At 42.2% G+C, this 72089-nt stretch overlaps 4 protein-coding genes and 1 long non-coding RNA gene across 5 annotated transcripts; 2 read left to right on the top strand and 3 right to left on the bottom strand.

The window, feature by feature from the left end:
* Positions 1 to 7927: 7927 nt before the first annotated feature.
* Gm42075 lies at positions 7928 to 12798 on the top strand. The gene is made up of 3 exons (XR_879824.1): positions 7928 to 7962; positions 10007 to 10385; positions 12121 to 12798. It is a non-coding gene; the product is annotated as a predicted gene, 42075 (long non-coding RNA).
* Positions 12799 to 16374: 3576 nt separating this feature from the next.
* 1700024J04Rik (RIKEN cDNA 1700024J04 gene) lies at positions 16375 to 20067 on the top strand. Its single transcript, NM_001378508.1, has 2 exons — positions 16375 to 18780; positions 19898 to 20067. The coding sequence occupies exons 1-2, from the start codon at positions 16461 to 16463 to the stop codon at positions 19918 to 19920; spliced, it is 2343 nt and encodes a 780-aa protein (NP_001365437.1). The 5' UTR covers positions 16375 to 16460; the 3' UTR covers positions 19921 to 20067.
* A 21781-nt stretch (positions 20068 to 41848) lies between these two features.
* On the bottom strand, positions 41849 to 42784 carry Olfr1380 (olfactory receptor 1380). The gene has a single exon (NM_207573.1). It carries the CDS (start codon positions 42782 to 42784, stop codon positions 41849 to 41851), a length of 936 nt encoding a protein of 311 aa, NP_997456.1.
* An 11238-nt stretch (positions 42785 to 54022) lies between these two features.
* Olfr1381 (olfactory receptor 1381) lies at positions 54023 to 54958 on the bottom strand. Its single transcript, NM_146469.2, has one exon. The coding sequence runs from the start codon at positions 54956 to 54958 to the stop codon at positions 54023 to 54025; it is 936 nt and encodes a 311-aa protein (NP_666680.2).
* Positions 54959 to 70584: 15626 nt separating this feature from the next.
* Olfr1382 (olfactory receptor 1382) lies at positions 70585 to 71520 on the bottom strand. Its single transcript, NM_001011790.1, has one exon. It carries the CDS (start codon positions 71518 to 71520, stop codon positions 70585 to 70587), a length of 936 nt encoding a protein of 311 aa, NP_001011790.1.
* Between the last annotated feature and the right edge of the window lie 569 nt (positions 71521 to 72089).

Raw genomic sequence — 72089 nt, 5'->3', positions numbered from 1 at the left:
TGAAGGTACCACTGGTGGGAAGGCTACAGGGATAGCTGATGATCACCTGGGAGCTCAGCTGAGGCTGTTAGTTGGTACATCCACTCAGAACCTTTCCCCGTGACAATCTAATACAATGGTTGCTCCTAAGTGAATTGCATGGTCTCAAAGAAACAGAGCCCATGCACAGGAAGATCCCCCTACTTCTTGGTAGGGCAAAGCAAAAATGTGTAGGGTGAGGGGTATTGTGGACGCCATCTTTGGGAAATACATATGGCCACTGAGCTACCAAATTCCCCCTCCCAATCATTCTCTCTTTTTTTTTCTACAGAATCTTGCTCTGTTGCCAAGCTCCCCTCGAACTTTTGGGCTCAAACAGTCCTCCTATCTCAGCCTCCTGAATAGAGTAGCTGGGAACCACAGGTGCACCCTATGCCTCCAGCCCCACTCTAATAGTATCTTTGCACTGGGGAGGGAAAGATGTATTGGTTTAGAAGAGTAAGCGACTTTCCTTCTGGCTAGTGTCATTTATATTCATCAAAGAAATATTTTTCTGCTTGATATCACAAAGACATCTGCTACCTTTGTCATTGACAAATTCTCAGTTTCTCTTTTACATTTAGACCCCAGGCACCTGTAATGGTGAAGGAGAGGAGTCCAGCTTACCTTCTCTTTCTCCATAATAACCTGTGAAGAGATCATTCTTTCTGCGCGGTTTTTCTGTCTGTGGCCGTAAATAAAGCATGTGGTTGGAACAGACTGCTTTTTGGGCTTTGTCTCATTACCCAGTTTTGTGCTGATCCCATGTTGAACCTTTGATTCCTATCTGAAAGTATATAATCCTTCTAACTTACTCTTCAAAAGTGACTGCTGTTCTCTACTAGTTACGTCTCCGTTCAAACTCATTTCTATCACTTTCTAGATACTCTTGATATCACTCTGACTTGAGTAATTAGTTTACTACTAATTTGGGGAAGCTATTTCCTTTCAACCCACAAACATTGAGTACTGCTCCATTTTAAGATTTAAAGTTCTCCCAGTAACTTTTCATAGTTTTCTGTGTCAAGCTCTTAAACAGTTGGACTTGGCCCCAGATAGTTAATATTCTAGTGCAGTTACAAAGATAACCATATATGGACATTTCATTTCCCAATTATATATATATATATATATATATATATATATATATATATATATATATATATATGTGTGTGTGTGTGTGTGTGTGTGTGTGTGTGTGTGTGTGTGTATACACATTTGCTGTTTTCCAAAGTGGTTTTTCTTGCTAAGGATATTTTAGAGCTCTTTGAATAGTTAGACCAGAAATATAGTTTATCAGAAATATGATTTGTAAATGTTATCTGCACTTTGTCCTGCCAGTCTCTTAAGAGTATCTTTCTGGTGAGCCAGAGCCATAGCTCAGTGGTTAAGAGCACTTGCTGCTCTTGCAGAGGACCAGGGTTCAATGCTCAGTATACACATTAGCTCACAACCACCTCTAACTCCAGTCCCAGGAGGCCTGACACCATCTTCTGGCCTTCTCGGCACTGTATGCTGTTATGCACATATATGCATACACACCTAACCAAAACCTCATACATATAAGATGAAAATAAGTAAATGTTAAACTTTTTAAAACTTTGTTTTTATTTTATGTAAATGAACGTTTCCTTTCATGTATGTCTGTGTACCATCTTCATGAAGTGCAGGGGAGGCCAGGTGTTAGACACCCTGGGACTAGAGTTAGACAGTTGTGAGCTGCCACATGAGTGCTGGGAATTGAATTGGGTCTTCAAGAAGAACATCCAGTGCTCTTAACCACTGAGCAATCTCTCTCAAATACAAAAAGAATTAAAAAAAGAATGCATTTTGCATAGCAGAAAGCTTTCTGTTTTTGTTTAGTTTTGTTGTTTGTTTGTTTGTTTTTGGCTTTGATGAAGTTCAGTTCATTGATTTGTTATGTTCTGGACCTTAACTTCACACAGGGTTCATCTTCTTGATCCAGAGAGTCTCCTTATTCAGAAAGCTGAAACATCTATAGGCCTTACCTGACTTGCTACGCAGCATGTAGAAGGGCTTGCCTTTTAGTTGTTCATGGCAGAAAGGAAAATGTATTCTGGTTAAGGTGAGCATCAGCTTTAATTTGTATTGGCGATGTGGTAGTTATTGGTGTGCTCTGCTTTGAGGTGACTTCTTCTTCTTCTTCTTCTTCTTCTTCTTCTTCTTCTTCTTCTTCTTCTTCTTCTTCTTCTTCTTCCTCCTTCTCCTTCTCTTTTCTCCTTCTTCTCCTTCCTTCTCCTCCTCCTCCTCCTCCTCCTCCTCCTCCTCCTCCTCCTCCTCCTCCTTCTTTTGTTTTGTTTTCTGAGACAGGGTTTCTCTGTATAGCCCTGGCTGTCCTGGAACTCACTCTGTAGACCAGGCTAGCCTCAAACTCAGAAATCTGCCTGTTGAGGTGCCTTCTCAATTCTTGTGACCATTCTCTACTTTTGTGGCTCTGCTGTGAATCCTCACACAGTGATACACTACTTAATGACAAAGGGTGCTCTGAGCAGCATGTTGTCAGGTGACTTGTTGTTCAGATATCAGAGGGTAGACGTGCACAGACCTACACATCTAGGATTTATGATGTATACAGAGCACAGTATTTCTCCCTTGGTCACAATACCAAAACAATAAAAGATGAAATCAAGCACAAGAAACTCATGCAAGAAATATGAAATTATGTGGCTGCTGGTTTAACATGGCCCATTCACTGTTTCACAGTAATGATTTTTACAGATTTTAGGGTTTCTATTGCTATGATGAAACACTATAACTAAAGCAACCTGGGGGTGGGGGAGGGATTTATTTGGCTTTATGCTTCCATATCACAGTTCTTCATCAAAAGAAGTCAGGACAATTCAAGCAGGGTAGAAACTCAGAGGCAGGAGCTTATGCAGAGGCCATGGAGGGGTGTCCATATAAACAATTGCTTTTGGATGTTCTAGTCTTTAACAATTGGCTTTAAAAAGATGGAAATAGGAAAGTGTAACTTTATTTTTTTTAAGCTTATTTTAAATGATGGTTCTTAAACAATTTAACCTCCCTTCTAGCCCACCACCTACCAGAGGTAGTGGAAAAGAAAGGATGCAGGGGAAGTGGACCTGTTCAGAAGTTGTTCTTTGTAATAACTACCATCTGTGTCTTCAGGAAATCAGCAGTTAAGTTTACTGGTCAGCAGTGGCAGCCTGATCCACTCACAAATACTTCATGGATCTACCGGCAGTCCAGTTCAGTAGTGTAGGGATAGTCGCAGTGGTGGCATGACCCAGCGGGAACAGTCAGCAGGAGGGACCAGGAGGGACTCCGGCTGTGGCTCTCTCAGCGAAGCAAAGATCAGCACAGACTTTAGACCAACAAACCTTGCACAGCTAGCGCTACCACCAAGCTCAGCCTTTGGCACTGTCTGTTGAGTTCTGTTTATACTCCCTCCCTCCAAACATCACTGTTCTCCACGGGTCGCGCCTCACCATGTGCCTTGCCTCAGCACATACTTCTGTCTCAGCTGATATCACTCGCCCATTGGCCTGAGTCCACGGAAGTAGCAAGAAACCACAGCATACCATCACAAGTTTTTTTGGTGTGTTTCTCTTTATGGAGTCCTGACAAAAGGAGCTCAACTATGTCATTTAAGGCAGACCAATACATACACGCTGATAGGGAGGAACCCTTCATCATGTGTCCTTTCACTTGCTTGCTTTAGCAGAGCAGCCTTTCACCTGTGTCTGCTTCAGCAAAATGTTTTATTTATTTATCTATTTATTTATTAGTCTGCCTTAGCTTTTCACAGCTTCAGCAAACTGTTCCTTCATGTTTTTGCCCCAGCAAAACACCATCCAACACAACTGACTTTCCAAAGAACTCTTAAGTTTCCACTTCAGGAAAATGAAAGAGGGAACATGCCATCTGTCTTTAAACACCCTAGAAGTCGATTCAGTAAGGGTTGGGGTTTGCAGCCATGGATGGAAGAGATGATCACCAATGCTCTGTCTGTTTCCTTGACTGGATGGGATTTTCAGCAGTCTGCTCGGACACTCTTCATATATATTTGTGCCTGTCTTGGATCCGAGAACTGCTACTTAAGGAATGTGTGCATAGCTGCTTACCTCATGGTTGAGCTAGGAGCTGAATTGCCTGCCGTTTGCCTTTCAGGTCTTCTGTTAGATGTTGCCATCAATAGACTCTCAAGTTCCAATATAGTGACACTAGCTGAGCTCCGGCAGTGAAATCACCTAGGCAGGGGGACAGATTTCTGATGCTTCCCTATAATTCATTTTCCTAAAACTTTGTCCTGAATCAGTTAACTTTTTGACAAGACTTCCAAGGTCCTTAACTGGGGTGGGGGTGGGGGGGAGAAATAACCTCTTCAATGAATGGGATTGGTGCCAATGGATAATCATGTACAGTTAAGTTGGACTTTTATCTCACATAATCTACAAATATTAATTGAAAATGGGTTAATTCTTTCTCTAAAAGAACAGACCTGACAAAATGAATACATTAATTAAATATATTAATTAAGTAAATGTATTTTTAAAAATGCATATTTGAATTAAATGAAAATATGACACACACACACACACACACACACACACACACACACACACACATATGTATACTAATAGGGGATTTACTATATTTTTTCTCTTCTGTTCATTAGGTAGATTTCAAAGATGACCTCTACCACCACTCCTTACTTCTCCCATGGTTACTCACTGATATGATAGGATTTTTACAGTATCTCCTGTCAAGTGTGGAAGGTGATTTCCCTTTCCTTTTAGGATGAAGTGGACTGCTGCCTTGTTTTAGCTGAGCCAATTCATTACAAGTGGCATCAAGAACACTTTCCCCTGTCACTCTTGCAACTTAGCAGCCAACATGAGAGACATACACCTACGGCAGCATGGTGGAAGTTTGGAAGGGAGATGTTGATCTTTAAGAAGAAATCATCCAGCCAAGAACTTCAGATCAAATGTTTTAGAACACAGACCATTTTGATTAGAGCTTGCTAGGGGGTGCTATATGGTTTTGGTTTGAACTTTGGGAAAAGCCAAGCTTGAAAGGACTAGACCACAGAGTTTATAAAATGAAGCCACGAAAGTAGGTAGGGAAGGAAGCAGCAACTACCTAAGAGCTGCCTTCCCTGTCTCCCCCGCTGAAAGCTGTGCATGTCACAGGCAAGTAGGAAGGGAATGAGGCAAGAGTAGGAGTCAGATGAGGTTTACATCTCAAAGAGACTGGGAATCCCCAGTGCTTAGACCCTGGCTCATGAAGAGACAGACCAGGAGTGGTCATGGGAGGATACCCCAAGGTATGGAGGCAACACCTTATTTATGAGGGAGCAGCCAGAAATAGTGTGGGCCGTGTAGAAACGATCACAGGACCAGCTAGCCTGTGGAATGGGTTCAGAGAGATAATCCGAGTGACAGGCTCAGAACAGCTCTGCAGAGAGGGCTCTGCTCAGTACAAGTTAGGAAGGCTGAGGAGAAGTCCCTGGACCAGTTCCCACACTATTCCCAGCAGATATGGCTTGGAGGAGCTACAGTCATCATGGGAGGCTTCAGCAGAGGGTAGCTCCAATCAGCCAGGCACATACCAGTGGTCAAAAGTAGAGGAGAGCCCAGGCTGTGGGGGTACTGTTGAGGTTGGAGGAGGAACTTTGTGTAGCCTTACAACACCCACATGCGATGGATGGATGTGGGGGTGGCATTTGGAAGACCCAGCACTTACCAAAGGGAGCCAGGGTCAGCCAGGGAGGTCCAGATTTAACCTATAAATGCCTAAAATACCAGTCTTCATAAACGGGAGAATGGTTCTTGGCTGTAATTTCATTCAGTTATGAATAAAAAAATATAATTCTGTGTCTTTGAATTGTAGTGTGTGGATACCAAAACTTCCACATTTGCATGTGAGGGAATCCCTAAAACAGGATTTATTTGGATAACCTAATAAATCCCCTGTAATGGTTAGTCCTAATTGTCAGTTTGACAACTGAGGATTGTCTGGATTAGGTTGGCCAGTGAGTATGTCTGTGAGGGATTGTCTTGATCGTCTTAACTGGTGTGGGAAGACCCAGCCTGAAAGTGGGCAGTTCCATTTCCTGGTTTGGGGCCCCTGACCTGTGTAAGAGCTGAGAAATCTAGCTGAGTAACAAGCATACACACATTCATCTCTCTCAGCATTTGTCTGTGGATGTGATTAGCTGTTTTAGGTTCCAGTTGCCTTGACTTCCTGTTATGGTGAACTTTAAAGACTTTCTTTTCTACGTTGCTTTCTATTGGGGAATTTTATTACAGCAATAGAAAGGGAGTTAAAACAGACATCCAGAGTGGAGAACCAGAGAGCCAGGTAATAGGATTAGACTTTTATGTACTAATGACATGAGATGTTTATGAAAAAAGGTAAGTGGAAATGTTCAGTGTAATTTATTTTAGGTGAAGAAAAAAGAGGCAACATTTAGTGTATTTTCTATTACTAATCCCCACCACAAGGCTGGGTAATTTATAAAGAAGAGAAGCTTATTTTCCTATCAAGTCCAGGGGCTTGGTAAGTTGTTTTTTAATTTTTTTTTCTGTTTCGTATCGTGATACAGGGCACCATCCTGTGATACAAAAGAGTAAGTGTGCTGGTTTGTGCATCTTGTCTTTTTCTAGAGAAACCAGACCTGGGCAGAGGCTCTACCTTGAAGATGTTGTCTAATCCTCCCACACTTAACACTATCACATTGATTTAAGGATTAAATTGTGTATATAATATATACATACATTTATACATGCACATATACAATACACATACATACATGCACGCACGCGTGTGCACACACACATATACATACATACACATATACATATACATATACACACATATGAGACAGGGTCTCATGTAGTCCAGGATGGACTTAAACTCACTAGTTAGCCAAGGATGACCTTGAATTTATGATTCTCTTGACTTTACCTCTTGAGTGCTGAGATTTCAGGTATGAGACACCATACCTGATTTACATAGTGCTAAGGATGGTATCTAGAGTTTCATGCCTGCTCTACCAACTGATATGCATCCCCAGCCCCTCAATATGTGAATATTTGAAGGATAAATTCAAATTACAAATAGAAGGAAAGAAGGAAGGGGGATAGTTAGGCAGGCAGGAGCTTTTCTCCACAAAGAAGGGAGAAGCCCTTCTCCCGTGGAACTCTGCCACCCAGCCTCCTGATCCCCTGACCATGTCACTTGCCTGCTCCTGTTAATTCATTATGCACAGAGTGGAGGCATATTTTGTGGGGAGCCGCCCTCACATTCGCCGTTGCAAGATGGCGCTGACATCCTGTGTTCTAAGTGGTAAACAAATAATCTGCGCATGTGCCAAGGGTAGTTTTCCACCCCATGTGCTCTGCCTTCCCCGTGACGACAACTCGGCCGATGGGCTGCAGCCAATCAGGGAGTAATACGTCCTAGGTGGAGAATAATTCTCCTTAAAAAGGGACGGGGTTTCGTCATTTGCTCTCTTGCTCTCTTGCTCTGGCTCTTGCTTCTTGCTCCTGAAGATGTAAGCAATAAAGCTCTTGCGCTCTTGCTTTTGCTCTTGCTCTGGCTCTTGCACTCTAGCGCTCTTGCACTCTGGCTCCTAAAGATGTAAGCAATAGAGCTCTTGCTCTCTTGCTCTGGCTCTTGCTTCTTGCTCCTGAAGATGTAAGCAATAAAGCTCTTGCGCTCTTGCTTTTGCTCTCTTCCTCTGGCTCTCTCTTGCTCTGGCTCTTGCTTCTTGCTCCTGAAGATGTAAGCAATAGAGCTCTTGCTCTGGCTCTTGCTTCTGGCTCCTAAAGATGTAAGCAATAGAGCTCTTGCTCTGGCTCTTGCTCTCTTGCTCCTGAAGATGTAAGCAATAAAGCTTTTGCCGCAGAAGATTCCGGTTTGCTGCGTTCTTCCTGGCCGGTCGCGAGAACGCCTGTAAGAATATTTGTTGTAGGGAACCTCAGAATTGACTCAGGACTCCCAAGACCAAGTTCTCAGCACAATGAGATGTTTTTGCTCCAGAGGGACAGAAAGCAGGGAATAAGAGACAGAAGATATGGGATGAGGGACAAGGGGCCAAGGAGAGGGGATGGGCATTTATTTGTCCTGGTGGGGACAAAGGACTGCTTCTGGATAGAGAGGAGACCAATGTGGCACATAGGAAAATGGTGGTTTGTGTAGGTAAGGGGGAAATCGTGGGTTAGAATGTGGTGCTTGATTTTAATTGGGCATGTTAATTAGGTGAGCCAAAGGGGACTTTTCATTGTTGGACTTCAATACTCTGAGAGCCAAATCTTGGTAGTCAGCCTCAGGAGGAACTGGCCAAATAAGGGACTAGAACTTGATGGTTAGCTTTAGGAATGTCAACTAACAGTTTTTAGCAAGGCAGAGGGGGAGAAGGGAAAGGCCTGCCAGGGCCATGTTTACTGTGCTTGGCCTGGCTAGAGTCCCTTCACCTGTAATAGGGCTGGCATTGAAATTGTCCCACATGAAGACAGTACTCCATCTCTAAATATCTAAAAGGATGTTGGGAAATGGAACTTGATTCCTTCTCCAGGCTCTGAGAGGCAGGTCTAAGAATGATGTCTCAAACATTTAAAGAGGCTCTATTTTAGTTGAAGTAATATATTTCTAAAGAGTACATATATATCAGAACAGACTTCAAGACTAGCCTCTCCTCTCCCTCCCTCTCCTGTCTGTCTGTTTGTCTTCTTCTCCTTTTCCTCCTCTTTCTCCTCTCCCTCTCCTGTCTGTCACTTTTTCTCTTTCTCTCTCCCTCCCTCCCCGCCTCTCTGTCTCTCCCTCCCACCCACCTCTGGTTTGTATGTGTACCTGTATTGTATGCAGATAAAGTAGGAAAAAAGTCATATATATATATATATATATATATATATATATATATGCATGTATTCTTTTTTTTTCTTTTTAAGACAGTGTCTTGCTCTGTAATCTAGGCTGCCATGAAATCCCCTATATAGTCTAATCTTGTCCCAAACTCACAGAAATCCTCAGCCTTCCAAGTTCTGGGATCACAAACACTTGCTATTGTGCCTGTCTATGTGTCTGTTCTTGGTGCCCATGTATTTATGGCTGTTGGCCTTGCATATCCACAACCTGTGTCTTCTATCTCATAGACTCTCACATATCAACTTTCCTGTATCTCTCAGCTCTGGACCCTAGTGAAGAACTATCTCAGTGATGAGAACTTTAAAACAGGGCATTCACTGGCTGAGAATATTCACATTCAAGGCTGAGACACTGGTATGTAACAGTCTGGCTTGTAAGACACTTATCAATGATGGCAGCAATCTGTTGTCAGCTTACATGGTGCCACCATGTGGCCATATTTTGTTATGGGGCACCATGCACCTTAGATGGTTCATCTTTAAAATTACTCCTCCAATTTATTTTTCCAAGAAATTGGAGTGATTCATGTTATATTTCCACACTGCATTTCGTGAGGCTTTAGCAATAGTATTTAGCATTCATCATTTGTCCTGTCAAGACTACGGTGCCCTGGGACAATTGAGCTGACTAATCAGCAGTCAAGCTATTCAGACACCTGTGAGATTCAAAGACCAGTTCTTCCCTCCTTTCTTCCAGCCCTCCCTCCCTTCCTTTCTTCCTTTCTTTAATCTGTGCTTGGATGCCAGTAGGTAGTCACACTAGTCAGATGCTCCCAGCCTCTGGGCTAAGTATCTACAGCATATGTGCTTGCTTTTCAGCTGTCAATCACATTCATCCTGTTATGTGGCAGGCACTCAGGATATAGATATGAGCAAGCAGGCGGTTCTCGGTTTTGTCGAATCAACTGTCCATGTGTGATATGTCCCTCACAGGCTCATGAATTTAACACTTGGGTCCAGTTGGGGACACTGCTTGGAGGACATTTTAGGAGGTAGAGCCTTCCTAGAGGAAATATGTCCCTGGAGGTGTGTTCTGAGAGCTCATAGCATCTCCCTATTTCTTATTCACCCAGTTTCTTGTTTGTGGTGAAGATGAGATCTCTCAACTTCCTGTCCCTGTTGCTTTCTGCCATGCTTACCACATGACTATGGAGCTGTGAGTCAAAATAAAGTCTCTCTTCCCTAAGTTGCATTTGGTCGTGGTGTTTTATCACAGCGACAAAATAATACACAAAACCACTACCATGTGCTCAGAATGTCTATCTCAGATTAAGATCTGAGTATCGAGAAAGTGAAGTGTGCAGAGGCCAGCACAGTCGCCCTTACAGCAGGACTCCAGGAGGACTCCAGGGATCATGGTTTGGAGGTGTTTATGCCTCCAGTGGTTCCCAGCTGAAAACATCTCTTGAAGGATGGATCATATAACCAGAAGAATCACATATGAATAACATTGTAAGTTGTGTTTTAAAGTTGTCTATGAGCTAAATCTGTCTCTGAGTTCTTTGGCCTAGTCTAAGGCCACCTGTCTCTGTGCCAATACAGAGCCACCTTAAAAGCATATGGGTCTGGAACAAATCTTCCATTTGCTCCAGCAAGCTGTAGCTCTTTATTCTCTCTTGAAGTGTCTTAGTGACTCCAAATAAATTATGTGCTGGTTTAAATATATGTTTTATTATTCATGGTGGCTGTCATTGGAAGTCAAAGACGGTCACTCACAGATTCAAGGAGGGGAACATGCAACTTGGTGGTGGTGGTGGACAGCAGAAATGCAAGGAAAATCTCCAGGGCTAGTCAGAAGAAGGATACTGTGTGTAAGAACTGTTAGCTCTCTGCCAGATTGCCACTGTCATAGATACGAGTCACATGCAGCCCATCAAGCTGGCTAAGCTGGGCAGTACTGGTTCACAGGGTCAGTGCACACAGGTGCATGTTGAATTTATGGATGACATCAGATGCTCTATCATCTCAACATCTAAGGCCCCGTTCGAGAGGGTGATGTGCTCACCCTATTGGAGTCAGAAAGAGAAGCTCAGAGGTAGTGCTCACCTTGCTGCTGGGTCCTGGATATCCACCACTTAGCCCATGGGATGTCTGCACCAGTTAAATAAAGCATTTGTATTAAAAAAGCGGTTAGCTATTATGATCCTTGTCTCCATGGGGAGGGAAAGATGAGACACAGTAAACAGTCTTGGGATTGGCCAGTTTGAATGATTGTAGGTAGACTCTTGGGGACTAGGCTATCCCCATTTGTCTGATAGCTGGTGTCAGAGTGCTGAAATCAGAGGAATAGTGGTCTAGGGAAGAGGGCCTGATAGGTGAGGGAGGTGGCTGTAGGATCAGTTGGTTTATATTTATGCTTTTATTTCCTCCCCTGGTGCTAAAGGTAGAGTCCATGCATTTTCTCTTGAGTGAATTGTTTACTCTCTCTAGGCTTGGGCTAGCCCCTGGAGAGCCAGTCTATCTAGGGTTAGCTAGACCTTAAATAGCAAATTAGTTACTGTTCTCTTGCTGTGAGGAGCAAAGAAACTTATAGAAAAACAACTTTGGTTTCAGTGGGTCAGTTTTATTATCATCATGCCAAGGAGTGTGGCAGGAGGGGGAGGGGTGCTGGAGAAGTAACTGAGAGTTTATAAGTTTCAGGCAGAGAGAGAGAGGGAGAGAGAGAGAGAGAGAGAGAGAGAGAGAGAGAGAGAGAGAGAGAGAGAGAGAGAGAGAGAGAGAGAGAGAGAGAACCTGGCATGGGCTTTTACAAACCTCAAAGCGCACCCCTAGTGACACACCCCCAACAAGGCCACACATACACCAGCAAGGTACACCTCCTAATTCCATCCACACAGTTCCATTAACTGATGACTAAGCATTCAAACATCCAAGCCTGTTGGGGGCAATTCTCACTCAAACCACCACATTAAAAGGGACTGGTTCTCCTTTGTCTATCATGGTGTACCACCTGAAAGATATGCTAGAACAATGGTGGCACAGAGCTTGTACCTGTTGGCTCGTACCAACCAATACCCGACCGGACTTAAGGCACATTTCTAAAGATGGAACCCATTTCAGACACTACTTGGATAACTAAGTGTGAGACCTGGTAACCTGTGGACCTAGGGCAAATAATACTGGTCTTAAAAAGAAAAGAAAATGTAGTGATCAAATAATTCCTAATGATATTCTGCTCTGCTCATAGATCAGTGCCTTGCTCAGCCATCATCAGAGAAGCTTCCCCCTGCTGCAAAGGAGAGGAAATATAGAGACCCACAGGCTGGCCTTACACATAGAGTGAAACACTCAGCCCTAAATGGATGTCTATCAAAGCCCTTCCTCAGGGCTCAGGGAACTCCACAGAAGAGGAGACAGAAAGAACGTGAGAGCCAGAAGGTATAGAGAGCACAAGAAAACAAGGACCTCTAAATCAACATGAACACAGCATTTATGAATTCACAGAGTCTGAAGCGGCCTGCACAGGGCCTCCGTGGCTTTGCACCAGGTCCTCTGAGCTTACATGATGGCTTCTAGTTTAGTGTTTTTATGTGATCCTTGAGCATGTTAGCAAGTGGGTCTCTGACCCTTGGGCCCTTTCTTGGGCTCTTTTTCTTCCATTGGCCTGTCTTTGATGTGATAGTTTTTGTTTTAATTTGCTATGTTCTTAAAACTGAATGGATGAATGAATGTAAGCCTAGCCACTAGGGTAAAGATTAACAATGGAACTGTCATTTATATCTTCCGGGAGAGGGGAAAATCAGTTTTCTCCGGTGGAGTGACACTGGGTATATCAACCACTCCAGGACAAGACTCATGTTCAGGAATAGCTGACTAACATGCAATGGACTATGCAACTTATTGTGTGTGTGTGCATGTGCTCTATTTTGGTTAGTTTTTTCTTTCTTTTTGGGTGATATATTTTTCTAAGTTTTGGGTATTTTGTTATTGTATTAGATTTTTGGTTTTTTTTTTGAGAAAGCACTTAAAATTGGTAGGGTAAGGAGGAGGAGAGTATCTGGATAAATTTGGGGGAGGGGAAGATTATGATAAAATATATTTAAATTTAAATATTATATATATGTATATATATAGTTCCAATAGGAAAATTTTTGCTTCCTGTTCCTGTGATCTTATATTCTTCTTAAAATTGTAGTTCTGCTTAGGGGACCACTCTTTCCTAGGGATTCAGTAAATATTACTGCTCGCTGGCTACCAGCTAAGAAAGGAATAACAGTGTTAGGAGGAGCAATTGAGCTGAATTACCCAAGGAAAAGTGGGTTGCCTTTCCATAATGGTGGTAAAGATGATGATGTCTGGAATACAGGAGGAGTCCTTTAGGGAGTGTCTTGGTGTTATAAAGTCCTGTGATTAAAGACAATGGGACACAACACCAATCTAATCTAGGTATCAACTGGATCATTTGAGGTAAGAAGATAGACCTTACATCTGGGTCACACCTTATCAGGCGGCCTATATAAAGCTAGTGGAAGAAAAAGGCTTTCACTTTTGTCCTCCTGGCCTCATTCCCACACACAAGTTCACAGATCTTGCTGCTGAGCCTTCCCTCATGGGCATTAGAGACAACTTCTCTGAGATTCCGACATATACTGAAGACATCCAGCTTCGTGGACTAAACAACTCCGTGGGGAGACAGCCATTGTTGGACTAACTGGACTAGACCGAAGCCTGAATTATATCAGTTTTGCTCATTATGATGGAGAAATGATAAAACTGTTAGTGAGGTTTTAGAGCTAATATCCTGACTCAGGGAGTCTCAAGGGATTAGGCTGGGCAGTTTGTTTATTTATTTATTTATTTTGTGTGCATGTGAGTACACTGTTGCTCTCTTCAGACATACCTGAAGAGGGCATCTGATCCCATCTCTGAGCCATCTCTCCAGCCCTGGGCAATCCATTTAAATGTGTTAGAGAGGCAAGAGACAATGAAAAGCAGAGAAAGATTTAATCCATGTGGCACACTAGGAAAAATAGACTTTGGGCACTGACGGGAGCTTCAGGTTTAAACAGAGGAAGAGTTGAAGCAGTGAGTGAGGTACGCCCTGGTCAGAGCGCTCGCTGTCTGGCTCTTCATGATCTCAGGTCTCTTTCTGCAAGGCGTTCTGAAGAATCCAAAAGAACTAGCTTGTTATGAGATGACTGCTTCTGCCTGATGTTGTTCTCATGATAGGGTGATTGTCTGCCATCTGTTATATCATAGTGTGTCTTACTTTTCAGTATTATCTGTATGGGCCATATAGATTAAATAGCATCTTTAAGCATCAAGTGTACAAAATAGGGTGATTCAGTGTGTGTGTGTGTGTGTGTGTGCACCATTCTTGGAATCCAAGGGGACTGAAGGTTTAGGACAGTGACTTTTGGGTGTCTGGAGTAGGACGTTGTAAAAGCAGGTAGGAAGATAACTTAGTCCCTATCTTTTTTGGGTAGGAAGATAATTTGGTTCTTACCTTTTTTTGCCTCTCGCCATGAAGAGAGATGAGGTTGGCCAGTTATTTTCGACCTTGGCCCTTCAGACAGACATTCCTGGAGATATGAACAAGCTTATGTGTAGAGTTAGTGGGTGACTGAGCCAAAGTAAATGGGGTATGCAAACTACAGGTAGATGTCAGGCCTTCTTTCATTCATCTTGCCTTCATTCATCCTGCCTTGGTTACCTTCTAGGTCCAAATGAAGAATAATGCCTTTAAAAAGGACTTTTAGCTAGGCAGTGGTGGCGCGTGCCTGTGATCTTAGCACTTGGAAGGTAGAGGCAGGCAGATCTCTGAGTTCGAGGCCAGCCTGGTCTACAGAGTAAGTTCCAGGACATCCAGGGCAAACAGACAGAGAAACCCCATCTTGAGAAACAAACAAAAAGTATTTTTATTTAGTCATATTGGTGGTGCACACCTTTAATCTCAGCACTGAGGAGGGAGAGGCAGAGGCAGAGGGGCAGAGGGGCAGAGGGGCAGAGGGGCAGAGGGGCAGAGGGGCAGAGGGGCAGAGGGGCAGAGAGGCAGAGAGGCAGAGAGGCAGAGAGGCAGAGGCAGAGGCAGAGGCAGAGGCAGAGGCAGAGGCAGAGGCAGAGGCAGAGGCAGAGGCAGAGGCAGAGGCAGAAGCAGGTGAATCCCTGGGAGTGTGGGAGGCCAGACTGGTATATAGTACATATATACATATATATATACATACACACATATATATAGTACATTTCAGGACAGACAGAGCTACATAAGAGAAAGAAACTGTCTCCTTTTTAAAAAGGAAAAATACTGGTTCTAAGTGATTGTTATCAAGTCATGGTTAATAAAAGTTAAGATACTAACTTTTAAAGTTATCTACAGTAAAGGCCTATGTGATGTATCGTAAATATTGTCAAATATTGTAGGTGGCTGTACCAGCTGCTGTGATCAGCATATACGATGATATCTGTCCCCCACCCCCCCATTCCTCTATGTCATATTTCAATCCTCCCTCAAGCTCTAACTCCTGGGAACCACTGATTTATTCTCCATCCCTGAGAACTCATCTTTCCAAAAATGTCATATATATGGAGTCATGAGGTAAGCACATACCTTTGTGGATGTGGTTCATTGACCTAGCACAATGCTTTTTTTTTTTTAAAAGATTCATCTAAGCTAGGGTATTTGCCAATAACCAAATAATTTTTAAATATTAAAAATTATTTTATTTTTTATTTACTTATTCATTTTACATCCTGATCACTGCCCCCTCCCAGTCATCCCCTCCCACAATTCTCCCCCACCCCCTGGCACATCAATTTTCTGTGACTCCCTCTAAGGCCAGACAAGGCAGCCCAGCTAGAAGAACATATCCCACAAACAGGCAACAGCTTTTGGGATAGTCCCGCTCCAGTTCTTTGGGACCCACATGAAGACCAAGCTGCATATCTGCTACACATGGGCGGGGGGTGGGGAGAGGCCTAGGTCTAGATCATGTATGTTCTTTGAAACAACCAGATTTTGATGTAGAAGTTGTTTAACCTTGAACTTTGAAAATGATAGAATTCTTTTTGAACATTTCATGAAGTGATTAACGGGAGAGTGTGGCAGTGTCCACTTAGACTCCTGTATCCGCCCACTTCTACTAGATACCTAGAGCTCGCTCCAGCCTTGCTATCTCACTCCAGGTCTGGATGGCATAGGTGAGCTCTGCTTCTGAGCAGGCGTTCCACTATTTCGGAGAAAGTATGCTGCGGCCTCCAGGGCATGTTGCTGAGCTCGGAGTCCCTTAGCCCAATAGTTCTTTAGCTAGGGGACCTCAGTGTTGAACGGCTCCAACAGTGGGGGCAGGGGTGTCTCCTGGCTTTTAGACAAGAGAACGGTTCATCCTAGAAGGTCCTGGTGCGTGCCCTTCTCCCGCGTGGTTGTTGCTCTCGTGCCCATTCTTCGCTCATACGTTCCACTGCCCCGTCATAGGCGATACACCTCACAGTGCGTGTGGGTTTCACTTTGCTGTGTGGGTTCTTCAAGGCTAGGGAAGCGTTTCTGAGCCATTGACTATTTGAAGTCTCCAGTTGTTCAGAGCTGTCCGGATGGGTGGATACCTGAGCCGGGCTCGCCCTCCGCCTCGCCCTCCGCCTCGCCCTCCGCCTCACCCTCTGCCTCGCCCTCCTCCTTGCCCTCTGCCTCGCCCTCCTCCTTGCCCTCTGCTTTGCCCTCCGCCTCGCCCTCAGCCTCGCCCTCCGCCTCGCCCTCCTCCGCCTCGCCCTCCACCCCTGACCGTGTCCACTAGGAACCTGCAGAAGAGGCCCTCACCACCGGCCCACCGTGTTTCCCGGTCTCTCCGGGCTAATTCAACAAATGGGAGTCTGAACTCGGCTGATAGTCGGCCTTTTGAAGATGATGCAGCTTTAGCCCATCCTCAGCACCCTGAGCGCGTTGTGGTCGTTCACACGCAGCAATATCCTGTGGAGGAGTTTTCCTCTACATTTTTAGGTAGCCAGCACAAGTCAGTGCTGTCTAGATCCAGGATGTCCCGAAGCTCGGTGATCCTGAATGTGTTTTCTAATATGGCCAGAGTCACACTCCGTTTTGTTCTGGGACAGCTGGTCCCGATTATATGGTCTTTTCTTACTGGCCAATTTGTGAGTCAATCTAGGAAGGAGACACAGATTAGTGCTCTCCAGGAGAGCAGTCAAGTTCAAATCAAGGAAAAGAACGATGTCACCACCGTGGGAGAAGGTGGAGAAGGATTTGCCAATCAGGAGGAAGGCTCCCCGGTCACAGAGACACCTAATGATCAGGGAAAGGACTCTGATCTCAGTGTGAGTGCCTCGTCGGCTTTTACACATTTGTTTATAAATGGTGTACTCTCTTCGTTTATACCCAAGCCAGGTCCTCTGGGTAAACTTATCCTTTTCAAGAACTCAGCAAAGAGCTGGATTAAGGAAAACCAGATTGCCTTCAAGAGCTCATACAAACGAAATGCCATCGCCAGCTCTTACAGTTCCTCTCTAGCACAGTGGCCACCAGAGAGAATTTGTGTGGATGCAACCGGAAGGGCTGCACCTGGTGCTCCTTCAGGAGCCCAAGGTGTTTTCAAAGACTCTGCTGCAGGTGCTACACCAGGTGCTGTCTCAGGTGCTGCTCCAGGTGCTGCCACAGGTGATGCTGCACGTGCTGCCCCAGGTGATGCTTCAGGGGCTGCCATGGGGGGTATGGGGTGTGCTACCACAGGTGCTGCCCCAGGAGCTGCTTCTAGTATTGCTGCAGGTGTTGCCCCAGGTGCTGCTGCACCTGATACCAGAGGTGCTGTCCCAGGAGCTGCTCCAGGCACTGCTGCAGGTGTTGCTCCAGCCGCTGCTTCTGGTGCTGCTGCACGTGCTGCCACATGTGACGCTTCAGGGGCTGCCACAGGGGGTGATGCCCCAGGAGCTACTTCTAGTAATCCTGCAGGTGTCCCAGGTGCTGCTGCGCATGATACCCGAGGTGCTGTCCCACGTGCTGCTCCAGGCACTGCTGCAGATGCTGCCACAGGTGATACTTCAGGGGCTGCCACAGAGGGTGCTGCCCCAGGAGCTGCTTCTAGTAATGCTGCAGGTGTTGCTCCAGGTGCTGCTGCACGTGATACCCGAGGTGCTGTTCCCGATGCTGCTGCTTCAGGCATTGCTGCAGGCATTACTCAAGGTGCCGCTTTTGGTGTTGCTGCACTTGCCCCCCCAGGTGCTGCCCCAGGCGCTGCTGCAGCTGTTACATTAGTTGCTGCTGCAAGTGCAGCTCCAGGTGCTGTTACCTCAGGGGCTGCTGCGTGGGCTGACCCAGGTGATGCTTCAGGACCTGCTGCAGGTACCGATGCACATGCTCCTCGAGCTGTTTTAAGAGGCACTGCAGCACATATTACCCGAGGTTCTTTGAGAACTGCTGCTGCATGTGCTATCGGAGGTGCTTTGAAAGAAACGACTGCACATGCCACCCAAGATCCTCTGAGAGCCACTATTGCACATGCTACCCGAGGTGCTTCAAGAGGTGCTGCTGCATGTGCCATCGGAAGGGTTTTAAGTGGTGCTGCAGCACCTGCTACCCAAGGTGCTTCCAGGGGTGCTGCTGCACCTGCTACGGAAGATGCTCTGAAAGGTGTTGGTGCATGTGCTATTCGAGATGCTGCCAAAGGTGCTCCTGCATATGCCGTGCCACAATCAGGTTGGGCTTTATCCCAGTTGCAGGTGCTTCCCAAGAAACGCAAGAAAAAAAGCTATAAACTTAGATCTTCAGGTAGTCCGGAAAGAAAGAAAAAGAGACCCAGTGAAGCAGAGCACAAATGGGTGTCATACAGTGTCACAAATGCTCCTCAAGTTCAGCAAGGATACCCATGGAATGGCTTCCCCAAACCTGATATTCCAAGGCCTCTGAGACGTAAGATCCCTGTGTTGCTACCACCCCATAGTCGAGGTGTTCTGCCCCAACCCCCAAAACAATGGTTTCATATCACTGTACACAACTGTGGCCTAGAGAAGGAAACTGCACCTTGAAGGGTAAGTGGAAGGCTGTGTAGACAGCAATTCCACACAGCTTTCCTGTTTTCTGCTGTGTCTGCTGCAGGAACCTTCTTCAGCACCTTTCCCTTCGGTCCCATCACTCATTCAGAGGGAAGAGAGAAGTAGGAAGATTAAGATCTCTAAGCCTGGTTTTCATAATATGCTCCAATGGCTGCCTCTGGGGGCCATTTTTCTTGGTTCCCCCTAAATCCCACTTTGCTTTGTCCGAATATAAAGAAACAGATTTATGTCCCCCAAGTACCGGCCTGCTTGGTCTTTGCAAGTAATTTACCCTAGCTTTGCTCTTCGGTCAGCCCAAGAAACTCATCTGGCCTATGGAAAATGTGGTAGATCCACTAAGCTTGATAACTCTACCCAGAGAGACAGTATTCTAATCTCACCCACTTCATGCTACAGCAAGGCAAAGTTGAGTGATTGGTGTATGTTGGTCTAACCCCGTGGATCCTGGAACATAAAGGGGAGCTTCAGGTTGATTTTCCTCTAGGTGTCAATCAGGGTGGCTACTGCTGATGGAGATGCTACTTCTGCCTCATCCGGTGCTTATTTGGGCAAAATAAATTCACACTCACACACACACACACACACACACACACACACAACTGCTTGATGTAAAAAATGAGTTATCTGTCCTCACGAAACACACATACACAAACCAAGATGGTCTAGATCAGCAGTTCTCAACCTTCCTAATGCCACCACTCTTTAGCACAGTTCTTCACCTTGTGTTCTTTCAATGCTACTTTGTAACTATAGTTTTGCTACTGTTATGAATTGTAATATAAATATCTGATACTTTCAATGGTCTTAGGTGACACCTGTGAAAGGGTCATTTGGTCCCCAAAGGGTTCGTGACCCACAGATTGAGGACTGCTAGTCTAGATTAATCTTCATATGGCCTCTATGATATCAAATACTCTGTAGTTATTAACCTCCCTTTATTTCTCTTCACATACTCTTATTTGTGTCTTTTACAGGTGCCAAGGCCTGGGGTCACTAAATGACCTGTGCATAGCCACATGTCACTGAGCACTTAACACTGATCTTCAATTCTGAGCATCCAGTTTTTTATACTCTATAAATTTAGTATAATATCACATTCTATGTTAGCGTCATTTTGACACTTAAATAAAATTGTTATCCAGTATGCTTGTTGCAGTTTCTGATTTATAATAGTGTGAGATACATCTAATATCTTAATATTATGTCCTTTTTGTTGGTCATAGCTGTGACCCCTCCCCCCCAGAAGCCTAAGAAGTCTTCCCAACATCCCATGTCTATCCTGAGGACGGTCATTTGTTGCTGAGGGTTCTGACTCAGGATATTCTTTGACCCTTTAGTCCTCGGGACACTGCACTGGTACCCATTTCTATTTAGAGCCTTGGTGAAGGTTACCTTCTCTTCTTGGAACCAACCTGTCTCATTTCTACTTCTCCTGCTATGATAAAATACTCTGACAAAAAGCAAGTTAAGGAAGTCAGGGTTTATTTGGGATACAAGTCCAGGTTATAGTCCACCACTGCAGGAAAATCAAAGTAGGAACTTGAAGCAGATGGTCACTTTTCCAGTTTGGAGCAGAGAGAATAAGTACCTATGTGCTTGCTTGTGTTCAGCTCCGTGCCTACCCTTAGAAAGCACAAGACTCAAACCCAGGGAGTGAGTGGCGTCACCTGTAGTGGACAAGTCCTCCCATCTTAAAGCAATCAAGATAATTCCCCACAGACATGCCTAAAGTCAACCAGGTCCAGACAAACTGAAAGCCTCTTCCCAGATGATACTGGGCTCTGTTAAGTTGACAATTAAAACTAAGCACTGTACACTCTGTCTCTAGCCACCAAAGCAACAATCTCTGTGTCCAGAGCAAGATGACTCTCCTTTGAGTGGCATCATGGTCTCTCATCTCTGATTCCTAGGTATTCAGGTCGGCAATTCCAGATGAATTACAAATTCATTATCCCCTAGTGCATTTTTCCATATTGTTTTTTTAAACATCTTTTGCTTTTTACACTTCTTTGATTTGTTTGTTATTTGTTGAAACAGGATTTCTCTGTGTAGCCCTGACAATCCTGGAACTCACTCTGTAGACTATTCTGGCTTCGAACTCAGAGATCCACCTACTTCTGTCTCAGAGTGCTAGGATAAAAAGCATGTACCGCCAGGCATTCTGTGATTTTTAAATGTGAAATATTTATATGGTTGATAAATAGAGATTTTATGTCTCAGTTTAGAATTCTTCTCAATCCCCAGATATCAACTTAACAGACTTCCCAAAGATTAGTAAATTTACCCAGGAATGGACATTGCAGAAGGAACGTGTGTATCATGGTAATCTTTGCATATATTCAAGGAGGTGAAGACAAAGAGGATTGTATAAGTTTTATTTATATATTTATTTATTTGAGACACGGTTTCTCTGTGTGGTCCTGACTGTTCTGGAACTCAATCTGTAGACCAGGCTGGCCTTGAACCTAGAGATCAGCCTGTCTCTGCCTCCTGAGTGCTGAGATTAAAGGTGTGCACCACCATGCCTGGCCTGTAATTTATTTTAAAACAATACCTTTTGGCTACAAGTATCAATAACAACAGTGGCCCCAACTGGCCCAAGGTTAAACTAGACAGACAAGGTTTGGCGTGGACCATATATCGTTGTAGAATTATTTTCTCTGTAAGGTTACTTGGCTCCACACAAGGTTATGGTCTGGCAGGCTTTTATATTGGCCTTTTTTATTAGACACATATACATGAGATCCCTTTCTTGATAACTTAAATGTATTTCTTTGAGTATAGGACAACTCCATTTGATCCAGACAATGTTCACATAGGTCACCCACATAAGCAAAATCATGGCTAATATTGGTAATATGCTACAAAACTGGGGAGATGGGGAAAAAACTGATATTGTTAGTACATAGTTTCAGGTTGTCTAGATGGGGCCAATGAAGTGACAAGGATCCTACTTAATGAAAGAGAGAAGCAGCAATGTCAAGGTCAGAGTTGGAGAGTTGTAGTGATGGAAGCAATACATAATGGCTGTGAAGTTGCAGAGAGCCAGGAGTCAACTAAGGAGGTCTCTAGAAGCTGGAGAAGACACCCTCAGCGAAAGCATAGCTCTTCTGAACCTTGATTTGTAGACGTTCAGGCAATGAAGCACTACTCATTGGTAACTTTGTCTTCACTCAATGAAATAAACTGCTGTCTAGTCTCTCAACTTGACATACAAACTAGAGTCATGCTAAAGAAGGGAGCCTCAGTTGAGAAAATGCTTCTGTAAGATCTGGCTGTGATTGAAGAAGATAGGAGGAGGCCACCCTGGCTCTTTTATAGCTACCTTTGAAAGAAAGAACCTCATTCCCCCAGAAGCACACGCCTGTGATCTAACAGTCTCCTACTACATAAGGCCTTACCACCTCACTATTTGCACACCGTACAACTAACTTCTAACAAATGTAGACTTGGAGGACACACTCAGCCAAACTGTAGCAATGGTGAACACCTGGATGGGAGAGCTTGCCACACAGTTGGAGGAGTCTCACTGTTGCAGCTCTGGCTGGCCTGGAAACTTGCTATGTAGATCAGGCTGGCCTTTTATTATAGTTCTTATTGCTAAAACAATTTTGGCAAAAAGTTGTCCTAAATGTCCTTCTCCTTCCCTAGCCCCTGAATTAAGTTCTTTCTCAAAAACAACAACAAAAAAAAACAACATCCCCAAAACAAGGAAACAATAAGACCATGCCCCCCCAAAACAAACAAACAAACAAACAAACAAACAAACTGCAAACACCAAATTTTAACAAATGAAAGCACACACTCAAAACTGTTGAGACCATCATGTGTTGGTTGACTACTCGTGAACATGAGGCCTGTCCTGGAGTGGTTGATATACACAGTTACTGGGACTAAAGGTGTGATCCACCAGGCCTGACAAGGCTGGTCTTGATCTCACAAATAACTGCCTGTTTAGCCTCCAGAGTGCTGAGATTGAAGGCATGTATTATCACTTCCTGTTCCAATTAAAGGGGAAAACAAAAACCAAAGCAAATGAAAACAAACAGGTGATGGTGGCGTGTGCCTTTAGTTCCAGCAAAGAGGTAGAGGCTGGCAGATCAGTTCCAGGCTAATCTGGTCTAATGAGCGAGTCCCAGGATATCTAGGGCTACACAGAGAAACTATCTTGAAAGACCAACCCAACCCAACCAACCAACCACCCAAAAAACACAATAAATATCCCCGCCCCCCTCTGTTGTCACAACACATATCTACTCCTTCCCACATCTACTGTTAAGATCATTGTCGAAGCCACTGAACTGTGACCACAAAGAGCGCTGCACTCTGGGGTCACCATCCTATGGTTGCACCTCTCCAGGCTGCTGCTCCAATTTCTTGACTCCAACTGCTGTGTTCCACACAGGTTTTGACAGATTCACTAAGCATTTTTCAGAGGTGGGAATTCAGGGTTAGCAGTCACTTTTCTTGCCTGCAGCTTGATTTTAAATTCTGAGCAGAACCCATATGGCCATGCACAGCCTGTTTAAGGGGTTGGTAGGAGCCTTCCTACCGGGACAGGTGCGATCAGCATCTCTAAGTGTTTTAGATGATCTTCTGGGCAGGACCCTTGGCCTCACCTGTGAAGAAGAAAGGACCCCTAGGGATGCAGCCTGGGCCTTTAGTGGATATGGTCTGCGCCAGGTAGGCTCTATCAGAAGAGACAGAAGAAGCCAGTCTCCTCCCCTGGGTTTTTAAAGAAGAGCAACAAGAAGCTGGCCAGCCATCTCTGACCCTTGTTTCCACTCAGATGTTCCCTGGTTGCTCCTGTTCCTGTGTCCTGAGCCAGGAGGGAAGCTTCTAGGGTTGGGTGCCACCATGGAGTGCACTCTGTCGTGGTGCACCCTGCACTTTTAGCTCCAGGCTGACCAAGCTCTAGATTTGTGTAGAGCCTGAAGCATCCCAACTGATAGCTATCCAGATCTGCCTGCAGCCTCTTCTGCCATTTTCCTCCATCTCCCACTGTCTCCAGGTCCCTTCCACCTCTAATTTCCCACTGGGCCTCAGTCCTCTTGAGGGGACAGATGACTGAGTCTTTTAGGCTTTCAACACAGCAATCCCCTGAGCAGGAAAGCTGACAAGGTAAAGCTAAATCCTGACACTTTAAAAACAAAACAAAACAAAACAAAACAAAACAAAACAAAGTGTGGATGCTCATACATTTTTATTAATGAAAGAACAGGGCAACTTAACTTGTTTGGTTACAAAGATTAACTCTAAGCAATCTCCACCCACCCCTCTCCTTTTGAGACAGGGTCTCTCTACTTATCTCTGGCAGTTCTGGATCTCACTATATAAACCAGGCTGGCCTCCAACTCATAGGGATCCATCAGTCCCTGTTTCCCAAGTGTTAGGATTAAAGGTATGGGCCACCAAAGCCAGCTGTGACCAGTCTCTTGATTCACACTGAGTCTTAACTTTGGCCTAGAAACACTCAAAATATGGCTTCCAACCTCTGGAAGTCACATTTCTAAGATGACTTGGTTCGTTTTAATGCCTTCCAGAAAACTCTAGCTGTTCCAAGAGTCTGCCGTTGTTGCAGCCAATACCTTTTGCCTCCCAGTTCTGTGAGCACAGAAATACAACTTTTGCTTTTGCCAGCCAGGTAGCCTGATGCCATTTGAAGTAACTCTGTATTTTCACTTCCCTGATTCTAATGGAGGTTCCTCAAGGTCCTTATGTTCAATTTTCATTCTCTCCTTGAAACTTGAAAACTTTCCTTTTACCGTGGCAGAAATCAAAGTTTACTTCAGCACCCCTATTCCTTAAGTGGAGCAGGGGCTTTGTTAGGACCACATACCTAGTAAGTGGCAGAATCAGGATTCCAGCTTATATCTGTCTGACCAACTCAATTCATCTTCTTCATCTAACTGGATTCTGTAAACTAAGCCTTTAAGTCCAACCACAGGCAGTGACCATTTGCTTAACACAATAGTGACAAGCTAGCAAGCAAACAAAACCACATTTACTGTTATTGCTTTTATATATTTTATATATATTTTATAATATTATTTTCCTACCCTGCTTTGTCTAGACTTTGTTTGCCCACCCTTCGTGTTCTCCATTGGGGTACTTTAAAAAAGTAATACACTTTGTTATGATATTATTATTTTGTTATTAGAAGTTTAGATAATGGGAAAACTGAGTCTACTAACCCTCCCTCTCTTAAGTTCTTTCTACTCTTCCTTCTCCTTCTTTTCCTCCTCCTCCTCTTCTTCCTCTTCCTCCTCCTTGTCCTTCTTTTTATCACCATAATCATCATCACTAGTGGTGCTGAGAATTGAACCCAGGACTTTGCACATGCTAAGTTTGCCTAGTACTTCCCAGTGAGCTATAATCCTGTTCAGATCCTATTGTTAATACCTCAAATTTCCCTGGCATGTACTACAAGTAAGGAATCAGTATTGATTGATGTATGGTTATCAACCAAAGTTGATCACTTATATTGTATGAGAGTTGTATTGTATATGAGAGTTGGACGGCATGTACCTATGGTTTAAGCATGCTTTAGGCTATTTTATCATTTTCAAAATATTAATTGTTCTATGTCTCTTCATTTCTCTCTCCAACCCCAGACCCCCACTCCATCCTGGAAACCACTGATCTTTTTACTGGCTTCATGGTTCATGCAAAATGAGGTAGATTTAGACTCACAGAGTAGGCAGCCCTTCCAGATTGGCTTCTTTTCTCCTTCTTTAAATATTATTTTCATTTGTCTGTATGAGTATCGTGCCATGTGGGCAAGTACCCACATGGAGGCCAGCAGAAAGCATTGGATCTCTTGGAGCTGGAGTTACAGAAAGTTGTGAGCCACCCAGCATGGGTGCTGGGAACCAAACTTGGACCCCCTGGAAGAGCCACATACCAAGCCTGTACGCTTCAAGCAAGCCCATTCAGTTTGGCTGTTGCTGGATCTAAAGCATTACTGGGTAAGCTTAATGCCTGTATTGGAAACACCTAGGAAGTCTAGCGAAAAAGGCCTTTTTCTATTATTTTCATTCACTCTGTCTGCAAACTCCCTCTTCATCTTCTCTCAAAACATGAGTCACAGTACAGGAAATCCTAGCCAGAGTAATTAAGTAAAAAAGGAAGTAGCCTCTCAGTATTAAATGAGCTTGTAAAACTATCTCTTGTCGCTTGTGGTGTGCTCTCACAGGCAGAAAACCATAAAGATTGTGTGCATGCACGCGTGTGCGCGCACATACACACACACACACATACACACACACACACACACGACACCATAACTGAACAAAATAAACTTTCTGCTTCGTAGACAATTTTAGTAAAGGTCCAGAATATAAAATCAGCACACAAAACCAAGTAGTTTTGTTTTAACACTGAAAAATTCAAAACTAAAAAAACTCTACTTATATTTATAAAAATATTAAAGAGAAAAAATACTTAGGAATAATATTAGTCAAGGAGGTGAAAGAGTTTTACACTCAGAGGTTGAAAATATTTCTCTCTGAAGGGAATTAAATAATAAGACAGAAGAGGAGCACACATACAAAAATTAGTTCAGTGAGAGATAAAAAGCCAGAAAATTATATAATAACTGAAGAGATTGTCTCAGCAATTGAAGAGTCTCCTAATGAACAACTGTGCAGGCACAGATGTCTGTACCATTGAGTTCCAAATCATACCAATTATTTAAAGAAGAAATAAGTGATACTAAGTAATTTGCCTGACACTAAAGGCAATGCATCATGAAAATTATAGACCAATGTCTCTTATGAACATATGTAAGAATTCTCAGCATAATAGCAAAATGGATCTGACAGCACATTAAAAGGATTATAAACCATCTATTCCAGGAAAGCATGTGTTATTCAATATATAAAAATCAAAGCAATGCAGTAGCAGAGTGACAGAAAAGAGGGGGAAACCCCATGTGGTCATTCCGGTGGATGGAGGAAATATGTTTAACAGAATTCAATATAATTTCTTGCCAAAACACTTAGAAAGCTAGGAATTGAAGAAAATTTCCCCAACATGATGGTGGACATCTCACAAACCACAGAAAGAAAGAAAGAAAGAAAGAAAGAAAGAAAGAAAGAAAGAAACAAAGAAACAAAGAAAGAGAGAGAAAGAAAGAGAGAAGGAAAGAGAAAAAATGAAAAAGATATCTACAACCAACCTCAGACGCCATTGGTAGAGAGCAAACATCTCTGTCTTCTCTCAGGACAGAGAATGGTTGCTATCACCTCTGAATTGCAACCACACTGAAAGCTCTAGCCAGTAAGAACATCTAAAGATATACAAAATAAAAAAGGAAGAGAAAAAGGACGCCCATCACCATGTAGCATGATCCCATAGGATTTGAATAATCCTAAATAATCCTCACAACTGGAGCTAACGAACCCAGGAAAGTTTCAAGACACAAGACCAACACATAAGAAGTTGGTTGTGTGCTTATTTAACAGTGGCGAACAACTTATAAAAGATTAAGAAAATGGTTTCATGTGCAAAAAAGGAGTAAGATGTTTGGAAATAGATTCAACCAAATAGTGCTGGAAAAGTGGAGATCCGGAGACAATGAGAAGGAAGACTTGTCTAGTGCAATGAAGTAGCGCTGCTGAGGCAACCACTTCGTACGCAAACCAGAAGAGAACTTTTGTTCACGTGGAAGGCTTTGTGCTGTAAGATGGCTGTACTGTACACACTGATACCAGGTTTCAAGATGGCTGTACTGTCCACGTTAATACACAGGTTCAACACAATCCCTGCTTGCATCTCCGCTAAAGTTCTGGCCTCCGTATGAAATTCTTTCTATATCATGATTCAATTTAGTATAAACCATACAAATACTAACACTAAAATTTTGTTTTTAAAGACATTTTATTGATTTTTTTTTCGCATCACAGCACGCAACCCCAGTCCTGCTCATCTCCTTATCCCCTCACGCCTGAGATTTGCCCTTGCAAATCTTCCCCTCCCAAAACATCTCATTGTGGAAGCTGTAATATGTCACAGTGTGTCCCACAGTATTTCCCTCTGTCCACACATCTTCACTTACAAATGTTCATTGCAATGAGTCATTGGTCTGGTTCGAGACCTTTGGCTTCTCTGACACCATCAATACTGGATGCTCACCCTGACTCCTCCCAGTTATCCTGTTGTTGCTCTGTGTCATGGAGATCCTGCAGCTTTGGAACAGCAGGACTGGCCCTGGCATGATTCCCAATCATTTACAAATGATGTAGATGTTGGGGTGGGACAACTCAGAGCCTTGGATCTGAGCTGGGTGGTAGCTGTGCTGGTCATTGTGCCCAGTCTCCCTTATCTGCACCACCAGGGGAAGTTCCCTAGCATTGCTCTGGCTAAGCCACCCAATGCTGCCATTAGCAGGAGGCAGGGTCAGCTTTTTTGCTCTTATGAGCTGGGGTCAGCTCACCTGTGCTCACAACTCCAAAGTCAGCTCTACTGTGCTGTCCAGATGAGGCACAGGGCCTGTGTTCATGACCTGGTGGGCAGCTTTCCTGACTTCCAGAGGTGGCAAGGGATGGGGCATTACCTCTGTACCAGTCTCACCCCACAGCAGAAGAGCTTCGGGGCCTGTTCACCCACATCCCCCTAGCTCCACTGTGCTGTCTGGGCTAGGGCCTGCTCTTCTGATTGCTGCAGTCAGTGAGGGGTGGGGCCAGTTCTGCACAGCCCCTGGACATCCATGTGGTCGTCAGCAGCTGCCCTGACCAGGGATTTGCTAGGTTCTCTAGCAGTAATATGAGTCACTGGCCCCTGCTGCTGCATAGTCACTGATCTAGACATGGCCCGCAGTGGCAGCTCTGGCTGGGACCTCACCATGGCCCCAGGTGGCAGGGCTGGCCACTCCTCTCTACCCTCGAGTCTCTAGTTCCATCTCTCTTCATAATATTCAAGCTGCTCAGCTTCTTTCTCTTCCATCTGACCACCCTATACCCACACATTATGGTGGCTCCTGCTTCGGGTTGGCAGTGCACCTGGCAGGGCCTAAGGTGACATCCTCCAGTAAGCAGGTGTCTATAGGCCCTGCACAAAACACCAGGTCTGTGTGTGGTATGGTTGGCCACAGGTCTCTGGTCTGTCTTCCTCCTTTCATGCTTCACTGTGTAATGGTAGGCAGGGCTCTGTATCTATGGTCTGCCTACACGTGGGGCAGGGGGCAGGGGGCAGGTCTGTGCCTGCACTGCTTGGTAGAACACAGTTCTTTGTTAGTCTTTCTCCTCCCAAGTATGCTGCCTGGATTTGATTTGGTTTGATTTGATTTGATTTGTGTGTGTCCTATTCATAAAACTGCTTTGGCCACCAAACAAGCAACAAGCTAGGATGAACCAAGGGCTGCCATCTGCTCTGCTCCTGACACTACCACCAACAACCGAAGAACATACACAGACTGGACCTAGGCCTCCCCGATCATATGTAGCAGATATGCAGCTTGACCTTCATGTGGGTCCTGAACAACTGGAATAGGGGCTATCCCAACAGCTATTGTGGGCTATGTTCTTCTAGCTGGGCTGCCTTGTCTGGCCTCAGTGAGAGAGGAAGTGCCTAGCCTCTCAGAGTCTTGAAGTGCCAGGGTCGAAAGGATACCTGGAAAAGCCCACACCCTCTCAGAGGAGAAGGGAGGGGAGAGGGGAAATTGTGGGAGGAGGTGACTAGGAGGGACACAGTGAGTGGGATGTAAATGGAATAAGTAATAAATAAACAAACAACAAACAAACAAACAAACAACACCACTATCAATAATGTGCCTCTTTGCCCATTGCTAGTGGGTGCACTAAGATTTTTAATGAAATCTATTAACCCTCTTGGAAACAACATCTGTGTATCCCACAGTGACACCACCAGGCTTCAGTGGATAATTCTATACCTGGTCACACAGAGTCAGTGGGCCACAAAACAAAACAAAAAGACATAAATGTTCGCTGACTAGTTAGTTCATTTGGGTCAAAGTGTTTGCTGCCAAACTTGACAACCTGAATTGGAACCCCGGGGCCCACATGGTGAAGAAGAGAACCCGCTCTTGTAAGTTACCTTCTGACCCCTGCATATGTGCCATTCCATACATGCATGTCACCCCACCAAATAACTGTAAATAATAAAAAGTTCAACACCAACAAACAGTGTTATAACAACAACAACAACAACAACAACAACAAAAAAGACATGAATACAGAAAATAGACCTTAAGGTGAAGGAGATCACAGGGCTAGAAGAGACTCCATGTGTGTGTGTGTGTGTGTGTGTGTGTGTGTGTGTGCATGCTGTGTACCTATACACACACATGTTCATACACCACACCCCTCGTAGGTCTAACGTATTGCACTGGATGACCACAACCTAAGAATATTTAGGCAACACTAATAGGGTTTAATGAATTTAAAAAATTTTGAGGACACAAGATGGGCGTGGCTTTGGGATGAGATTGAGGATCAAAATACAGTGTGCAAAATTTTCAAGGAACTAATAAAGTGTTAAGAAATTTGGTTGAAATTGCAAACCTTCAGAAGGATAGCAATCATGGACAGAGTAGCGATATCACAACGTAGCTTAAATTAGAGGGAAAAGCAGTCAAAACAGGGTGCTTTAAGGTTAATTGGACATGGAATATTAGGGGAAAACCACGCAGAGCTGTAGCTTTTATTTTAAAAGTAATTCTTACATTAAAACCTTTCGAGGAGTCTAACTGAGATAAAACTGAATTTTAACACAAGGTTCTTCGGTGTTATAGTGTTGCTTACTGGGGAATGGATGGTAGGCAGGCCAAGGACCTACATTGTGTATTTCCTAATTATAATGTGTTGATTCAGCCAGGAATCATTACCATATTATTATTATAGATTATATAAACAGCCAAGCCTGCAAACCCCTCTGCCAGCTAGTCTCCCCTGGAAGCCTACTGTCTGTGGTTTTGGATTCTGCCCTTCCTGGGTTCCCAACAGTGTGGAGAGTCGTATTCTTTCTTCACTTGAATTAGTAAAATGTTAGAGAACAGTCAGACACCAGGAAGGCGTCATCAAAAGAGCTATTCATCCAAACGTCCTCAAAGTTCAGAGGAAGTTCAGCCACTTCAGCTCCTCTGGTCCCCATCTCTTCTCCCCAGACACACCTACTTTGCTACACTAATTGGTCACTTTGGGGCATATCTTTCCCAGGGAACTTCAGAGAAACTTGAAGTAACTTGTTATCTCAGCTCTAACAAGCAGGGTTGCTGTGAGCTTCCCACAGTTCCCTGGGACCTAGTATAAAAGTTATCTGCAATGGTGAGCGAAATCCCAGGGACAGGCCCCAGGACTGAGTTCTGTCAGAGTATTTAGGGCAAAGGCAGAGCTTCAAGGACCCAGAACTGACTTAGCAAATAGAAATCAAGGCACAGGATCTGCCAAAAAGTACTTTGTGACCAATAGGCTCAAGCAGGACGGAGTCTGCTCATTCTCAGTTCCTTTAGCTGCTCTAGGAGTATCCTCAGCTCAGAACGCAATTTAGGCTTTCATGTAGCTAGCAATAACACTCTATTTCTTCCCACAAGGGGGCACTAGTCCCAACAATCATTGCTTTTTTTTTTTTTTTAAGTTCAAGAACTTCAAATTATACCCTTTTTCAGGGAGTCTTAAAAATCTCCAGGTCTGATGATCTGTGAATAAAGTAAAAATTAATTCATAAAACTTTATATGCAAATCATACATATATCAATATATATTTCTTTCTTTCTTTTTTTTTCAAGACAGGGTTTCTCCGTGTAGCCTTGGCTGTCTTGGAACTCACTTTGTAGACCAGGCTGGCCTTGAACTCAGAAATTCGCCTGCCTCTGTCTCCCAAGTGCTTGGATTAAAGGCGTGAACCACCACGCCCGGCTAATCAATATATATTTCTACAACAGCCATCTTTTCCACTTTGCAATGGGCCATGAGAATACTGTGGGTACTGACTTAAGTCACATAATTTTTTTTTTTAACTCAGACAAACTTTTTTTTTTTTTTACCTTATCTGGTGAGAGGAGTCAAACTTTTGTCTCTTGAAGGTCACAATGATGCTGTCTTTGTTGGATTGTCTTAATCTTCCAGTAGCTTTAATATCAATCATGGAGTATTCATCACTATAATAGGATACTAATGTTAATTTTCCACCAGTAGTATGCAAAGGTTTCTGTTGTAGTTTCATTTCTTGGACATGTTAAAACACCTTGAGAAAATGCATCTTAGGGGAGAAAGGGTTTGGTTTTGCTCACAGTTCCAGGTTACAGTTCATCAGCAGGGGGTGGGGAGGTCACAGTGGCAGGAGCTTGAGGCGGCTGGTCACACACATCACAGCTGCAGTTAGGAGCATTCAGAACAGAATACAGCGTGCTGGCTGATCAGCTTGCCTTTTCCACTCTTAGACAGCCCAGAACCCAGACCCAGAGAATGGTCCTGGCCACAGTGTCTGTCTTCTCACTTCAATTAATCAAAACAAGGAAAAACTTCCCTTACAGGCATGCTCGCTGAGCTAGACCATGCCTGACAGAGACTCTCTTCCTACATGCGTGGGCCCAGGATGTGTCAAGCTGACTTAAAACTGCCAGAGGTTTCTTCTCTCATCCTATAATCATTGGTCTTTTCTATAACATACATTCTTACTAGAGTGATATAGGAACTCGTGGTGGATCTGGTGTTTAAGCCCTTGACGGTTAGTGATGTTGATCATATTTCATTTATCTGTAGGTCCTTTGTATTTCTTTTTCTCCAAAAATTTCTAATAAGGTCTATTTTTAAATTTTAATTTGGTTATTTATTTATTTTTTGCTATCAGGTTTTTGGAGCTTATTGCATTCTCTATTAGCTCTTATTTTTATTTATTTATTTATTTATTTATTTAGATATTTTCTTTATTTACATTTCAAATGCTATCCCAAAAGTTCCCTATACCCTCCCCCCATCTTGCTCCCCTGCCCACCCACTTCCACTTCTTGGCCCTGGAGTTCCCCTGTACTGGGGCATATAAAGTTTGCAAGACCTAGGGGCCTCTCTCCCCAATGATGGCCGACTAGGCCATCTTCTGCTATATATGCAGCTAGAGACGCGAATTCTGGGGATACTGGCTAGTTCATATTGTTGTTCCACCTATCGGGTTGCAGACCCCTTCAGCTCCTTTCTCTAGCTCCTCCATTGTGGGTCCTGTGTTCTATCCAATAGCTGACTGTGAGCATCCACTTCTGTATTTGCCAGGCACTGGCATAGCCTCACAGGAGATAGCTATATCAGGGTCCTTTCAGCGAGATCTTGCTGGCATATGCAATAGTGTCTGGGTTTGGTGGCTGATTATGGTATAGATTCCCAGGTAGGGTAGTCTCTGAATGGTCTATCCTTTTGTCTTAGCTCCAAACTTTGTCTCTGTAACTCCTTCCATAGGTATTTTGTTCCCTATTCTAAGGAGGAATGAAGTATCCACACGTTGGTCTTCCTTCTTCTTGATTTTCCTGTGTTATGCAAATTGTATCTTGGGTATTCTAAGTTTCTGGGCTAATATCCACTTATCAGTGAGTGCATATCAAGTGACTTCTTTTGTGATTGGGTTACCTCATTCAGGATGATATCCTCCAGATACATCCATTTGCCCAAGAATTTCATAAATTCATTGTTTTTAATAGCTGAGTAGTACTCCATTGTGTAAATGTACCACATTTTCTGTATTCATTCCTCTGTTGAGGGACATCTGGGCTCTTTCCAGCTTCTGGCTATTATAAATAAGGCTACTATAAACATAGTGGAGCATGTGTCCTTATTACCAGTTGGAATGTCTTCTGAGTATATGCCCAGGAGAGGTATTGCTGGATCTTTTGGTAGTACTATGTCCAATTTTCTGAGGAACCGCCAGACTGACTTCCAAAGTGGTTGTACAAGACTCATGACCACTGACCTTCCTCTCCAGCTGTTCCTCCTGACCACTGACCCACCTGTCCAGCTGTTTCTCCTGGCCACTGACCCACCTCTCCAGCTGTTTCTCCTGACCACTGACCCACCTTGCCAGTGATGTTTCTGACAGTTTGAGATAGAATCTTACAAAGGCTTTGAACCAGATGTGTATCAGTGTGGGAACTAATAGGGACAGGGGAAGGAGGGGTGAGGGAGGATAGCCCATGTCTGGCCAGAGTTCCTCCTATGCTCTGGACAGGCGGACATGGAAGGGCTGCCAGACGCTTTCCACTCGGCCCCAGGTGGGCATCTAAGCCACTGACTCCACTCGACAGGGGGGTTGGGGGTGGACAAGGGGTAGTCCCCGACTAGGGACCCCAGGGCGACACCCTGTAGCCCTGGGGTTATAGGAGAGAGGGCTGAGGGAGAGAGGTTCCCATGTTCCTTCGCAGGTGAGAGTCCTTAGTCTGGGCCTTGACTAGTGCACAGGAAGGCCTTCCATTGGGAGATTAGAAATGGCCTATCCCATCGGCCAAGCGCAGTGGGTCTTGATGAACAGAGACAGTCTATGGTTTTAGAACTTTATTGTAGAAAGGCAGGGAGAAAGGAGAGAGGTGGAGAGAGAGAGAGAGAGAGAGAGAGAGAGAGAGAGAGAGAGAGAGAGAGAGAGACTGGCTATGGCCAAGAGGAGAAAAAGGAAAAGGGGGAAAAGGAGAGAGAGAAGAAAGGCTAGAGTAAGAGGGAGAGAGTAAGAGGTTAGAGAGAGAGAGAGAGGAGAGGAGAGGAGAGGAGAGGAGAGGAGAAAGTAAGAAGAGTGTAAGGGGAGTAAGAGAGTGAGGTGGGGCCAAGCAGCCCTTCCTATGGTGTGCTGTTATCTTTACTCTTGCTAGGCAACTGGGGAGGAGTCTAGCCTGAAGGTCAGAAGCTTGGGACATTATCTACATGACTAAAAGCCATGCTTCTCTTGTGGGGGCCAGTAACTTTGACAGGAGCCTTGAGTCCAGGAAATATGAGGGAACTCCTTCAGTCCCATGTAGGTGAATTATCACCACCGGGTCCCGGGGTTCAGACCTCAGCTCTACTGGAAACCAGACTGTCTGTGCATAGCCCAATGCCCCACATATCAGAGAATGACCTTGAACTTCTGATCCTCTTGCCTCTGCCTCCCAGCTGCTGAAACTGCATCACTCAGCCTTACTGGTTTTGAGGTTCTGGGGGACCAGTTCCAGGGCTTCCTGCATGCTAGGCAAACACTCTCTCAATTCAGCTGTGTTCTCAGTCTATCATTCATATTTTAACAGGAATTGAATAGATTCAATATATTGCTTTCAGTAGTATGGACTTTTGAGGGCTTTGATTATTTTCTGCTTTTCCATTTTGTGTATACTTTCTATTTCTTTCCTTAATATTTTATAGAAGCCTTTAACTATTTTGTTAAATCAGTTGTAGGAATATTGCTTTTTCTTGCTATCATAACTTGTATTACTTTCTTTAATTTCTGCATTATAGCCCTGGCTGTCTTCAAACTCACCCTGTTGACCAGACTGACCTCAAACCCACAGAGATCCATTCACCTCTTCTTCCCAAGTGCTGGGATTAAAGACATGCACCACCACCACCTGGCCTTCTATGAACATCTGAGTAATTAGTAGCCTAAAATTCCAAGTTTGTCTGAGAGGAGACAGGGGGGCCAGGACAGAAAGATAGCCTGAGATGACCACCAGTCCAGCACCAGGGGTTCTGGACTGGGAGCTTGCCTGAGACAACCACCAGTCTGACACCAGGCAGACCCAAGATGGGCTCTCAGAATGAGCAGCAAGGTGGAGACTAGAAGAGCCCTGCCTGGGACTGTGGCCCTGGGTAGGAGTGAGGCCAAGACAGATGACCCTTGCAAGGGGTCACTCAAATTGAGCTGTATGAGGAGTGAGCCCCAGATGCTCACCAGACTGGGGCCCAGATAAGGGAGCTAGCCTGAGGCTACCACCAGTCCAATGTCTTGCAGGCTTGGGGGTTGGGCAGACCATGACCAAGATGACCCCTGCCCAATGCCGTAATCTGTGAGAGGAATATCACAATCCTGAGACCCAAGACACTCAGAGACCCCAGGCACTAAGAGCAAGAGCCAGATCCAAAGCGAGAACAAGAGGTTGGTAGAGAAATTGAAGAGAAAGACGAGCAGAAGGATGTGGGCACAATGAAGAGAGGCAGAAATTGAGACTTGAGGGTAGTGAGGAACAGCCTGGTGTGAGTAGCCAGTGATGCCACCTGAGTCTATGGTGGAGTCCTGGCCAGTGCTGCCAGTGGGGGACACATCTGAGTCTGTAGCCCTGCAATAGCAGGGGTCTGCTACCACCAAAGGCTAGACAGACATTCCAGGTATTGCCACCTGGAAACATGTTGATGTCTGAGGGTTTTGCAGAACTGACCCCATCCCTTACCTGGGAATTCTGGGAGAGCTGGACCTGGAGACACGAAAGCAGGAAAGCTGATCCCATCCCAACCCAGCTGCAGAACTTGGGAGAGTGGGCCCTGCACCTCACGAAGCAGCACAGTAGAGCTGGCCCTGGTTGCAGGGTTGTGGTGAGCAGGCCAAGGGTTTGAGAGTTGTCTCTGTCCCTCACCTGCTGCAGCACTCAGGAGAGCAGGCCCTGAACATCACCCAGGCAGTAGAGCTGGTCCTGATGGCAGGGGTGCAGCTTAGATACCTCTTAGACACAGATCTGGGGCTTTGAATTGGCTCAACTGAACATCTACCCCATTGATGAACTGTTGGAGGACGTGAAGGGGCTAATTCTACAAATCCAAAACTACAGGATCTCCATGACACAGGGTAACAACAGGATATCTGAGAGGAGTCTCAGTGAGGTTATAGTATTGATAGAGTAGTAGAAGCCAGAGGCCTTGTACCAGACCGAGGAGTCATTGCAATGAACATTTGCAAGCAAAGAAGTGTGGGCAAAAGGGTATACTGTGGGACACACTGTGACACACTACACTTTTACAATAATATTTTTTTCTTTGTTGGTGGCATTGCACAGGTGGAGAGCAGGTATGAGGTGAGGGGGAGATGACTGGGATTGGGGTGCATAATGTGAAATTACCAAAGAATCAAAAATATGTTTAAAAAAAACCCCTTGATATAATTTTATTTAAAATGTGTTGGAATTTGTTTCATAGCTTATCATATAATCTCCTCTGGAGAATGGCCCAGGTACTACTGATAAATAAATGTTGTCTGCTGTTGTATGAAATATTCTGTAGATAACTATTAGGCCTACTTGTGCCAGGGTAAATTCAACTTCTCTATTTCCTTACTGATTTTATACTAGATGATTTGTTCATTGTTAAAAGTAAGTTATTACAGTCCTCTGGCATATTATTGTATAAGAGTCTATCTTTCCATTTAGATATATCGATGCTTGTTTTTGTATATGTTTGCTCTGATGTGAATTTCATATAAGCTGGTGCACACCTTTAATTCCAGCACTCAGGAGGCAGAGGCAGGCAGATCACTGAGTTCGAGGCCAGTCTGTTCTTCAGAGTTCCAGAACAGCCAGGGCTACACAGAGAAACCCTATTTTGAGCCCTCCCCTCCAAATAATAATGATAATAATAATAAATTATATATTAATATATTATACACAAATACACAAATAGATGTATATTTATAATTGTTATTTCCTTTTGCTGAATTGACCCTTTCGTCACTGACTCTTCTCTCTTTTCCATCCTGAGTTCTTGCTATACACTGCGGACTGGTCTCAAACTGATGCTTCACTTTCCTGAGTGCTGGGACCACAGGCACTAGCTATGGCAGGCTTCTTGTGTCCTTTCATGGTCTGCTTTAAAAAAGCCTATGTTCACTGTAAGAGATGAGCTCATTCTAAGAAACACATAGCAGCAAGCCATTCACCCTGTATCTTTTTTGGAAAATTTATTATAATGTTAAAATTATAATAAATTAAAATTTTATTAAAATTATTATAACATTATTTATAATAATTTTTTGGAAAATTTAACTCATTTATAGCCAAGGTGTCTGCAGATGATCTTATTACACCCATTAGTAAATTAGCTCTTTGTTGTGTTTCTTTCTTCCTTTCTTACGTCTTTTCTGTAGCTAAGTGATTTACTCTATTAGTGTGTTATAATTACCTTTGTATCATTTTTTTAGCTTGCCTATTATAGATATTTTCTTTGTGGAAACCACAGAGTTTGCAAAAATGTTCTCATTATGACATTAGTTTGAAGCAATAACATCAGAATGTGCACATAAAGATAAAGACAGAAAAAGTAATGTAAATAATAATAAAACTATTAAAATGCTATATAAACACTAATATAAAAACTCTGTGCATCCCATCCCTTCCACATTTTGAATTTTGATATACAGACTTATCTTGCCCATCTCTTCCCATACAGATCTAATTATTTTTACTGTCCATACAATGATGTGCTTGACCTCCACAGCATATGATAATATTCATAATATTAGAATATTCTGAATTTGTATAATTACTCTTACCAGTGAACTTTAAACCCCCCAGGATTGTTCTCTTGGTTGTTAATTCCTATTTTCTGGAGAGCAGAGAACTTTCAGCATTTATATAGGAAAGTTGTGTGGAGCTATATTTAGTCAACTTCTGAGAGTCTGGAAGTGTCTTTATCCATCCTCATTTCTAGTGTGCTGACATCACTGCAGGTCAAACTATGAATCTGTCCCATATTGGCACAGGTTTCTACGTATCACTGAGATAAGTCTATAGCTCCATCTGATGGAGTCCATGTTTTTAGCTGGGCTGCAGTATGCTGGCTGAGGGTGGTGGAAACAGTTCCTGCCAAGGCTGATGCTAACCTAGGCCCGCCCAAGTCTTATAATAACCGAGTCCTGTGTAGTCCAGGGTAGAGGCCCATTCAAGGCTATGAATGCAAGCTAGTACTTGACTTTTTATTACAGTTGTGTACATATCTGCCTGATTTGGGGGCAGGTCAAAAGACTCTCCTGCAGACCACTGCTTGTCTAAGAGGGACCTTTGATATCTTCTTGGTGTTGATTCACCATGATAGCCCTGCACTGAGCTCCAAAGCCAAATGCAGCTTCTATGCCCAGCAGGCAGGGTCTTGTCATGCCTCTGTTGTTGAAGATTAGGAAGTGTACGGCAACGTCCCCCACTCATTGTGCTAATGTAGCTCTGGGCTTTTTCTGGAGATGCAAGGGTCACAGGGCTCCAAACAGCACCAAGCTTCACCTTGGTGGCTCTGTCCTGGGTTTCTAGGCTAAGGACTGGATTTAATTCTTTCTCTTCCCTCTAGGTGGAAACCATCTTTGCCTGTGCTGCTTGCAGTTAGGAGCAAAGGTCCATGGACAACACTTTCCATCCTGCTTTCTTGATGCATCCCTTTTTAAAACATTAATATTTTTCATGGTATATTTTGGTCATGTTCCCCTCAGCTTGTCCCAGATGCTTCCCATCTCTCTACCCACTGAACTTCATGGGTGCTGTCTGTCTCTGTGACTGTCTGTCTCTGTCTGTCTGACTGTCTCTTCCTTTCTTTAATCATCCATTATACTAAACCTAGGCACTGTGTATCTTCATCTGGCTTCTGCAGTTGTTACAAAGTATTAACATTCATTTGTTCTATGAATAACTTTCCAACCATGAGACAATGATGATGGAGAGATCCTTCCTACACTCTTGCTCTGTCTCCAGTATCCACACCTGTGTATTATATCTTTAAATACATGTGTGAGATGATACTTGGAAACATCACCTTCTTTAAAAAAAGTCCTTTAGCTAAAAATTATTTGGACTTTATATGACTGACACTAGAAATGACTGTCACTAAAGTATTCTGTCTCCCCCATGTGTGTGTATATATATATATATATATATATATGTCTATATATCTCTCTATATATCCTATATACATATATACATCACATACACATGTATATTTATATATATGCACATATACATGTATACATATACACATGTATACACACATGTATACCTGTATGTATGCATGTACATCTGCATGTACAGATATATACATTCACATATACATGTATACACATGTGTATATACATAAACACATACACACACACACACACACACACACACACACATAATTTCCTGCTTTTTCTCTCTCCCTCTTTTTTTCTCTCCTTCCCTCTCATGCTACTATTTTGTTATAATGTTTCTTCTTATATCATCTCTTTCGGTGTATTGCTTTTGTTTGACTTTTTTTCTATTCTCTTTCTTTTCACATGGTAAGTAATTTTTGTATGTATAAGTCACTAATTTTACTTTTATTTGAAATGTATATATGATGATGTACATGCATGCTACATGAAATAATCTAATCAGAGTAATTTGGACTTCGATAGACTTAAAATTTTTGTTATTTCTGTGTGTTGAGACTCTTCTATTTCATAATTTTAAAATATACAATGGATTTTGAAACATAGTCTTATTTCGGGGACATAGAAGATGAGAATGTCTTCTCCTATTTAAGTGAATTTTGGTACCTATTAGTGAACTAGTTCCTGTCCCATGTCACTCTTATCCCCAGGCCTCCAGTGACCAGTGCCCAATCCACTACTTCTATGACATCAGTGTTGTAAGTGTCACTGTATGAATAAGAATCCCTGGTGTTCATTGCATACACTAGCAAGATTTTATCGAAAGGACCCAGATGTAGCTGTCTCTTGTGAGACTATGCCGGGGCCTAGCAAACACAAAAGTGGATTCTCACAGTCAGCTAATGGATGGATCACAGGGCTCCCAATGGAGGAGCTAGAGAAAGTAGCCAAGGAGCTAAAGGGATCTGCAACCCTATAGGCGGAACAACATTATGAACTAACCAGTACCCCGGAGCTCTTGACTCTAGCTGCATTTGTATCAAAAGATGGCCTAGTCGGCCATCACTGGAAAGAGAGGCCCATTGGACACGCAAACTTTATATGCCCCAGTACAGGGGAACGCCAGGGCCAAAAAGGGGGAGTGGGTGGGTAGGGGATTGGGGGTGGGTGGGTATGGGGGACTTTTGGTATAGCATTGGAAATGTAAATGAGCTAAATACCTAATAAAAAATGAAAAAAAAAAAGAATCCCTGGTGTTTGACTTTCTCTGTCTTGCATTAGTCACTTACTATAGCATCCAATTCTAACCACATTGCTGACTATAAAAGGACTTCATTCTCTGCAATGTCAACATTTTATTGCATATAGGAACCACATTTTCTTTGTCCATTCAACCACCAGTAGACATCTGATTGACACCTTATCTCTACTGTGAAGAAAACTGATTAAACATGGAGGATTGAGGAGAAAATGCCTTCTGTATTACTATGTAGCCCGACAGCAGTTCATGGTGTAGCTGAAGAGATGCTATTGCCTCTCTCTTTTCATTCTACACCATCCTGATGCTTCTGCCTTTTTCTAAGTAATTAAAACGATATCCCATCTGAACCTTGACGTATTTCATGGAGTACCTCTGCTCATGCTTTCCTTAATTGACACATATATTTTAGAGGAGTAGCTGCCATAAAAGACAGTAGAAACGGGCCATGAGATATGAGTGGATATGGCCAAGGTCATACTTACTTAGAGAGGATATGAGAATAATAATGACAGTCTCTGGCACATCACCATCTGAATGGCAGGACACCCTGAATGATAATTTGTGAAAATGCTGCTATTCCGAATTTGATCTTCTTTCACTATCAGCTGTGCCTAGAATCCATGTGCATTCTCTCTAGAAGGATTACTGTATCTTAATCTCAAACTCCTTCCTTTGCAAAGTTAAGATAGGAATCAACACGCTGCACATGCCTTTAAACATGATGCTAGGATAATTGTCATGAGTTCACCACTTTCACCTTCCAGTCAAGACAGGAGATGGAACTATAAGGTCTGAGGAAGGGTGATTAAAAAGCCCTTGGTTAAAGGACAGTATGTGTTTCAGAATATGAGTGTTATTATGCAACACTTTATTGCTCCCTTTACCCCTTCTATGCTGAGTCTGTGCCTCTGCCCAGCACCTTCCACAGCGCTCCTTTCACATCCTTGTTCCTCAGCGTATAGATCAGAGGGTTGAGCATGGGGGTGATGATAGTATAAAAAAGGGCAAGAAATTTTCCCTCCTTCTCAGAATACCTGTGGACAGGTTGGAGGTATGTGGAGATGGCTGAGCCATAAAACATGGCAACCACAATGAGATGAGATGCACATGTCCCAAAAGCCTTTCTGCGACCAGCCATTGACCTGATGTTCAGCACTGCCCTGGCAATGTGAGCATAGGAGCCTAGAATTAGCAGTAAAGGACACACTAAGATTATGACCCGGGCCACAAACAAATTGACCTCTGTTCCTCCTGTGTCCTCACAGGCCATCTTCAGGAGAACAGGTAGCTCACAGAAGAAGTGATTCAGTTGGTGTCCACACAGAGGCATGGCCATCACAAAGCTTGTCTGGATCAGAGAGTTCACAAGGCCCCCCACCCAGGAGAATACAACCAATGCTCTGCAGAGAACAGGGTGCATAATGGTTGTGTAGTGGAGTGGGTGACACACAGCAGCATAGCGATCTATAGCCATTGTCACCAAAAGCACACACTCAGTTCCTCCCAGTGAGAGCACTATGCAGAGCTGGGCCACACACCTTCCAAAGCTGATGGTCCTGTCAAGTCCAGAGAGGTTGACCAGAAGCTGGGGCACAGTGCTGGCGGTATAGCAGAGGTCCAGGAAGGAGAGGTGGCAGAGAAAGTAGTACATGGGTGTGTGCAGGCGGAGGTCCAGTTGAGACAGGATGATGATCACGGTGTTGCCAAAGAGAGTCAGAGAGTAGAAAATAGAAATGAAAGCAAAAAGGATGGGTACTACGTGAGGCCAGTCTGAGAAGCCCACTAAAATGAAGCCCTCTTCTGAACTGGTGTTCAAATATTCCATAGTCTTTCACCTGTGCAAACAGAAGACAACTGAATGCTATTTATGGAGAACTGTAATTATTATTATTATTATTTTTTTTATGTCAGGCTCCTCTCAGCATCAAACCACCAAAAAATGCTTTATTTTATTCACAAAGTTTAAAGTCAATAGTATCATATAGTATGCATTCTTTTATTATTGTACTTGTAATTATTTTTTAAATGCACCAAAATCCCACATTTTGAGCTGCCACTCTACTCAATTCTGTTGAGTCTTCCATTCCCCTCTCTGAAACCTCCAGTCCAAAAAATCTCTTGTTCTCTTTCAAATTAATGACCTTTATTTTTCTTCAGTTGTTGTTATATTTCTCTATCTATCTATGTATCTATCTATGTATCTATCTATGTATCTATGTATCTATGTATCTATCTATCTATCTATCTATCTATCTATCTCTCTATCTATCATCTATCTATCTATCTATCTATCTATCTATCTATCTACCTACCTACCTACATACCTATACTTCTATGTATCTACCTACCTCACTATTATTTATCTACCATATTTACCAATGTTATGTATGTATGTATGTATGTATGTATGTATGTATCCATCCATCCATCCATCCATCCACCTACCTACCTACCTACCTACCTACCTACCTACCTATGGTTTTTATCTATCTATTTATCTATCTATCTATCTATCTATCTATCTATCTATCTATCTATCTATCTATGTATCTATCTATCTAGTCTTCTTTAGCCTGGAGGCAACTAAGTTGACAGTGGTGTGACCTCATATTCAACTAATTCTTGTTGTTTGTTTGTTCTATGACTTTTGCCAGGGTCAGATCTCTGGTCAGTTCTCTGGATATGATCCTTCATCATCTGAAAGGAGAGGTTATCTACGGTGATCCTTGTGGCATGGACATCAGGATCCAAAAGCAGTAATGTAGAAGCTTTATCAATAATCTAGTGTGTGTGTATGTGTGTGTGTGTTGTAAGTGTTAGAGTTCTGTGTTGTTTTGACTTCCTTCCTTTTGTAGTCTCCGAGACAGTCTGTTTCAGGACTTTGAGTCAAAGAAGTAATCTGTCTGAGTTTGCAGTCTCTGGGTTTTTACTTTCCATCTCTTGCTTGATAAATGTGGTAAATAAACCAATTCTTGGAGCCTTGACTAAAAGACTAAATACCATATGAATTTCTTCTGGGAAGAAACATGTATATCCTTTTTGATAAATCTCAATAGCTTATTGCTCTTGCAGCTAAACATTTTTTTTTTGTCACAAGAGTGCTTTTGAACTTTTTTCCATTTGAGATCCAGCCTCCTTGGAAATACCAAACAGTGTGAAAATATATAATAATGCCTTCTTTAATGTCCCAAGAAGGGATAAACTCATGTTGCCTTTTCATGACATGTGGATTTTAAATACATTTTCTGGAGTGAAACATTGAATCTTTCATAAACTATGAGAAGTACTTTAGCTTTGTAAAAAAAAGTATGCATGTGAGTTTTCGCCTGGATGTATGTCCATGAACCATATCTGGTGCCCAAAGAGGCCCAAAGAAGGTGTCAGATCCTCTGGAACTGGAGCTGCTCATGGCTGTGAGCTGCCATGTGGGTTCTGGGAACTTTATGTGGGTCCTCTGCAAGAGCGATGAAAACTGCTGAACCATCTTTCCTATTTAATAATTTATTTTCAAAAAGAACCCTGACTACAGGAGCATTTGGATAGGCTAAAGAAATATGGCAAACATTAAAACTTGCTTTTCTTTAGAGACTGTTGTGCTAAAAGCTAAACAAATTACAAGATTTTAGGTGTTCAATGTAGGGCTCTTTGATTTCCTTAGTTAAGTTTCTTCTTACGTGTTATATTTATTTTATTACTATTGTCAGTGGAATCCTTTCCTTTCCTCATGGTTTTCTTTAGGAACATAATTTATTTTTATGTTGTATTTGTACTTAAAATTTAGCTGAATTCCTTTATTTCTGTCAGTTTTTAAAATTGCATTGAGCGTCTGGTATGCTCTTTTACCCCGGTGGCTCTCAAACTGTGGGTTGTGACCCCTTTGGGGATTATATATCAGAAGCAAAATTGCAGCTATGAAGTAGCAACAAAATAATTTTATGGTTGGGGGTCACCATAGCACAAGGAACTGTAATAAAGGGTCACAGCACTAGGAAGGTCATGAATTGGGAAGGGTTAGATGGTCGAATTTTCAAACAGTTGATTTTACTTCATCCTGCTTAAATTTGTCATCTTTTATTTACCTGTCTTGGAGAAAGTGGATATACATGTGCAGAAATATCAAAATAGACCATCGCCCACCTCATGTACAAATAGCAACTGAAAGTGGGTTCTATAGTCTATTTATAACACCACAAACTGAGTGGCAAAAATGATGGACTTGATTTTTGACAAAGATGCTTTTAAACCTGTGCTTACAAACACACTTGAAACAGACAGTGAAGCCCAGTGTAACCTACAGGCTCTGGGTGGTCTTGTTGTAGAGGCTGTACACATGTTGGTCAGTGGCTATGTGGGAAACCTCTGTACACTATTGCTATGAGTTAACCTGCTCCAAATCATTTATGTGAAACTATTTTAAGAACAGTAAGTATTTGGAGAAAAGAAAGAAATACTCAGTATGACAAACAAAATTGTAGATAATTTGTTCTTTGTTGATAAAACATGGAAATAGAATAGTGAAAATTTTTCTCTAAAGGTTCATGTTTTATTTTCCTTTCCCCCTTTCTTTCTTTCCTCCGTTCTTTCTTTCTTTCCTCCTTCCTTTCTTCCTTCCTTTCTCTCTCTCTCTTTCTCTCTCTCTCTCTTTCTTTCTTTCTTTCTTTCTTTCTTTCTTTCTTTCTCTCCTCCCTTCCTTCCTTCCTTCCTTCCTTCCTTCCTTCCTTCCTTCCTATGACAGAGTTTTGCTCTACACCCAGGCCAGACTCTAACTCCAGGTTCTCCTACCTTAGCCTCCCAATGCTGTGCGTATGGGTTAAATCAGCTCACTGTATTACTCATTTCAATCAGTTACTGAGATTGAGATTACAGGAAAGTATGTGTAAAGTTAACAGAAATAATACTTTCCTTGAGACAGTTTTTTCTTGTGTTTACTATTAATAATTTTTGCTGGACTGATTTCTGCCTTGTCTTGTCAAGTTTACTGAGCGAGATGATCATCAATGAACAATCTGTCAATGCAGGTTTAATAACTTTAAAAATACATCTTGACACTGAAAAACAGGACTAAGTATGAATTATAAACAGAATGTATGTCTATGTTGCTTAATTAGTGTATCAAATCTGTTTTAAGTTGCGAAGGCACTATAGACAAGGTCTTGTCAGTTCATGGATAGATCTATGAAGATGAGTTCAAACATGGATTTAATTACAGATTTTGAAAGTCCCCTTCTGTGGATTTTAGTTTACTTAACTGTAAAACCAATAAGACAATTGTACAGGATTCAATTGCCATCAAAGTTTCTCCACCTACTCCTGTAGCACACTGTAATCCTAGCCATCTGAAGTCTGAGGCAATGGGGTTGAAGTCAGCCTAAACTACTTAATGATTCTTTCTTGAAAGAAAAAAAAAACAATAAAACACAGCAAAAATAAACAAATGAAAAACAACAAGTGTGCTTCAAAACATAAAAAAAATTCAACAAGGGTTGCTAAATGAATTAATAAAATCTTTATAAATCCAGGAAAATGGTGTACAAAGACAGTTCCAAACTCAAGGCCAAGGTGTTTTATTTCTCTGCCCCATCATAGTGATAGGCTGACTCTTCTGCCTAACCAGGCCTTTGACCCCTGGGTGCCTGCTTGTGAGTCCCTTGTTTGGTGGATGAGTGTTGCTTTCTAAGCCCCAGTGCCCTACTACAATTGACTCATCTACAGAATCACAACAACCACAAACACCTGAAAGGATGCATTAATGCTCACCCAATGTTGAGGCCAGGGACTCCCTGTGTTTAGCATAGCTCTCCCCACTCTTCCTGCACTGCACCTGTGTCTGTCACTCCAAGATCAGGTGCTTCAGCTGTGATACCTGCTCATCCCGCATTGATATTTTCCTCCACTCTTCCTGTGGCAACACTCATTCCCATATTTGGTAATCATGGAAGGAAGATACACTTGAGAAATATTTTCATGTGTGTGTATATGTGTGTGTGTGTGTGTGTGTGTGAAAGAGAGAGAGTGGGGGGGGGGCAGATCATGGCAGGCTTGTGGAGGGCAGCCTTTGGCTTTGGGTGTCAGTCCTCACTTTCTGCCTTGACTGAGACAGTGATTGAGACAGGGTCTCATGTTGTTCATGCCTGTACCTGTCAGTCTCACTGGCTGTGAACTTCCTAGGGTTCTCAATCCACTTCTATCTCACTGTAGCAGTGCTGGGATTATAGATGGGTGCTCTATCTGACCCAGCTTTTACATGGGTTGTGGGATCCAAACTCAGTTCTTTATGCTATCAAAGCATGGACTTTCCCTGCTGACTCATCTCCTCAGCCCCAATATTTTCATTCTAGAAGAGCAATTAAGCTCATTTCCCAAATAAACACCAGGTCTCTTGTGCAGCACACATTACTTCTAATCCCATAGCGTGTTCCAGTGTGGCTTTGACTATGGTCACACTAGCTCAGGGTTTGGTTAGCCTCAAGCCTTTCTATGGGAGTGCAGGTTGGGTAAGAGGCCCGGAGGCTCCGTTAGGGAGCACACAGGTGAGCACAGACTTCCTTCTAACTGACTGTCCCCTGGACACTGAGGAAAATAAGTCCAGCATGGGAATTTCCTGAGTGTGAAGTGCCCATTTGCTCTCTTCATGACGAAGCAATCAAAGGCATGGGATTACATTTGGGTCATACACTTGCTTCCCAAAGGCCCACATTTTCTTTTCAGGCATTACTGGATGTTGGCAAATTTAGAATGCTAAGAGCAGCAAAGGACTCCATAGTCCTCACTGGTCACAGAGTACTGAATATGTTGCAGTTCCCAACACTGGCTAAATGTACAGATTCGGAGATCCGTAAAATTGTGGGTCAGACATCTTTGAACACCAGAATGAGGTTTTATATTGGAAAAGAGATTACACAAAGAAACCCTGGTTTGAATCTGTGTTCCAAGTCCTGCCTTAGGTTAAAGGTTAAAGACATTTTTTTTTTACTCCCCTAAAGCCAACACTCAGACTGGAGGTCAGGTTTAGAGGAGGGGAGGTTGGGACTGTCTCAGAAGAAAATCTGAAAAAAAAGGAAGGGTTCTAAAACAAGACTGTCTGAAAAGAAAGCCATATTCTTGATACTCAGATCTTTACTCTGATTCGGAGGTGGCCTTCAGACTCTGTAGAAGGATATCTGTAGTAGATGAAGGCAGTGTTAGCTGGCTTGTGACATCTCATCCTGTCCTGATCTTGACTTTCCTAATGCTAATCTATTAAAAAATGAATCCCTCCTTCTACCTTCCCTGGTGCACAGAACTTTGAGATTTCCATACTTGGTTCTGTTTATTACAAAAATCAGCTCTTATCTATTCATCTGGCTGTGGGTCTCTATGTCAATGAATATCTTCATAAATAAGTTGAGAGCCTTATTCTGAAGAGCCGGCAGGTCAAACAGAGACACATTCAAGTCACACAGCCAAACTTCCTCTAGGAACAGCAGAGGAGAGTTGATGGACTCCTTCCTAATCATCTTCATTGTTTGGCCAGGTGAAATTCCCTTGAGTATGGCTTCAGTTGCTTCCATCAGGAAGCTGCTGCACGTGGCTCCTCTATGAGGGCTGTGTCACTAAGGATACTATTGAAACTACCTAGGCACCAAAGCATCAGTGCCCTGGCCCATTTGCTCTTATACAGATCCATACTTTGATCTGGCTCCAGTGTCTTTCACACTGCAAGCCACACCACATTGCACTTTAGCCCTTAAATTTTTAAGGCAATCTGAAAGTCTCTTCTATAAAGCAATCCAATAAGAGCACACCTCAAAATTTCAGTACAAGAAACCTAAACTGGGATGTGCCAGAGTAAGCTGACATTCCAAAAGTGAGTTCATAAAAGTCTTGCTTTCAGTGTGACTCTGCATACAGAATACAGTCTCCATCTGTGACGAGTTTCCTGTGTGTGTATCCCTCCATGAAATTCTTCTTAGTTTATTACAACAGCCCTGACTGTTCATTTCCTATCAACTTGCAACTATGTAGTGTGTATATAAGAACCTTAGTTTTAAGTCCACCTTCACCATGTATAATTAAAAATGATTTCCCTTATTTTAGTAATTGGAGAGAAAAAGAAGCAAGTAAATTTTTTCAATTATTTTCTACATGCTGCATATGGAGTAGGTACAAGGTGTATACTCTAATGGGGTAAATGGTTTTTCCATGAGTTTAACATTTCTTTGCCCTGAAACTGGAGACAGAACACAATGGAACCCATTGCTGATTGTCCAGCACAATATTTGTTTTTTTAATGCATTATTTTTACCATGAATGTAAACATCTCAAGCATTCAGCACATACCTGGAGTTCAAGGTCAGAAATCTCCCACTTTTACTTTCTGATAATGTATTGGGTTTGAAGGGCGATGAGACTCACTGGAGACCTGAGAAACCTTGTGATGTCTGAAAGACATTTTGCTTCTTATTCCTAATTTGACTTGTGGTGGGAAAGACTCAGGTCAGAGCTCCTGTCCATGAGAGGTCAACATAGCATGTCTACCTGTAGACATTGAAGGGCGTGACTCTGGATGTAGAAGTACCTCAGTATCCAAGTGCATGCTTTACCAACCAACTGACGTCAGGACGCAGCTGGCAGATTTTCAAGCCTCCTCCTTCTGGTCTTACGGCTGCACACCAGCTATGCCCTGAGGACATTTAGAAGCATTTTTTTTTTTGAGTCCTGTTCCTGTATAGCACTGATTTCAGGGCCTTGCCCATCCCAGGCAAGTATTTTCCCACTGAGTAATGTCCCCAGTCACATAGAAGCGTTCTTCAAAAGCAGTGGAGAATGAGCAGCTTAAAAAGCATGACCTTGGAGACCTGGGACCCCACTGTGGCAATTACAATGAACTTGGCTGGCTCCAAGATCGGCTTTGCAGCCCTCAGTACTCTCTATTCTCCCAGGTCTGTGAAACCTCCGTGACTTACTGTGCATTCTCAGGACAACTTGTCATTTGTTCAAGTGACTCTGTAGCCCAGGATTCCTTCCGCTTTCATACTTTGACTCCAGTCCCACCAGCCTCTTGTTAGACAGTCTAAATTCCACATCTCACTTGAAGTCTACCATGTTTCTCATGCCACAGCTGTTTCTCTTTTTTGGAGTCATCACATGACAGTCATGTATTTCCCGATAATTGTTCCATTGATACAACTGAAGCTTGTTGTATGAAGTTTTCATTTTTGTTATAATATTTAATGGATCAGCACTCCATTTTCATTTTCAACATACTTATAAATTCACATATTCATTCAAAGCAATGCAAGCACAAACAATACCTTTTCCTATGGTATGAGGAAAATCATTAATATCCAAAGTTACCTATATTCACTTAAGGAATTATAATGTGAATTCGGAAAATATCTTTGCTAATACCTTAATATCTTTGTGACTTTACAGGACTGAGCCTCAATTTCCCCATTAATAAGATGTTATCATGATCTAACTCTCTATCCTTTGTTTGTGGATTAACAGCACACTATGGGTGAGGTCCCTGGTGTATGGTAAATATTCATTGAATGTTTCTGTCAACATAATACTAAAATTTATTCAGTATCTACACATTTTCTTGGATTAATAAAGTCTTCAAAAACACTGTACATGTAATAACTTTAAACAATGTTGGGAGTGCAAGTTTTTTTTCACACAAGAAGCATAACACAATCAAGAGAAACACTACAAACAGTGCAAACACTTATCTTCATTCATAATTAATGCAAATGGCACAGTTTATTATATGCAAGTGGAAGAGTGTTAATTTGGATGACTTGACCAATTAATGGATAATAACAGCCAAAGGCACACAGTACTTATGTTGTAGAAGACATTCTCCCAGGAACTCTGCACATATCACCCCAGGCAATGTACACAATAACGTTGAGTATTCATCCCCGATATCATGCTGGTTTCACAGAAGACAGTGCTGACACACATTTTATTCAGTGTCACTTACATAGCTACTCAGTGCCATTTTTCTCTCTAAAGCTGGCCTGCTAGCTAGTTTTATGTCAACTTGATACAAGGTAGAGTCATCTGAGAGGAGGGCACCTTGGTTGAGAAAATGCCTCCTTATCACTGGGTTATAGGCAAGTCTGTAGAGCATTTTATTAGTCAGTAATTGATGGGGGATGGTCCATCTCACTGTTGGTGGGACCACCTCTGGGCTGATTGTCCTTGGTTGTATAAGAAATCAGGCTGAGAAAGCCATGTGGAACAAGCCAGTGAGCAGCACTCCTCCTTGGCTTCTGCATCAGTGTCTGCCTCCTTGTTCCCACACAGTTTGAGTTCCTGCTTCCTTCAATGTACTGTGGCTCAGGATGACAATACATGTCAGTGTATTGGATTAGCTAGGCAGTAGGCAGGATGTGTAAGCCAAATAAACCCTTTCCTCTCCAAGGTGCTTTTGGTCATATTGTTTGATCACAGTGCTAGAAACCCTAACTAAGATGCTAGGTGTGAATGAACAAATTGAGTTCCCAGGAATACTTTGCTAGAGTTCTGGATTAAACTAGAGAGAGAAAGTATATGGATGGGTATGTATTACACAGTTGAGATAGACTTTTCATCACAGTGATGAAACACCTTCAGAACAGCTTAAATGTGGAAGGAGTTATATTGTCTCACTCTTCCAGACCTTCATGGTTGGAATATGTGGGGTGTGAATGAGGATGGCCCTCATAGGCACATACATTTGAAAGCTTAGTCACCAGTAAATGGCTCTACTTGAATTAGGACGTGTGGCCTTGTTTGAAGAAGTGTGTCACTGGGCATAGGCACTGAGTTTCGAAAGTATAAGCCAGGTCCAGTGTCTCTCCCTTCCTGCTGCCTGTGGATCTGCATGAAGAACTTATAGCTTCTTCTCCAGCACCATGTCTATCTGTGTGCTGTCATGTCAGCGTATTGGATTACGTGGGATGAGTGATTGAAGAAAGCGAGACACTGCAGGATGTATTTACTACCTAGGCAGTAGGTGGATCAGACTCTCAAGGACTGAACTTTGAACCTGGTTTGCAGAGCCTCCTTATTGTCACACAAAAGGCACTTTTAGCAAGCCAATTTCTGCACTCCAAAACCACATATCTCATCTGAATGTTGTCTGAAATAACCATTGCCTAAGCAATTCTCAGCCATAGGAGACATCCTGGTTTGCAACCCAGCCCTTCTGTTTGACTTTTGTACTATTTCTGGCTCTCTAAGTTGTTGTTTTTGGTTAAGTTTCTACATTATTTTGTAGTGTATGTATTTGTTGATTTATTTCCTTTAAACATTTATTTTACATTCTCCATTCAAGTGTTTGCTCCCTTGAGTCCGTCATTAGGAGAAGTCAAGTTTCCATGAACACTCTTCGTGTGTATTGCTGGGCAACATTATTTATGAAATGAAAGTCTAGGTGTTTATTCCAGCCTTTCAGATCTGACTTTGTGATTGTTCTTGCAGACATTTAAAGCAGGTTTCATTTCAGTCTCTGAGTCTGGAGTCACCTTTGCCTTTTCAGCACTAGATGGCAGGCTAAGCCCAGGTTAGCCACATGCACACAACTGGTGTGTGTCAGTGTTTCAGAGGCAGAGGGTGACACAAGGCCAGAGAGATCTACAAACTTCAGCTGCTGTGTTGTTCAGCAAGTGTGAGCAGAGTCCCAAGAAGGTTGCTTTCATGCTACAATCCTCTCCGTATCCCAGTAAGTGCCTCATTTGTAACCAGTGTGTCTGTGGAGAGAAGCAAGTAATTCCACTGGTTCTAGATAGATTAGCCATAAGTACGACAAGTCTCTGGTCATATGTAACACCCATAAACACAAACACCACAAAGACTACACTGACCCTGATTCCTTGAGATCACTGGAAGTCGAGATAAGTCCAGGGTAAACACTGGCATGAGCTAAAGTCCTATGTCCCAAGGTAAAGTCTTGTGATTACTGTGCTACTATGCTCTAGACACTGAAGCCTTGGATTATGATGAGTTGGGTGTTCCTCTCTCTCCACATCCTTGCCAGCATCTGCTGTCACCTGAATTTCTAATCTTAGCCATTCTGACTGGTGTGAGGTGGAATCTCAGGGTTGTTTTGATTTGCATTTCCTTGATGATTAAGGATGCTGAACATTTTTTTTTAGGTGCTTCTCAGTCATTTGGTATTCCTCAGGTGAGAATTCTTTGTTTAGCCCTGTACCCCATTTTATAACAGGGTTGTTTGGTTTTCTAGAGTCCAACTTCTTGAGTTCTTTATATATATTGGATATAACCCTCCCATCAGATTTAGGATTGGTAAAGAGCTTTTTCCAATCTGTTGGTTGCCTTTTTTGTCTTATTGACAGTGTCCTTTGCCTTACAGAAGCTTTGCAATTTTATGAGGTTCCATTTGTCGATTCTTGATCTTACAGCACAAGCCATTGTTGTTTGGTTCAGGAGTCTTTCCCCTGTGCCCATACTTCGAGGCTTTCCCCCACTTTCTCCTCTATAAGTTTCAGTGTCTCTGGTTTTATGTGAAGTTCCTTGATCCATTTAGACTTGAGCTTTGTACATGGAGATAAGAATGGATCAATTTGCATTCTCCTACATGCTAACTGCCTGTTGAGCCAACACTGTTGGTTGAAGATGCTGTCTTCTTTCCACTGGATAGTTTTAGCTCCTTTGTCAAAGATCAAGTGACCATAGGTGTGTGGATTCATTTCTGGGTCTTCAATTCTGTTCCATTGATCTACCTGTCTGTCACTGTACCAGCACCATGCAGTTTTTATGACAATTGCTCTGTGGTCAGCTTGAGGTCAGGGATGGTGATTCCACAATGTAATGAAAGTAGTGTCTTGGCCACCTAGGGTGACCCTATCTGGCACATACAAGTATGAAAGTTGCTTGAATTTGTTCCATATCATTACCATAATATAAAATAAATATAAAATAAAGAAGTAATGTCATTAGCAAAGAATGAGAAATTCTAAAACAAAATGATGAATTATATAATCACATTATGAATAATGTATTCCAATAGTAAACATAAAATATTTTTGCAGTAACCTAATATTAAATAATTTGCTGGCTCTTGTTTGCTCTTCTACCTGGAGTCTGTGCCTCTCCCTAGCACCTTCCACAGGGCTCCTTTCACATCCTTGTTCCTCAGCGTATAGATCAGAGGGTTGAGCATGGGGGTGATGATAGTATAAAAAAGGGCAAGAAATTTTCCCTCCTTCTCAGAATACCTGTGGACAGGTTGGAGGTATGTGGAGATGGCTGAGCCATAAAACATGGCAACCACAATGAGATGAGATGCACACGTCCCAAAAGCCTTTCTGCGACCAGCCATTGACCTGATGTTCAGCACTGCCCTGGCAATGTGAGCATAGGAGCCTAGAATTAGCAGTAAAGGACACACTAAGATTATGACCCGGGCCACAAACAAATTGACCTCTGTTCCTCCTGTGTCCTCACAGGCCATCTTCAGGAGAACAGGTAGCTCACAGAAGAAGTGATTCAGTTGGTGTCCACACAGAGGCATGGCCATCACAAGGCTTGTCTGGATCAGAGAGTTCACAAGGCCCCCCACCCAGGAGAATACAACCAATGCTCTGCAGAGAACAGGGTGCATAATGGTTGTGTAGTGGAGTGGGCGACACACAGCAGCATAGCGATCTATAGCCATTGTCACCAAAAGCACACACTCAGTTCCTCCCAGTGAGAGCACTATGCAGAGCTGGGCCACACACCTTCCAAAGCTGATGGTCCTGTCAAGTCCAGAGAGGTTGACCAGAAGCTGGGGCACAGTGCTGGTGGTGTAGCAGAGGTCCAGGAAGGAGAGGTGGCAGAGGAAGTAGTACATGGGTGTGTGCAGGCGGAGGTCCAGTCGAGACAGAATGATGATCACGGTGTTGCCAAAGAGAGTCAGAGAGTAGAAAATAGAAATGAAAGCAAAAAGGGTTGGTTCTAGGTGAGGCCAGTCTGAGAAGCCCACTAAAATGAAGCCCTCTTCTGAACTGGTGTTCAAATATTCCATAGTCTTCCACCTGTGCAAACAGAAGACAAACAATGCTATTAATGGAGAACTGTAATTATTATTATTATTGTTTTTTATGTCAGGCTCCTCTCAGCATCAAACCACCAAAAAATGCTTTATTTTATTCACAAAGTTTAAAGTCAATGGTATCATATAGTATGCATTCTTTTATTATTGCACTTGTAATTATTTTTAAATGCACCAAAATCCCACATTTTGAGCTGCTACTCTACTCAATTCTGTTGAGTCTTTCATTCCCTCTCTGAACCCTTCATTCCTAAAAAGTCTCTTGTTTTCATTCAAATTAATGACCTTTATTTTTCTTCAGTTGTTGTTACATTTCTCTATCTATCTATCTATCTATCTATCTATCTATCTATCTATCTATTTATCTATCAATCATCTATCTATCTATCTATCTATCTATCTATCTATCTATCTATCTATCATCTATCTATCTATCTATCCATCTATCATCTATCTATCTATCTATCTATCTATCTATCTATCTATCTATCTATCAATCATCTATCCATCATCTATCTATCTATCTATCTATTTATCTATCTATCTATCTATCTATCTATCTATCTATCTATCTATCTATCATCTATTTATCTTTTATCTATCTATCTATCTATCTATCTATCTATCTATCTATCTATCTATCTATCATCTATCTATCCATCATCTGTCTGTCTATCTATCTATCCATCATCTATCTATCTATCTATCTATCTATCTATCTATCTATCTATCTATCTCTGTATCATCTATCTATCTATCTATCTATCTATCTATCTATCTATGTATCTACATACATACCTATATTTCTCTGTATCTACCTACCTAGGTATTATTTATCTACCAATTTTACCAATGTATGTATGTATGTATGTATGTATGTATGTATGTATGCATGCATCTATCTATCTATCTATCTATCTATCTATCTATCTATCTATCTATGTATCATCTATCTATCTATCTATCTATCTATGTATCATCTATCTATCTATCTATCTATCTATCTATCTATCTATCTATCTATGTATCATCTATCTATCTATCTATCTATCTATCTATCTACATACATACATACCTATATTTATCTGTATCTACCTACCTAGGTATTATTTATCTACCAATTTTACCTATGTATGCATGTATGTATGTATGCATGTATGTATGTATGCATGCATGCATGCATGCATCTATCTATCTATCTATCTATCTATCTATCTATCTATCTATCATCTATCTATCTATCTATCTATCTATGTATCATCTATCTATCTATCTATCTATCTATCAATCATCTATCTATCTATCTATCTATCTATCTATCTATCTACATACATACATACCTATATTTATCTGTATCTACCTACCTAGGTATTATTTATCTACCATATTTACCTGTGTATGTATGTATGTATGTATGTATGTATGTATGCATGCATCTATCTATCTATCTATCTATCTATCTATCTATCTATCTATCTATCTATCTATCTAGTCTTCTTTAGCCTGGATGTAACTTATTTGACAGTGGTGTGACCTCATATTCAACTAATTCTTGTTGCTTGTTTGTTCTATGACTTTTGCCAGGCTCGGGTCTCTGGTCAGTTCTCTGGATATGATCCTTCATCATCTGAAAGGAGAGGTGATCTACTGTGATCCTTGTGGCATGGACATCAGGATCCAAAAGCAGTAATGTAGAAGCTTTATCAATAATCTAGTGTGTGTGTATGTGTGTGTGTGTGTTGTAAGTGTTAGAGTTCTGTGTTGTTTTGACTTCCTTCCTTTTGTAGTCTCTGAGACAGTCTGTTTCAGGACTTTGAGTCAAAGAAGTAATCTGTCTGAGTTTGCAGCCTCTGGGTTTTTACTTTCCATCTCTTGCTTGATAAATGTGGTAAATAAACCAATTCTTGGAGCCTTGACTTGCTTCCATATGTCCCAAAAGACTAAATACCATATGAATTTCTTCTGGGAAGAAACATGTATATTCTTTTTGATAAATCTCAATAGCTTATTGCTCTTGCAGCTAAACATTTTTTTTTTGTCACAAGAGTGCTTTTGAACTTTTTTCCATTTGAGATCCAGCCTCCTTGGAAATACCAAACAGTGTGAAAATATATAATAATGCCTTCTTTAATGTCCCAAGAAGGGATAAACTCATGTTGCCTTTTCATGACATGTGGATTTTAAATACATTTTCTGGAGTGAAACATTGAATGTTCCATAAACTGTGAGAAGTACTTTAGCTTTGTAAAAAAAAGTATGCATGTGAGTTTTCGCCTGGATGTATGTCCATGAACCATATCTGGTGCCCAAAGAGGCCCAAAGAAGGTGTCAGATCCTCTGGAATTGGAGCTGCTCATGGCTGTGAGCTGCCATGTGGGTTCTGGGAACTTTATGTGGGTCCTCTGCAAGAGCGATGAAAACTGCTGAACCATCTTTCCTATTTAATAATTTATTTTAAAAAAGAACCCTGACTACAAGAGCATTTGGATAGGCTAAAGAAATATGGCAAACATTAAAAATTCCTTTTCTTTAGAGACTGTTGTGCTAAAAGCTAAACAAATTACAAGATTTTAGGTGTTCAATGTAGGGCTCTTTGATTTCCTTAGTTAAGGTTCTTCTTACGTGTTGTATTTATTTTATTACTATTGTCAGTGGAATCCTTTCCTTTCCTCATGGTTTTCTTTAGGAACATAATTTATTTTTATGTTGTATTTGTACTTAAAATTTAGCTGAATTCCTTTATTTCTGTCAGTTTTAAAATTGCATTGAGCGTCTGGTATGCTCTTTTACCCCGGTGGCTCTCACACTGTGGGTTGTGACCCCTTTGGGGATTACATATCAGAAGCAAAATTGCAGCTATGAAGTAGCAACAAAATAATTTTATGGTTGGGGGTCACCATAGCACAAGGAATTGTAATAAAGGGTCACAGCACTAGGAAGGTCATGAATTGGGAAGGTTTAGATGGTCGAATTTTCAAACAGTTGATTTTACTCCATCCTGCTTAAATTTGTCATCTTTTATTTACCTGTCTTGGAGAAAGTGGATATACATGTGCAGAAATATCAAAATAGACCATCGCCCACCTCATGTATAAATAGCAACTGAAAGTGGGTTCTATAGTCTATTTATAACACCACAAACTGAGTGGCAAAAATGATGGACTTGATTTTTGACAAAGATGCTTTTAAACCTGTGTTTACAAACACACTTGAAACAGACAGTGAAGCCCAGTGTAACCTACAGGCTCTGGGTGGTCTTGTTGTAGAGGCTGTACACACGTTGGTCAGTGGCTATGTGGGAAGCCTCTGTACACTATTGCTATGAGTTAACCTGCTCCAAATCATTTATGTGAAACTATTTTAAGAACAGTAAGCATTTGGAGAAAAGAAAGAAATACTCAGTATGACAAAGAAAATTGTAGATAATTTGTTCTTTGTTGATAAAATATGGAAATAGAATAGTGAAAAAATTTTCTCTAAAGGTTCATGTTTTATTTTCCTTTCCCCCTTTCTTTCTTTCTTTCTTTCTTTCTTTCTTTCTTTCTTTCTTTCTTTCTTTCTTTCTTTCTTTCTTTCTTTCTTTCTTTCCTCCGTTCTTTCCTTCCTTCCTTCCTTCTTTCTTTCTTTCTTTCTTTCTTCCTTCCTTCCTTCCTTCCTTCCTTCCCTTCCCTTCCCTTCCCTTCCCTTCCCTTTCCTTCCTTCCTTCCTTCCTTCTTTCTTTCTTTCTTCCTTTCTTTCTTTCTTTCTTTTCCTCCCTCTCTCCCTTCCTTCCTATGACAGAATTTTGCTCTACACCCAGGCCAGACTCCAACTCCAGGTCCTCCTACCTTAGCCTCCCAATGCTGTGCGTATGGGTTAAATCAGCTCACTGTATTACTCATTTCAATCAGTTATTGAGATTACAGGAAAGTATGTGTAAAGTTAACAGAAATAATCCTTTCCTTGAGAGAGTTTTTTCTTGTGTTTACTATTAATAATTTTTGCTGGACTAATTTCTGCCTTGTCTTGTCAAGTTTACTGAGAGAGATGATCATCAATAAACAATCTGTCAATGCAGGTTTAATAACTTTAAAAATACATCTTGACACTGAAGAACAGGACTAAGTATGAATTATAAACAGAACGTATATCTATGTTGTTTAATTAGTGTATCAAATCTGTTTTAAGTTTTGGAGGCTCTATAGACAGGGACTTGTCAGTTCATGGATAGATCTATGAAGATGAGTTCAAACATGGATTTAATTACAGATTTTGAAAGTCCCCTTCTGTGGGTTTTAGTTTACTTAACTGTAAAACCAAAAGGACAATTGTACAGGATTCAATTGCCATCAAAGTTTCTCAACCTACTCCTGTAGCACACTGTAATCGTAGCCATCTGAAGTCTGAGGCAATGGGGTTGAAGTCAGCCTAAACTACATAATGATTCTTTCTTGAAAGAAAAAAAAACAATAAAACACAGCAAAAATAAACAAATGAAAACCAACAAGTGTGCTTCAAAACATAAAAAAAATTCAACAAGGGTTGCTAAATGAATTAATAAAATCTTTATAAATCCAGGAATACTCTGTACAAAGACAGTTCCAAACTTTGCAACCTCAAGGCCAAGGTGTTTTACTTCTCTGCCCCATCATAGTGATAGGCTGACTCTTCTGCCTAACCAGGCATTTGACCCCTGGGTGCCTGCTTGTGAGTCCCTTGTTTGGTGGATGAGTGTTGCTTTCTAAGCCCCAGTGCCCTACTGCAATTGACTCATCTACAGAATCACAACAACCACAAACACCTGAAAGGATGCATTAATGCTCACCCAATGTTGAGGCCAGGGACTCCCTGTGTTTAGCATAGGTCTCCCCACTCTTCCTGCACTGCACCTGTGTCTGTCACTCCAAGGTCAGGTGCTTCAGCTGTGATACCTGCTCATCCCTCATTGATATTTTCCTCCACTCTTCCTGTGGCAACACTCATTCCCATATTTGGTGATCATGGAAGGAAGATACACTTGAGAAATATTTTCTTGTGTGTGTATATGTGTGTGTATATGTGAAAGAGAGAGAGTGGGGGGGGAGGGGCGGATCATGGCAGGCTTGTGGAGTGAAGCTTTTGGCTTTGGGTGTCAGTTCTCACTTTCTGCCTTGACTGAGACAGTGATTGAGACAGGGTCTCATGTTGTTCATGCCTGTACCTGTCAGTCTCACTGGCTGTGAACTTCCTAGGGTTCTCAATCCACTTCTATCTCACTGTAGCAGTGCTGGGATTATAGATGGGTGCTCTACCTGACCCAGCTTTTACATGGGTTGTAGGATCCAAACTCAGTTCTTTATGCTATCAAAGCATGGACTTTCCCTGCTGACTCATCTCCTCAGCCCCAATATTTTCATTCTAGAAGAGCAATTAAGCTCATTTCCCAAACAAACACCAGGTCTCTTGTGCACCACACATTACTTCTAATCCCATAGCGTGTTCCAGTGTGGCTTTGTCTATGGTCACACTGGCTCAGGGTTTGGTTAGCCTCAAGCCTTTCTATGGGAGTGCAGGTTGGGTAAGAGGCCCGGAGGCCCCGTTAGGGAGCACGCAGTTGAGCACAGACTTCCTTCCAACAGATTGTCCCCTGGACACTGAGGAAAATAAGTCCAGCATGGGAATTTCCTGAGTGTGAAGTGCCCATTTGCTCTCTTCATGACGAAGCAATCAAAGGCATGGGATTACATTTGGGTCATACACTTGCTTCCCAAAGGCCCACATTTTCTTTTCAGGCATTACTGGATGTTGGCAAATTTAGAATGCTAAGAGCAGCAAAGGACTCCATAGTCTTCACTGGTCACAGAGTACTGAATATGTTGCAGTTCCCAACACTGGCTAAATGTACAGATTCGGAGATCCATATAATTGTGGATCAGACATCTTTAAACACCAGAATGAGGTTTTATATTGGAAAAGAGATTACACAAAGAAACCCTGGTTTGTATCTGTGTTCCAAATCCTGCCTTAGGTTAAAGGTTAAAGACTTTTTTTTTTCCGCCCCTAAAGCCAACACTCAGACTGGAGGTCAGGTTTAGAAGAGGGGAGGTTGGGACTGTCTCAGAAGAAAATCTGAAAAAAAAGGAAGGGTTCTAAAACAAGACTGTCTGAAAAGAAAGCCATATTCTTGATACTCAGATCTTTACTCTGATTCGGAGGTGGCCTTCAGACTCTGTAGAAGGATATCTGTAGTAGATGAAGGCAGTGTTAGCTGGCTTGTGACATCTCATCCTGTCCTGATCTTGACTTTCCTAATGCTAATCTATTAAAAAATGAATCCCTCCTTCTACCTTCCCTGGTGCACAGAACTTTGAGATTTCCATACTTGGTTCTGTTTATTACAAAATCAGCTCTCATCTATTCATCTGGCTGTGGGTCTCTATGTCTATGAATATCTTCATAAATAAGTTGAGAGCCTTATTCTGAAGAGCCAGCAGGTCAAACAGAGACACATTCAAGTCACACAGCCAAACTTTCTCAGGGAACAGCAGAGGAGTGTTGATGGACTCCTTCCTAATCATCTTCATTGTTTGGCCAGGTGAAATTCCCTTGATTCTGGCTTCAGTTGCTTCCATCAGGATGCTGCTGCACGTGGTTCCTCTATGAGGGCTGTGTCACTAAGGGTACTATTGAAACTACCTAGGCACCAAAGCATCAGTGCCCTGGCCCATTTGCTCTTATACAGATCCATACTTTGATCTGGCTCCAGTGTCTTTCACACTGCAAGCCACACCACATTGTACTTTAGCCCTTAAATTTTTAAAAATATTTTTATTAGGTATTTTCCTTATTTACATTTCCAGTGCTATCCCAAAAGTCCCCCATACCCTCCCCCCACACTCTCCTACCCACCCACTCCCACTTTTTGGCCCTGGCGTTCCCCTGTACTGGGGCATATAAAGTTTGCAAGTCCAATGGGCCTCTCTTTCCAGTGATGGCCGACTAGGCCATCTTTTGATACATATGCAGCTAGAGTCAAGAGCTCCAGGGTACTGGTTAGTTCATAATGTTGTTCTGCCTATAGGGTTGCAGATCCCTTTAGCTCTTTTTAGCCCTTACATTTTTAAGGCAATCTGAAAGTGTCTTCTATAAAGCAATCCAATAAGAGCACACCTCAAAATTTCAGTACAAGAAACCTAAACTGGGATGTGCCAGAGTAAGCTGACATTCAAAAAGTGAGTTCATAAAAGTCTTGCTTTCACTGTGACTCTTTATACAGAACACAGTCTCCATCTGTGACGAGTTAGTTTCCTGTGTGTATATCCCTCCAAGAAATTCTTCTTAGTTTATTACAACAGCCCTGACTGCTCATTTCCTAACAACTTGCAACTATCTAGTGTGTATATAAGAACATTAGTTTTAAGTCCACCTTTACCATGTGTATTTAAAAATGATTTTCCTCATTTAAAAATCCTTTCCTTATTTTTCTTAGTTGGAGAGAAAAAGAAGCAAGTAATTTTTTTGAATTATTTTTTATATGCTACATATGGAGTAGGTACAAAGTGTATACAAAATAGAAAATTAAAGACTCTATTCAGGGAAATTGTTTTTCCATGAGTTCAACACTTCTTTGCCCTGAAACTGGAGACAGAACACAATGCAACCCATTGCTGATTTTCCACCACAATATTTGTTTTTTTTAAATGCATTTTTTTTACCACGAATGTAAAAATCTTAAGCATTCAGCACATACCTGGAGGTCAGAAGTCTCCCACTTTTACTTTCTGCTAATGTATTGGGCTTGAAGGGTGTGGAGACCCACTGGAGACCTGAGAAACCTTGTGATGTCTGAAAGGCACTTTGCTTCTTGCACTAATGGTGGGAAAGAATCAGGTCAGAGCTCCTGTTCTTGAGAGGTCAACATAGCACATCCAGGAGAAAATATTGAGGGGCATGAACTTGGATGTAGGAGCATCCTGCTCAATATCCAATTACATGCTCTAACAAACACTGAGGACAGGAAGCAGCTGGCATATTTTCAAGCCTCCTTCTGGTCTTAAGGCTACACACCAGCTATGCCCTGAGGACATTTAGAAGCATTTTTTTTTTTTGAGCCCTGTTCCTGTATAGCACTGATTTCAAGGTCTTGCCCATTCTAGGCAAGTATTTTATCACTGAATAATGTCCCCAGTCACATAGAAGCATTCTTCAAAAGCAGTGGAGAATGAGCAGCTTAAAAACCATGACCTTGGAGACCTGGGACCGCACTGTGGCAATTACAATGAACTTGGCTGGCTCCAAGATTGGCTTTGTAGCCCTCAGTACTCTCTATTCTCCTAGTTCTGTGAAACCTCCGTGACTTATTGTGCATTCTCAAGAGAACTTGTCATTTGTTCAAGTGACTCTGTAGCCCAGGATTCCTTCTGCTTTCATACTTTGACTCCAGTCCCACCAGCCTCTTGTTAGACAGTCTAAATTCCACATCTCACTTGAAGTCTGCTCTGTTCCTCATGCCACAGCTGTTTTCCTTTTTTGGAGTCATCACATGACAGTCATGTATTTCCCGATAATTGTTCCATTGATGCAACTGAAGCTTGTTGTATGAAGTTCAGTTTTTTGTTATAATGTTTAATGGATCAGCACTCCATTTTCATTTTCAATATACTTATAAATTCACATATTCATTTAAAAGCACAAATAACCCTTTTTCCTATGGTATGGGGAAAATCATTAATATCCAAAGTTACCTATATCCACTTAAGGAATTATAATGTGAGTTCAGGAAAAATCTTTGCTAATACCTTAATATATTTGTGACTTTACAGGACTGAGCCTCAATTTCCCTGTCAATTAGATTTTATAATGAGCTAACTCTCTAACCTTTGTTAGTGGATCAACAACACACTATGGGTCAGATGCTTGGTTTATGCTAAATATTCATTGAGTGTTTCTGTCAACATAATACTAAAATTTATCCAGTACACACACATTTTCTTTTTTTTCAAACACATTTTCTTGGATTAATAATGTCTTAAAAAACACACTGTACTTGTAATAACTTTAAACAATGTTGGGAGTCTTTCCTTTTTCATACAAGAAGTATAACACAATCAGAGAAACATTACAAGCGCTGCAAATACTATTAGCTTCATACACAATTAATGCAAATGGCACAGTTTATTATATATAAGTGGAAGAGTGTTAATTTGGATGACTTGACCAATTAATGGATAATAACAGCCAAAGGCACACAGTACTTATGTTGTAGAAGACATTCTCCCAGGAACTCTGCACATATCACCCCAGGCAATGTACACAATAACGTTGAGTATTCATCCCCGATATCATGCTGGTTTCACAGAAGACAGTGCTGACACACATTTTATTCAGTGTCACTTACATAGCTACTCAGTGCCATTTTTCTCCCTAAAGCTGGCCTGCTAGCTAGTTTTATGTCAACTTGATACAAGGTAGAGTCATCTGAGAGGAGGGTACCTTGTTTGAGAAAATGCCTCCTTATCACTGGGTTATAGGCAAGTCTGTAGAGCATTTTATTAGTCAGTAATTGATGGGGGATGGCCCATCTCACTGTCGGTGGGACCATCCCTGGGCTGATTGTCCTTGGTTGTATAAGAAATCAGGCTGAGAAAGCCATGTGGAACAAGCCAGTGAGCAGCGCTCCTCCTTGGCTTCTGCATCAGTGTCTGCCTCCTTGTTCCCACACAGTTTGAGTTCCTGCTTCCTTCAATGTACTGTGGCTCAGGATGTGTAAGCCAAATAAACCCTTTCCTCTCCAAGGTGCTTTTGGTCATGTTGTTTGATCACAGTGCTAGAAACCCTAACTAAGATGCTAGGTGTGAATGAACAAATTGAGTTCCCAGGAATACTTTGCTAGAGTTCTGGATTAAAATAGAGAGAGGAAGTATATGAATGGGTATGTATTACACAGTTGAGATAGACTTTTCGTCATTGTGATAAAACTCCTTCAGAATAGCTTAAATGTGGAAGGAGTTATATTGGCTCACTTTTCCAGACCATCATGGTTGGAATATGTGGTGGTGTGAATGAGGATGGCCCTCATAGGCTTACATGATTGACTGCATTGCCATCAGAAAATGACACTATTTGAGAAGAATTAGGAGGTGCGGCCTTGTTGAAGGAAGTGTGTCACTACTCATGGGCACTGAGGTTTCAAAAGTCTAAGCCAGGTCCAGCTTCTCTTTCTTCTGCTGCCTGTGGATCTCCATGAAGAACTCATAGCTACTTCTCCAGCACCATGTCTGCCTGTGTGCTGTGGTGTCAATGTTCTGATCTGTATGGAAGGATTGACTGAAGAAATATAGACACTGCAGGATGAATTTAGGCTTCTCAGCAGTAAGTGGATCAGCCTCTCAAAGACTGAACTTTCAACCTGTTTTGCAGAGCCCCCTCGTTGTCACACAAAAGACACTTTTAGCAAATCAATTTCTGCACTCCAAAACCTCCTATCTGATCTAGGGGTGGTCTGAAGGAACCATTGCCTAAGCAATCCTCAGTCATAGAAGACTTCCTGGTTTGCCAGGTATGTCTCAGGAGTAAGTTATGCAAAGACTCTGTGAATTTTTTTGGAAGAGCAACCCTATAAACCTTAGATAAAAATCACTGAGTATTTACTAAAGGCTCTTCAAAGCCTAAGTGATGCCACTATGGAATCCATGACAAATACAGCCAATAGTTCTGCTAAAATTGTGCCCTACTACTATGCTTCCTGAAATGATGATAACAGAGTAAACCTCTAAAAATGTAAGCAATTCCTCAATGAAGTTCTATTATAAGAGTTGCCTTGGTCCTGGTATCTCTTCACCTCAATAGGACAGTGACTAAGACAGTATAGTGGACCAGAGCCATTCAAATCATGGCAGCCAGAAACAGAGAGGGAATACTTATGCCTGTTGGCTTCATGATTCTCTTCCCCTTTATTCCACTGGGACCCAATGTAGGGGCAGGTGCTACCTATATTCAGAGTGAATAATTCCCTATCTAATTAACTTCTGGAAACATGTGAAAAGACATAGTCAGAAGGTTGCTTTACTAATTGTCCAAGTTCTTCTCAGTCCAATCAAATTGACAACCAAACAAATGTTAAAAGAAGAAGGGTGCAAGATATAGAGAAAGCAAGCTGGAATTAAGCAATAGCTTCCTCCCTGCCAGCAGCACTCATAATTCTGAAAGGTGATAAGTAGGCTGCTGGAGGAGAAAAGACATTAATAATCTTACATAACTGTGAATCTACCAACTACAATGCCAGCCTGCTAGGAATATGCACTCAATGTTGCAATATGGCACAAGTGTTATTGGGGTAACCAAGTATACTCTGATTGGTTTCAAGGTGTGTTCTTTTGGAAGGATTTTAGGTCTAGTTTTATAAACCTGATTTTTAAAATGGGCGAGGAGATTGTAGGCTATAGATGGGGAATTTGTATTTGTATATTTAAATTGACATGGCATCAGACTTCCTTCTAAACATGTATGCTTATAACCACATACAAATGCTAACCTTAATTAGTACATGTCTCTTTACAAAAAATAATGGTGAACACAGAAAGTTTTGAGTGCTCTAGATGCTGAGAAAACAGAACAGTTGAGCACTCAATCCTAAACAGAACATTTCTACTACTCCCATTAAGGCTCAAGGAATATCAAGGAAGAAGGGGGCAGGAAGACTATATGAGGCAGAAGATAGAGAGAAATTATCTTTGAACATGCCACATTCATTTCGATCATGACTTCATAGCAGCTGTGATTGCCTGAACTGGCAAGACTGGACCCTTGTCAACTCTAGTCATTTGTGAGGAGGCCCACAGGGTTATCCCTCTCTGCTGATGAACTCAGTATTTACTGGTGGGCCCACCAGTCTCTACTGAATAATTCCTAACATGTAAGCATACAGAGGACTCTGGATCAACTTAGTAGGCTACAAAAGAAGAAGGAGAAGGAGGAGGAGGAGGAGGAGAACAACAACCTTGTTTTAATTTGCTGTCTGTTGATGTGATAAAACATGGACCAAAACCTGCTTGGGAAATAAAGGGTTAATTGGTTAATTTCCCCTTATAGTCACAGTCTATCCTGGAGGGAAACCAAAGTAGGAACTCAAGGCTGGAGCTTAAAGCAGACACGATGGCAGAATGCTGTTTACTGGATTTCTTCCAGGCTCACTTTTAGCCATCTTTCTTATATACCCAGGCTCATGTGCCTAGGGGTGATACTGCCTACAGGGGTGATACCCCAACATCAATGAGCAATAAGAAAAATGCCCCACAGACATGATATAGATAAGTCCATCAGCTGAGGTTCCCTATTCTTAGATGTGTCAAGTTGAAAATAAATATTAGGTATCACTAACGTGTAGAGAATTTGAGGTCCTAGTACTCAGAGATAGTCACTAGGGAAATCAACAAGGCTAAACATGTAGACATATCTCTTCAGAAAGAAGATGTTTGCCTGTTTTCTATCCAGAAAGCTGGGAATAGATGTAGTTTATAACCTGGTGATCTTTTGCAAGGGCCAGGTTTCATTCGTTCCTCCAAGCAACTATGTTTATTCCAGACTCTTCCTCTATTGACCTTGAATATTGCTTCTCAGTCAATAAAATCCATCCTTATGAGAGATGTCACTTGTAATTTTCAACAGCATATGTATAGGTAACTTCTGTGTTATCTGTAGGGCCAGGCCAATCCTCACTCCAACAGGCTATTACCTTTACCTCAGTCATCCTCTCTAGATCCCTATCTTGAACATTGTTTTTGAGTCAACAGAACTCATCTTTATGGAAGAGACCATGTATTCTTTATAGAGAGTTACAATATAAATTGTTCTTAAACTTTTTTTTACATGTATGATTGAGTTAACTATTATCAGAATTTTTTTCTCACCAAATTGTGCCCTGCTTAAGTATGGCTAAAATAAACTGCTTGGTGTCAGACTCTAGAAATTGGAACCAACACTGGCTAACTATGTCACTTTGAATTGGATTTTCTTCTTGCCTCATGCAGATCAATTCTGCTGGACCCAGTGGCCTCAGGGATCCCCACACTCATCGACATGGGAAAAGGGGCTGTAAGGAGAGGGGATATGGTAGTGGGAAGAAGATAAGAGAGAGTGTGGGCTTGAGAGTAATCAGAATACACTGCATACATGAAATCAGCTAAGGTCAAATTTCATTAATAAAAGTACAAAAGATGCAATTATTATACTGTTTAAAGGTTTTGCATATAGAAAGGGCATGGGAATATTTTTGGATTTATAGGCTTTGTTTTCAGTATAATCATCTAACACTGATTTTAACAGGTTTTTTGAGATTTATTTCCCATACATAATGTATATGCTTAATATTTACACTGTAATGTTTCAGTATATTCACAATTCTGTATATTTATCACTTTAGAACATTTTTTTCACCTCATTTCATTTCATGCCCATTTGCAGTCACCATCCTGACTGTCATTTTCAGACACCCATTGATGTAATTTTGTCTCTTTGGACACTTCACAGTAAGGCACTCCACAGCACGCACAACCCTTTGCATGCAAGCTACTTTTTCTTTGCTCAGTTCTTCTAGGGTTTGTCCTTGGTGGCATACTTCAGCTTGCTGCTCTTTTACATGATTGACAAGGTTCTCTTTCATGAATAGATTAAATCTGCATCCATGCAGTTACTGATGGTCATTTGGCTTATCCCCACAGTTTGCCAGCTATGAGTAAGGATGCCTTGAACCATTGATAGCTTTGGTATGTGAATATTGACTTCTGTATTTTCAAGGAAATGTGGGTAAGATATGTTAATGAAGCTAATAATGTTTAGTACATACCTGAAAAACCTGGATACACAGGCATTTTGTATAAATGATACGGACTTACATAGAATCTGAAAATGACAAAAGAAAAGAAATCTGCTATTCAAATTCTTCACACTAGTGCCCACCATGGAAGGTGTTTGTGTAACCTGCTATTGCAATTATTTTGCCAGAAATTTTGATGAGTCAAAATGAGTAGAACCTATAGGAGCTAAGCTTGTTGTTAGATCCTGACCAGGGGAGATTTATATTTCTCCTTTGTCTTCCAGGATTCTACAAGCCCCTGCCTCCAGTCTGAGAGGATGACACACAATAAGGGGGTTGGGTGAGTGAAAGAACTATGTGTGTTTTCTAGGGGGTTGCCTCTGCTCAGCTCCGGGATAATTTCATCTGAAGCATTTGGGGATCAGTGTTTCCAGGTATCTGAGTTCCTTTATAAGATAAAATGATAGGTTTTCCTGCTTATTAAAAACATTGTCAGTACAAGAACTGCACATGATTAAACCAGACAACAGTCCAGCCCAGAGAGGGAGAGCCTTGTGTGCTCCCACCCCTAGCAGAAAGGCGGCGATCACTGACAGCTGCTGAGGAAGGAGAGTCAGTCTTCTTTAGTTTCCTTTTCTGCTCAAAGATTTCTGCTTGATTTTCTGTTTTATTATGGATTTAGGGCTCAAATCCAGAGCTTGCTTTGCGCATAGTCCGCAAATCCTCTGCCCCTGAACTGCAACCCAGCCCTTCCGTTTGACTTTTGAATTATTTCTGGCTCTCTAAGTTGTTGTTGTTGGTGGTGGTTAGGTTTCTGCATTATATCTGTACTGTCTGTATTTGTTGACTCATTTCTTTTAAACATTTATTTAAAATTCTCCATCCAAGTGTTTGCTCCATCGATTCCTTTATGGGGAGGAGAAGTTGAGTTTCCATGAACGCTCTTTGTGTGCATTGCTGGGCAACATCATTTATGAACTGAAGATCTAGGTGGTTATTCCAGCCTTTCAGATCTGACTTTGTGATTGTTCTTGCAGACATTGAAAGCAGGATTTTTGCATTCTCTGAGTCTGGAGCCACCTTTGCCTATTCAGCACTAGATGGCAGGCTAAGCCCAGGTTAGCCAAATGCACAGTACTGGTGTGTGTCAGTGTTTCAGAGGCAGAGGGTGACACAAGGCCAGAGAGATCTACAAACTTCAGCTGCTGTGTTGTTCAGCAAGTGTGAGCAGAGTCCCAAGAAGGTTGCTTTCATGCTACAATCCTCTCCGTATCCCAGTAAGTGCCTCATTTGTAACCAGTGGGTCTGTGATGAGAAGCAAGTAATTCCACTGGCTCTAGGTAGACTAACCAGAGCAAGACAAGGCTCTGGTCATATGCGACACCGATGGCCACAAACACCACAACTGAAGCACAGCCTACACTGAATCTGGTCCCTTGAGACCATTGGAGGTCGAGATAAGTCCAGTGCACACACTGGCGTGAGCTGCTGTCCTGAGTTCCAAGGTAAAGGCTTGTGATTACAGCACGATTCTGCTCTAGAAACTGAAACCTCGGACTCTGAGGAGTTGGGTACTGTGATGAATCAATGCTTTTGCCACCTAGTCTGACCCTACCTGGGATGTACAAATAAGAAAATTTCTTGAATTTGTTCCATGTTATTTCCATAGTATAAAATAAACTAGTAATGTCATTAGCAAAAAGTGGGAAATTCCAAAATAAAAGGATGGATTCTATAATCACATTTATGAGTAATGTATTCCAATAGTAAACATCAATTAATTTACAGTAACCTAATACTAAATAATTTTCTGCTCTTGTTTGCTCTCCTACCTGGAGTCTGTGCCTCTCCCTAGCACCTTCCACAGAGCCCCCTTCACATCCTTGTTCCTCAACGTATAGATCAGAGGGTTGAGCATGGGGGTGATTACAGTATAAAAAAGGGCAACAAACTTCCCCTCACTATCAGAATACCTGTGGACAGGTTGGAGGTACGTGGAGATGGCTGAGCCATAAAACATGGCAACCACAATGAGATGAGATGCACATGTCCCAAAAGCCTTTCTGCGACCAGCCATTGACCTGATGTTCAGCACTGCCCTGGCAATGTGAGCATAGGAGCCTAGAATTAGCAGTAAAGGACACACTAAGATTATGACCCGGGCCACAAACAAATTGACCTCTGTTCCTCCTGTGTCCTCACAGGCCATCTTCAGGAGAACAGGTAGCTCACAGAAGAAGTGATTCAGTTGGTGTCCACAGAGAGGCATGGTCATCACAAGGCTTGTCTGGATCAGAGAGTTCACAAGGCCCCCTACCCAGGAGAATACAACCAATGCTCTGCAGAGAACAGGGTGCATAATGGTTGTGTAGTGGAGTGGGCGACACACAGCAGCATAGCGATCTATAGCCATTGCCACCAAAAGCACACACTCAATGCCTCCCAGTGAGAGCATTATGAAGAGCTGGGCCACACACCTTCCAAAGCTGATGGTCCTGTCAAGTCCAGAGAGGTTGACCAGAAGCTGGGGCACAGTGCTGGCAGTGTAGCAGAGGTCCAGGAAGGAGAGGTGGCAGAGGAAGTAGTACATGGGTGTGTGCAGGCGGAGGTCCAGTTGAGACAGAATGATGATCACGGTGTTGCCAAAGAGAGTCAGAGAGTAGAACATAGAAATGAAAGCAAAAAGGATGGGTTCTAGATGAGGCCAGTCTGAGAAGCCCACTAAAATGAAGCCCTCTTCTGAACTGGTGTTCAAATAGTCCATATTTTCCCACCTGCACAAACAGAAGACAACTGAATGCTTCCTATGAAAAACATGAACTATTTTTTAGATACTTCATAAATTACACATTTTATTAGATATTTTCTTTATTTGCATTTCAAATGCTATCCCAAGAGTCCCCACTACCCTCTCCCTGCCCTGCTCCCCTACCCACCCACTCCCTCTTCTTGGCCCTGGCATTCCCCTGTACTGGGGCATATAAAGTTTGCAAGACCAAGGAGCCTCTCTTCCCAGTGATGGCCAACTAGGTCATCTTCTGCTACATATGCAGCTAGAGACACGAGCTCTGGGGGTACTGGTTAGTTAATATTGTTGTTCCCCCTATAGGGTTGAAGACCCCTTTAGCTGCTTGGGTACTTTCTCTAGCTCCTCCGTTATGGACCCTGTGATCCATCCAATAGCTGACATCCACTTCTCTATTTGCCAGGCACTGGCATAGCCTCACAAGAGACAGCTATATCAGGGTCCTTTCAGCAAAATCTTTCTGGCATATGCAATAGTGTCTGGGTTTGGTGACTGATTCTTTTTCACTTATGTTTGATCTTCCTTTA

Source organism: Mus musculus, chromosome 11 (assembly GCF_000001635.26).
Source record: "Mus musculus strain C57BL/6J chromosome 11, GRCm38.p6 C57BL/6J".
Classification (NCBI taxonomy): domain Eukaryota; kingdom Metazoa; phylum Chordata; class Mammalia; order Rodentia; family Muridae; genus Mus; species Mus musculus.
Note: the sequence above shows the minus strand (reverse complement) of the source record. Positions and strands in the feature narration are given on the sequence as shown.

Excerpts from the sequence above, each read along its gene's own strand:
- 1700024J04Rik (NM_001378508.1), top strand. The coding sequence starts at position 16,461 with ATGGGTGGATACCTGAGCCGGGCTCGCCCTCCGCCTCGCCCTCCGCCT. Across the intron at positions 18,781-19,897 it reads TATTCCAAGGCCTCTGAGAC|GTGCCAAGGCCTGGGGTCAC; the intron begins GTAAGATCCCTG and ends TGTCTTTTACAG.
- Olfr1380 (NM_207573.1), bottom strand. The coding sequence starts at position 42,784 with ATGGAATATTTGAACACCAGTTCAGAAGAGGGCTTCATTTTAGTGGGC.
- Olfr1381 (NM_146469.2), bottom strand. The coding sequence starts at position 54,958 with ATGGAATATTTGAACACCAGTTCAGAAGAGGGCTTCATTTTAGTGGGC.
- Olfr1382 (NM_001011790.1), bottom strand. The coding sequence starts at position 71,520 with ATGGACTATTTGAACACCAGTTCAGAAGAGGGCTTCATTTTAGTGGGC.